Genomic DNA, 72,089 nt, shown 5'->3' with positions numbered 1-72,089 from the left:
TTTTCATATCCATCAATTTGATGTGTCGGTCCACCGAGTTAATGTGATTCGTGAAATGTGGCATGTCCTGAGATTTGATTTTCACCCAGGTGTCATCCACATATCTGAACCAATGGCTTGGTGGTGTTCCAGGGTGATAACTGTCACGGTACTGGGTCTGAGACCCAGTGTTTTCTGTATTTTTGTTTATTTCATTGATTATTGTATTTTTCTCTGTTTACTGTTTTAATCTCAAAGAGTCTGGTGTGTTTTTGTCATTGTGTTTAGCTTCACTTCCCTGTGACATCATTATGTTTAATATCAGTCAGCTGTTTCCCCATGTGTTCTTACTTCCCCTGATTACCTCCTGTGTATTTAAGTCCTCTGTTCTCTGTGTTTCATTGTCAGGTCATCTGTTTTGCTACACCATAGTCTCATCATAGCTTTTATACAGGGAGTGCAGAATTATTAGGCAAATGAGTATTTTGTCCACATCATCCTCTTCATGCATGTTGTCTTACTCCAAGCTGTATAGGCTCGAAAGCCTACTACCAATTAAGCATATTAGGTGATGTGCATCTCTGTAATGAGAAGGGGTGTGGTCTAATGACATCAACACCCTATATCAGGTGTGCATAATTATTAGGCAACTTCCTTTCCTTTGGCAAAATGGGTCAAAAGAAGGACTTGACAGGCTCAGAAAAGTCAAAAATAGTGAGATATCTTGCAGAGGGATGCAGCAGTCTTAAAATTGCAAAGCTTGTGAAGCGTGATCATCGAACAATCAAGTTTTTCATTCAAAATAGTCAACAGGGTCGCAAGAAGCGTGTGGAAAAACCAAGGCGCAAAATAACTGCCCATGAACTGAGAAAAGTCAAGTGTGCAGCTGCCAAGATGCCACTTGCCACCAGTTTGGCCATATTTCAGAGCTGCAACATCACTGGAGTGCCCAAAAGCACAAGGTGTGCAATACTCAGAGACATGGCCAAGGTAAGAAAGGCTGAAAGACGACCACCACTGAACAAGACACACAAGCTGAAACGTCAAGACTGGGCCAAGAAATATCTCAAGACTGATTTTTCTAAGGTTTTATGGACTGATGAAATGAGAGTGAGTCTTGATGGGCCAGATGGATGGGCCCGTGGCTGGATTGGTAAAGGGCAGAGAGCTCCAGTCCGACTCAGACGCCAGCAAGGTGGAGGTGGAGTACTGGTTTGGGCTGGTATCATCAAAGATGAGCTTGTGGGGCCTTTTCGGGTTGAGGATGGAGTCAAGCTCAACTCCCAGTCCTACTGCCAGTTTCTGGAAGACACCTTCTTCAAGCAGTGGTACAGGAAGAAGTCTGCATCCTTCAAGAAAAACATGATTTTCATGCAGGACAATGCTCCATCACACGCGTCCAAGTACTCCACAGCGTGGCTGGCAAGAAAGGGTATAAAAGAAGAAAAACTAATGACATGGCCTCCTTGTTCACCTGATCCGAACCCCATTGAGAACCTGTGGTCCATCATCAAATGTGAGATTTACAAGGAGGGAAAACAGTACACCTCTCTGAACAGTGTCTGGGAGGCTGTGGTTGCTGCTGCATGCAATGTTGATGGTGAACAGATCAAAACACTGACAGAATCCATGGATGGCAGGCTTTTGAGTGTCCTTGCAAAGAAAGGTGGCTATATTGGTCGCTGATTTGTTTTTGTTTTGTTTTTGAATGTCAGAAATGTATATTTGTGAATGTGGAGATGTTATATTGGTTTCACTGGTAAAAATGGGTATATATATATATATATATATATATATAAAAACACCCAGCACGCCCCTGCGGGCGGTTTATCCTTCAAGCTCGGGTCCTCTACCAGAGGCCTGGGAGCTTGAGGGTCCTGCGCAGTATCTTAGCTGTTCCCAGGACTGCGCTCTTCTGGACAGAGATCTCCGATGTTGTTCCCGGGATCTGCTGGAGCCACTCGCCTAGCTTGGGAGTCACCGCACCTAGTGCTCCGATTACCACGGGGACCACCGTTACCTTCACCCTCCACATCCTCTCGAGCTCTTCTCTGAGCCCTTGGTATTTCTCCAGCTTCTCGTGTTCCTTCTTCCTGATATTGCTGTCATTCGGAACCGCTACATCGATCACTACAGCCGTCTTCTTCTGTTTGTCTACCACCACTATGTCCGGTTGGTTAGCCACCACCATTTTGTCCGTCTGCATCTGGAAGTCCCACAGGATCTTAGCTCGGTCATTCTCCATCACCCTTGGGGGCATCTCCCATTTTGACCTTGGGACTTCCAGGTTATACTCGGCACAGATGTTCCTGTACACTATGCCGGCCACTTGGTTATGGCGTTCCATGTATGCCTTGCCTGCTAGCATCTTGCACCCTGCTGTTATGTGCTGGATTGTCTCTGGGGCATCTTTACACAGCCTGCACCTGGGGTCTTGCCTTGTGTGATAGACCCCAGCCTCTATGGATCTTGTACTCAGAGCTTGTTCTTGTGCTGCCATGATTAGTGCCTCTGTGCTGTCTTTCAGTCCAGCTTTGTCCAGCCACTGGTAGGATTTCTGGATATCAGCCACCTCCTCTATCTGCCGGTGGTACATACCGTGCAGGGGCCTGTCCTTCCATGATGGTTCCTCGCCTTCCTCCTCTTTCTTGGGTTTCTGCTGCCTGAGGTATTCACTGAGCACACTGTCAGTTGGGGCCATCTTCGTGATGTATTCGTGGATGTTTCTTGTCTCATCCTGGACTGTGGTGCTGACACTCACCAGTCCCCGGCAACCTTCCTTCCGCTTAGCGTACAACCTCAGGGTGCTAGACTTGGGGTGAAACCCTCCATGCATGGTAAGGAGCTTTCTTGTCTTGATGTCAGTGGCTTCTATCTCCTCCTTTGGCCAGCCTATTACCCCAGCAGGGTACCTGATCACGGGCAGGGCGTAGGTGTTGATGGCCCGGATCTTGTTCTTACCGTTCAGCTGACTCCTCAGGACTTGCCTGACCCTCTGCAGGTACTTGGTGGTTGCAGCTTTCCTAGCGGCCTCTTCATCGTTCCCATTCGCCTGTGGGATCCCCAGGTACTTGTAACTGTCCTCTATGTCTGCAATGTTGCCTTCTGGTAGTTCAATCCCCTCAGTTCTGACTACCTTCCCTCTCTTTGTTACCATCCGACTACACTTCTCCAGCCCGAATGACATTCCAATGTCATTGCTGTATAGCCTGGTAGTGTGGATCAGTGAATCGATGTCTCGTTCACTCTTGGCATACAGCTTGATGTCATCCATGTACAGGAGGTGGCTGACAACCGCTCCGTTTCGTAGTCGGTATCCGTAGCCAGTCTTGTTAATGATCTCACTGAGGGGGTTCAGGCCTATGCAGAACAACAGTGGGGACAGAGCATCTCCTTGGTAGATCCCGCACTTGATGGTGACTTGTGCTATGGGCTTGGAGTTGGCCTCTAGTGTTGTGTGCCACATTCCCATTGAGTTCCTGATGAAGGCTCTTAGGGTACTGTTGATCTTGTACAATTCTAGGCATTCCAGTATCCAGCTGTGGGGCATTGAGTCATAGGCCTTCTTGTAATCAATCCAGGCCTTGCACAGGTTGGTCAGTCTGGTCTTGCAGTCTCGGCTGACTGTTCTGTCTACCAGTAGCTGGTGTTTTGCGCCTCTGGTATTCTTGCCAATCCCTTTCTGTGCCCCGCTCATGTATTGACCCATGTGCCTGTTCATCTTAGCCGATATGATGCCTGACAGGAGCTTCCATGTAGTACTGAGGCAGGTTATTGGTCGGTAGTTGGATGGGACCGGTCCCTTCTTGGGGTCCTTGGGGATCAGGACCGTCCGACCTTCGGTTAGCCATTCCGGGTGTCTCTCGTTAACTAGCAGCTGGTTCATTTGTGCTGGCAGACGCTCGTGGAGTGCAGTCAGCTTCTTCAGCCAGTAGGCGTGAACCATGTCGGGCCCTGGTGCTGTCCAACTCTTCATACTGGAGACCCTTTCTTGGATGTCTGCCACTGTGATGGTTACTGGACCCTGTTCAGGGAGGTTGCTATGGTCTGCCCTCAGATCCACTAGCCACTGAGCATTGCCGTTATGGGTTGCGTCCTTCTCCCATATGCTCTTCCAGTATTGCTCCGTCTCCAGCCTTGGTGGTGCTGTTCTGTTATTGTTCCCTTGCCACTGAGAGTACACTGAGAGTACATATATATATATAAAAAACACCCAGCACGCCCCTACGGGCGGTTTATCCTTCAAGCTCGGGTCCTCTACCAGAGGCCTGGGAGCTTGAGGGTCCTGCGCAGTATCTTGGCTGTTCCCAGGACTGCACTCTTCTGGACAGAGATCTCCGATGTTGTTCCCGGGATCTGCTGGAGCCACTCGCCTAGCTTGGGAGTCACCGCACCTAGTGCTCCGATTACCACGGGGACCACCGTTACCTTCACCCTCCACATCCTCTCGAGCTCTTCTCTGAGCCCTTGGTATTTCTCCAGCTTCTCGTGTTCCTTCTTCCTGATATTGCTGTCATTCGGAACCGCTACATCGATCACTACAGCCGTCTTCTTCTGTTTGTCTACCACCACTATGTCCGGTTGGTTAGCCACCACCATTTTGTCCGTCTGCATCTGGAAGTCCCACAGGATCTTAGCTCGGTCATTCTCCATCACCCTTGGGGGCATCTCCCATTTTGACCTTGGGACTTCCAGGTTATACTCGGCACAGATGTTCCTGTACACTATGCCGGCCACTTGGTTATGGCGTTCCATGTATGCCTTGCCTGCTAGCATCTTGCACCCTGCTGTTATGTGCTGGATTGTCTCTGGGGCATCTTTACACAGCCTGCACCTGGGGTCTTGCCTGGTGTGATAGACCCCAGCCTCTATGGATCTTGTACTCAGAGCTTGTTCTTGTGCTGCCATGATTAGTGCCTCTGTGCTGTCTTTCAGTCCAGCTTTGTCCAGCCACTGGTAGGATATATATATATATATATATATATATATATATATATATTATATATATATATATATATATATATATATATTATTTGTTTTTTGTTAAGTTGCCTAATAATTATGCACAGTAATAGTCACCTGCACACACAGATATCCCCTAAAATAGCTAAAACTAAAAACTACTTCCAAAAACATTCAGCTTTGATATTAATGAGTTTTTTGGGGTTAATTGAGAACATGGTTGTTGTTCAATAATAAAATTATTCCTCAAAAATACAACTTGCCTAATAATTCTGCACTCCCTGTAGTTTGGTCACAGTTTCATAGTTGTCATAGCCTGTTCTCAGTTTAGTAGTTAGTTTCTGTTTTTACCTCAGCGTTCGTAGTGTTTTTTTGTTTTTGTTTTTTTCTTTCATCAGCCCTAATAAAGGCTCTCTTTTGGTTTAAGTTGAGTTCTCCTACATTATCTGCTTTTCAGTCCTGTTTACAAACACATCGGCGTAACCTGCCATGACAGATAACAAAGCCTGGTTTTCCACTTCTTCCATGCACAAATTGACCACAGTGGGTGAAACTGGGGAACCCATGCCACACCCACGTTTCTGGCTGTAGTACTGAGCCTTATGCAAAATAGGTGGAATTAAGAAACAGTTCCAAAAGCAAACACAATTGATCAGTGCTGAGAGTGGTCCTGTTGCTGAGGTTGGGGTGATCCTGTAATGTCTTACGAAATACCTCCGACACTTCCGTGACTGGGATGCAAGTGAAGACGGATGTAACATCTCTCTTCACTGTACATGTACTGTTTATAAGATTGGGGAAACCTGCAGTCAGCTGAGACTGAAGAAGTCACTTGGATGAGTGACGAAACGTTTCTCCCACTGAAAACGTGCAGATGAACAGAATCAACCTTTTGGGATTTACTTACCTGGATGACTGAGCACGCATCAAGACATTATTTTATTAATATCTTTAAAGTGATAGCAGCACAAATGAAAATTTTGCAGCACAAACCAGCACAAACGTAGCACAAATGTTTGACATCAATTTTGTTTGATTTAAATAATGTGGGGAGGCTGGTTGACCTCCAATGACCTCTAGAAGTTTTCTTTAACATCTTTGAAATGATAGCGGCATAAACGAAATTTTTTGCAGCACAAACGTAGCACAAACGTTTGAAACCACTTATGTTGGATTTGACGAAGGTGGGGGGGGGCAACTTCACTCACATGTCCTTGAAGGGTAATACAGTTTGAAGCTGGAGTATCTTTATATAAATATCCCATAAGGCTCATACAAGCTAGGTCCTTGTGGTCAGAAACACCATTATTACTTTAGTATTACTTTAACACAAAATCAGGGTTGACCCGGGACCACTGCTATGAGTCACACTATGCAGCATAAAGGCCGTTTCACATCGGACGCGGCATGCGCTGTGCTCACCACTAACTAAGAGCGAAGGATCCAGAATTTGTTGCGCTGGCTGCTGAGCTCTGCTTGTATATTGTTTTTTAGCGGCCGCTCTGGGTGTACTAGATGCACCTGATCCTTGTCGTTTCAAAACATGTATTAGTGATGGTAAATTTGATTCTTTTTACTGAATCGAGTTTTAATGAGTCACTCACCAAAGTGAATCGGGTTTTTTGAGTCATTTGAGTCACTGAGTCAGTTGACCAGAGAGTGCAAAAAATGTACATTTTCACTCAAACTTAATTTGTTTCTCTTTTAATGTAAATCCTACTGCTAAGATGAGTGATTCTTAAAGAAAACAACTATTTTATAGAGCAAAAAAGACCAAAAGAATTTCTAAAGGGAACATTTCTTTTGTTTATTTTTATTTTATTAGTATTTTCCTTACATGTGTCAAATATATATTTTCTCATCTAAATGTCCACTGAGCTGTGAGCCAGGGGGCGGTAGTGCGCCTTAACATTGGTTGCCAACCAAGAAGAAGAAGTAGCTGCGAGCCAGGAGGGAGGGAGGGAGTGAGTGAGTGAGTGAGTGAGTGATTTGTTCGCAATATGATTCAGCACAGGAGGGAGGGGGTTAGTGAGTCCTGAGTGATTTGCTTACGCTACGATTCAGCACAGGAAGGGAGGGGATGAGTAGCTCAAATGTGCTGTTAGCATGTTAGCAGAGCGATGCTACTGTGAACAGAGGAGCTATTGTCTTGATGTGAGCTTCTACTCAGGGTTTTTTCTTCCAGTTCAGAGCAGAAATGTTTTTGTTAAGATACTGGATGTTGTGTTTTTCTTCACAATTTGAATTATAAGCTAGATATATTTCTACTAATGAAATTAGTTTGCTAACAGCAACAGGGATGAGTCAGTGAGTCAGTTGCGCTTGTGAATCATGATTCACGAGTCAGTAAAGTGATTCTCGAGTATTGAACGATTCGTTCATGATTCGCGCATCACTAACATGTATCTTTCTGACTTTATCTCCTCTCCCAGAGTTTGTGTTGTATTATGTTCAAAACGCATCGCTCATTCATAACGAGGAAAGCTTTGTAACTGTCCCGACTAGTGAAGAGTGTGTCAGAGCGCCTTTGAAAACGCTCTGGAGGTCGTCTTGATGCATTCTCAATCATCCAGGAAAGTAGATCTCCAAAAGTTGGGGACCTCTGGAGGTCCCTGTGTCAGCATGTCAACCTGTGAGAAAAAGTTTACTTGGACACACACAGATGTTTTCCTTCATGGTGTGGCGATAAGAGACATTTAAGGGCATTTATCCTTCCATGACCTGCAGCTCAAAAAAGCGCCCCTCCGACAGCCAAACCCATCTGTTCTCTGATTGGATAGCTACATTTGTGATTGACATGACATTGACCAATCAGCTGAAAGGAAGAAAAATCGGGTCACTTGTAACTTGAGTGCAGAGTTTCACACGTATTTTTTGGCTATGTCCCACACACAAACTATGGAGGACCACAAGAGCCACGTGCATCGAAACAAAGAATTCTGTGCTTAAATAATGAATTGTAGAATAAATTCTCCATTTGTAAATTCATTTTTGAATACCAATTTAATAAACTGATTTTTAAAATACTTTTTAAAAACTTCATTTCAAAAAACATTTTTGAATTCCAATTTAACAAACTGCATTTCAAAATCCCTTTTCCCTTTCCTGTTCCCTTAGGGATTAATTTTTGGATTATCTGTTGGATTAACAACTTCATTTTAAAAATCCAAGTTCAAGGAGCTCTCTGATTGGTTGGACAGACACAGGCTGTCTGCCAGCCTGGATTTTTCTAGCTCATAGCTTCGCCCTGCTAAGAAGCGTGTGTGCTTGTACAAAGGCCGTTCAGCCTCGGGATTTACACTCGGCTCGACACGGATATGTGAAGAATGAAGGGACCCTGCAGCGAAACGGAGAGCGCAACCTCTGACGGAGTGCCTGTTTACGCAGTCTGACCACCTGTTGAAGGGAACGTGCTAACATGGCTAACGCTAGCTTCACCGCACGTAGCCCCGTTATTTTAAGCTCATCTTAACTTATGAAAGTTTTACGTCGCAGCTGTACGAGCTAGCTACGTGTTTTGTAAGCTGCTGTGCTCTTCATAAATAAAGCTGGAAGCAGCTCAGACTATTAGAACCAGCACTGAGGCCTGTTACATTTATACAGTGTTAGAGCAATGGCTGCAACCTACAGCCTTTAAACTAGCGATTAAAATGCTGACAGTAAACTCGTCAGTCCAGATGTTACCACATTACTCTATGGTACTTAGAGTTAAAACGACTGAGACAGGCTGATTAAAATAACAGCAGTCAGTTCTCTCATTCCTTATATCAAGAGTGGAGATCACACTACTGATTTCAGTTCATTTAATATGTGAGTGCACAGATTCATTCTCAACTGGACATAAACGATGATCAAAGGTTGTATATATGATGAAGTCATCAAATCCCAGCCTGTAACACAGTGCGCTGAATCTTAGCTTTGAATGTCCAGTATATTCTAATCAGTGCAATTTAAGCATTCACTGAACCTACAGTATCTACACCTGTGTGGCAAATGTGTGGTAAAGATACAGATAATGAAGTTTAATTATTAATACAATATACATCATGAAAAATGAAAGCTGAAATTGATTCAGTTTTGTACTTTTCTCTGTATGCTCTGTGATTATAAAGGCCTTAAATTCTGTGATATATACTGTAAATGATTTTCACAGAGGTCTTAAAGTACTTAAATCACTGCTGATAGTCTGGTTGTTTATATTTTCACGTTTTTGTGTCTGTAGGGCTGTTTGATGACGATTTGGAACATTATAAAAATCAGTTTATTAAATTGGAATTCAAAAATCAATTTACAAATGGAGAATTTATTCTACAATTCATTATTTCAGGACAGAATTCTTTATTTTGATGCACGTGGCTCTTGTGGTCCTCCATACAAATCTGCTTTTATGCACACACATATTCTTTTTACACGTATAAATCTTGATTTACAAGTAAAAAACTGATTTACAAGTACAAAATATTTCCGACCATAATTTGAGCCCATAGATCCTGTCTTCCAAGCTCTTTTCTGTGAGCCTGGAGAGAACTGTGGACAGCCTTTGACCAAGGACCACAAGGCTACAAGTCTACTCCCCACGGCTGTTTTGGAACTCACTACAGTAACGGTAAAATACAATTAATTAGTTAATCCAGAAACACCGTCAAGAGGTCTGTCAAGGCTGTGAGGGCTCCCATCTCTCGCAGAGACAATATTCTTGTATTTTCCCATTAGAAAAATATTACTTTTTCCGCTACTATGATGTACTCTGTAAAAGATTCTGGAATGGACATTTCACCAGCACCTTATTACAAATTCTGCACCAAGAAGGGTTCACACCACCTCCCGCTCAAGTCAGAGGCCTTGCTCAGGCCTATTTGTTTGAGCTCAGAGACTCCCGCGACATTGAGAGCACTCTAGAAGAAATAGAGGCCAACGTGACCGAGGTCACCAGAACAAACATGCATAACGTCCTGGAGGAAAAATACAACTTGTGGCTCAGGGAGTAATGGGTTATTTTTTATTTTATTTTTTCTCTTTCCTGTTAATTTTTTTTCATGTGAATTTCTTTTTTTTTTTTTTTTTTAGTTTTAGTTCAATCAATCAAATGCTTTGCTTTTGTTTGCATCAAATAAAACTTTCTTAGAAAACTTTTTTAAAAAATGAACGTAATTATTTGTTTTACTTGAATCAAATGTTTTGCTTTGCGTACATGAAAGAAATACGTTTTTGGAAAGTCATTACATGAAATAAAACTTTCTTGGAAAACTTTTACAATGTCATGATTTGTTTTACCCAATTCAGAATGTCTTGGTTTCATTACATCAATTAAATAAGCGTGCAAGATGAAACCGGGACAAAGATTAACATGCAAACAGCTCGAGACTTGTCAGGGGAAGACGCTTGCACCTTGCACAGACCGATTACGCTTTCAGAGAAATCGCGTGTTTGTCCCGATCAAATCAGTTTCAAGCAGACCTGTGCGACATGCAAGCTTTATCCGCTCATAACTATGGGTATAAAAAACTACTTACTGTTATTGATGTTTTCTCTAAAAAAGCTTATGCACGAGTCTTGAAAAACAAAACAGGTGTTGAAGTCGCTAAGGCTTTTGACTCTGTTTTAAAAGATAGCAAAATTCCTGAAAAGCTACCCATATGGAAAAGAAATAGTAAAAACTTATAAAAGACTTGCATAAGATGTGGCCTACTTGATATAGTGAATCATATAAGGCTTATATGATTTACTCATGAAAGTGGCCACTTTCTCATTACTTTCATATATTGTTTTAGTAAGTATCGAAAACATACAGGTTTCATTTATATAATTTTTCAAGGGATCTTATATCTGTTTTCACTCTTGTATGCTTTTCATACAAGTTTCACACAAGACAGATACAAACTTTATAAGATTTATATATATCTTTTCCATATGGGTACAAACAGATAGTGGTAAGGAATTTTTAAATTCCAGTTTTCAATCTTTAATGAAGAAGTATGGTATAAACCATTTCGCTACAGGCAGCGATCTAAAAGCCTCAGTCTGTGAAAGGTTTAATAGAACTCTTAAAAGTAAAATGTATAGATATTTCACCGCTGTAAATACTCGCAGATAGGGATGGGTATCATTTAGGTTTTATCCGATACCGGTGCCAAATCGGTACTTTTGAAACGGTGCCGGTGCTTAAACGGTGCTTGAACCGGTGCTTAAAGAATGGAGAACACAAACTTTGTCCAAAAACCTCTTATGTTTTTATTTTTAGCGGTCTCTTTTTTTCTGCAAAATGATAAGAACCGTACCAACATATAAACATCATCTGTGCAAAGATTTATGTTTTTAAAGTGAAACAGTGAAAAATTACAGCGCTGTAAATACATCAACATTCAGACGTTGTAGAAAAATGTCCAATTTTTGCACACAACTGGACACCATGCCACTTGAATTTTTTAGGTATTTAAGAGCAGAAATTAATTAATTTTATTAACATGCCTAAAAATGCTTTTTAAAAAAAATACATATTTGAAGATCTAACCACACATTTACATGGTAATGGGCCTTTTCTGCGCATGGAGCGCTTAATTGGCCTCTGGCCCTTTAAACTCTGAGGGGCTGTAACTTTGGTTTCTTTTGGTCAATTTGCATGATTGACACCTCTTTTTAACCCTCGTGCTCCCCGTCGGGGCAGCTCTGGACCCCGGGGGTCCCAGAGTACCCCTGGGTAGCATTTCACAGGCCGCGCATCAGGGTTGGCTCCCGCGCCCCGTACACCCACGTTTCCCTCCCTGAATGCCACTCCCGTTTCAATTTTTCTCCTAGTTTCAGGCAGGCTAGCCCTTGTGCTCCCCTTCGGGGCAGCCCCAGACCCCGGGGGTCCCAGAGTACCCCACCCTCAGTAGAGACAGGTGAATGAAAATGAAAAAAACAGAACGATCATTTGGGGTCGAAGAGTGCCCCAGAGCGATTCTAATGGGTTCGTCAGGGGATCGGGAAAGAAAACGTAGCACTTGGGGGCCACGCACAGAAGCTGCTGCGGCAGCATGGGGGTCATTGATACCCCAGTACATGAAAATGAAGCATAATCACAATAATAATAATAATAGTAATAATAATAATAATAATGAGAATAATAATAATAAGATGAAGATGAAGAAGAAGAAAAAGAAGAATACAACACACAGACGCTTCTGAGTTTTATTTTATTTTATTTGAAATTACACTCACGATACAACTGAGGCAATCTGGAAGGCAAAATAAAAGTCAACAACGGGGTTAAATCAGCCTTTCAAGACAAACGAATCTCAGTAGATATGTCAAGAACAGGTTTACAGGAAAAAATATCAACAAACTGTCCGTGTTTCAGGCGCTGGGTGCTGTACAGCGCCTCCGGTGGCTGTGAATACATGATCAGGAGACGTTGAATGGAAGGAATGAAACGAGGCGTGAGGAGTCTTTTCCTGATGCTGTAATAATGTTCAGCGTAAAAGTCATCCTCCAAGTGTCACAGCGGGACGGAACGGACACACGCGCAGGCTCTGACTTGGGAAACACAAGAATCTTTATTACAGCACACCAGGTGATCTATTTACAGAGGTGATGGGGGAAGCCGGGCTCCGGGGGTCCACACACAAAGGGAAAAGACGCTGAAAGTCCACACGCACTCCGTCCACTCCTCACGCTCCTCTCCACACTCCACAGAAAACACGATGACGTACTCCACTCCTCGCACACTCAGTCACTCAGGAAACACAGGGGTTGGTCCAGGGAATGCGGGTCGGCAACGGTCCAGTGACGAGAAACACAGAGCTGCCGTCTTATAAAGGAGCTGGAACACTCTCGTAACGAGCCACAGGTGCGTGATCGCGACCAGGTGCGTGGACCAAGGGCAGAAGCCCACAGGTGAGCTCCGCCCTGGCAGAGGGAGGAGGGAAAGAGAGGAAGGGAGAGAGCAGGAACAAAATGAAAAACATATGTAGCCATACTGAGCCGACCGGGTAGGCACAGGGACCCTGACACCAAGACTCGCAGACACTCATGTTGTCTCTGGCTGGGGTGATTGGTCTTGCATCCGTTGCATGCTTCGGTGCGGTACTCGTTGATCACTAGGTCGAGTAGGTGATACACCGCAGTTTTCACGGTATCGACGAGTAAAGAAGACGCCCAACCGTCAAGCTCGGCGTCTTGCCGCTCGCCCGCCGCTGTCACACTCCGCGTTGGACAGTATCTCTCCCTCTTCCGAGGAACTATCAGTTGAGCCGTCCGAGGAACGGTCCTCCTCGTCGCGACGCAGGGGTGCAGAGTCCATCTTTTTCTTTTTATCTCCCTCGGTATTGAGCAAGGGAGGTTTGGACAAAAAAAAGTTTCAGAACGAACGAGACAATCGCCTTCTATTGAAAATACTAGAAAGGGGGGCTTATTTTTTTTGTTGTTGTTTTATAGTGACTTCATAGAACAGCTACAGCATAGGCAAACATTCAGTGAATGAGTAAGTAAGTAAGTAAGTAAGTACATAGACTGCATTAGAACTGCATTAGAACTAGAAATCCTAGAAAACAAGTGAAATAAAACTCAGCCTTCATAGTGTAACAAGGAGAAACGGGGTGGATTTAGCTAAGCGAACATTGCCAGTGTACAATTTAACTGAGAATATCCAAGGGCTCCACCGAGCCCCATGAGAACATAAGATGTAAAGTATGCTCCTGCGCCAAATAACCCCAGGGAAGCGAGGCCGAAGAATTTACACCGCTCCTTCAATTCGATCCTCTCTTCTTCTTCCCTTTTTCTTTGCTCTTCCTGCTTTCTCCTCTTCAGCCTTTCTCCTTCGAGTTTCCTCTGGGCCGCCTTATACATCTCGTTGGTGTAGTGGTTTCCTCCATTTCATCTATTTCATCCAAAAGACAGCCCCGGAGTGTCGATCACAGCGATATTTCTTCCGTCTTCGCCATCTGCCTCTTTTCTGAGACAGCAGTCGGTGACAGACTCGGGCAAAACGTCTTCTTTGAAAGCGTTCGCATCCCCCAGGATGGTGTTTCTGGATGCACTCTTTCCCGATCCTGTTTTACCGACCAGAAGGAGTCTCAGTTCTTCACGGGTCGCAGAGCCGCAGAGGTTGGGGAAATGATGGTAACATTTGAATCATTCTAGAAAAAAACCCATAAAACACTACGTTACACTAGGCTATTCTTTTGTTATCTTTGTATTGATGTTGACAGCAAGCAGTTTGTCCACATAAAACAAGTACCACAAGCAGCACACAACCCTGGGATTGCACTTTGCCTTTGTATCGATGTTGACAGCGAGCAGTTTGCCCACATAACGCCAGTAGCACAAGCAGCACACATCCCTGGATCCGGCCTTTGGTCGCCAACATTTTCAGTAAGCTAAGAAAAGAAGAAAGAAAAAAGAGGTGAAATTAAGGCACATTCAACCAAAGTATTTCAGATCAGATTAGCAACTTAAACCACACTGAAAATACACGTTGAATAAACCATGGCCCCAAACTGGTTGGTTGTCCCATGTGTTTCCCCCGTAGCTGCTCCGGGTGCACACACAATGAGCCCTGGTTTCGCGACGCAGGCGTAGCAACAGCCTCCTTCTACTCCTCACTGCCTCCTGTGTGTGTGTGTGTGTGTGTGTGTGTGTGTGTGTGTAGGAGGTATTGGGTCCCTCACAGACGCTGGTGTTCGCGAAACCCACCCTCCCCAAAGCTAAGGGCTCGCCAGCGAGGCGCGTGAAATGTTTTAAAAAAGGGAAAGGAGGATGAGGAGACACTGAGGGTCCGAGGTCTAAGCGGAAGGCTGTGTTCAGGTAACCCGCCCTCCACAGACCTAAGCGTACGCTAGCGAGGCTCTTGAGAACGATGTAGAGGGAGCAAGGATGAGGAGGAGGCAAGGAGTGTCTGAAGTCCAAACAGAGGGCGGTGTAGGCGTAATAGGCAGGCCACACAGCTGCTCTTTCACTAGCGAGGCAGATGAGAAAGAAGGAGAGGGAGTGAGAAGGACGAGGGACATCGAGAGCCCCAGGTCCAACTGGAGGGCAGTGTTCACATAATAGGCAGGCCAAGCAGCTGCTCTTTCACTAGCGAGGCGCTTGAGAACGATGTAGAGGGAGTAAGGAGTACGAGGAGCAACGGAGAGCCTGAGGTCCAACTAGAGGGCGGTGTTCACGAAACCGGCCATCCGCAGACCTAAGCATACGCTCGCGAGGAGCATAAATGGAGGGCCGTGTTCACATAATGGGCAGGCCAAACGGCTGCTCTTTTACTAGCGAGGCACTTGAGAATGATGGAGAGGGAGCAAGGAGGAGGAGGAGGCATGGAGAGCCCGAAGTCCAGCTGGAGGGCGGTGTTTGCGTAATAGGAAGGCCAAACAGCTTCTCTTTCACTAGCGAGGAGCATGAGAGCGATGAAGAGGGAGCAAGGAGGACGAGGAGGCATGGAGAGCCCGAGATATAACTGGAGGGCGGTGTTCGCGTAATAGGCAGGCCAAACAGCTTCTCTTTCACTAGCGAGGCACTTGAGAACAATGTAGAGGGAGCAAGGAGGACGAGGAGCAACGGAGATCCCAAGGTCCTCACCGAAGGGGGTGTTCGCGAAACCGGCCCTCCACAGACCTAAGCATACACTAGCAAGGAGCATAAATGGAGGACGGTGTTCGGATAATAGGCAGGCCAAACAGCTGCGCTTTCACTAGCGAGGCCCTTGAGAACGATGTAGAGGGAGCAAGGAGTACGAGGAGCAACGCAGAGCCCGAGGTCCAACTGGAGGGCGGTGTTCGCGTAATAGGAAGGCCAAACAGCTTCTCTTTCACTAGCAAGGCGCATGACAACGGTAGAGAAGGAGCAAGGAGGACGAGGAGCAATGGAGAGCCCGAGGTCCTCACCGAAGGGGGTGTTCGCGAAACCGGCCCCCACAGACCTAAGCATACACTAGCGAGGAGCATAAACGGAGGACGGTGTTCGCGTAATAGGCAGGCCAAACAGCTGCGCTTTCACTAGAGAGGCACTTGAGAATGATGGAGAGAGAGCAAGGAGGACACGGAGGCACGGAAAGCCCGAGGTCCTCACCGAAGGGGGTGTTCATGAAACCCGCCCTCCGCAGACCTAAGTGTACGCTAGTGAGGAGCATCAGAACGATGTAGAGGGAGCAAGGATGAGGAGGAAGCAAGGAGTGTCTGAAGTCCAAACAGAGGGTGGTGTTCGCGTAATAAGCAGGCCAAGCAGCTGCTCTTTCACTAGCGAGGTGCAGGAGAACGATGGAGAAGGAGCAAGGAGGACGAGGAGCAATGGAGAGCCCGAGGTCCTCACTTAGGCCCATTTACGCGTAACCCAAGGCCCATCCGGCAAAGCGCTCACCTGCAAGGAGCAGGAGTACAGAGCAGAAGGAGGTCGCAGGACGGGGAGGCAGGGAGAGTCCGAAGTCCTCACTTAGGCCGGTTTACGCGAACACTGCCGAGAAGGAGACATTGATGATGATGATGATGATGTGAAGTTGAGAGTTGTTTGCTCCGGCGGTTCGGGGTCCCTCCAGACCCTAGTGTTTGCCATCGTAACTTACGAATGTGCATTGGGGTTGCGAATTACCCCATCGCGATTACAAAGGGGTCACAGTGTACCCACGGAGCAGAGAGCACCCCCGGTCCTCATGAAGGCCTGTTTACGCATAACCCGGGGCCCGTCCGGCTAAGCGCTCCCCTGTGAGGAGCAGGAGAACCGAGGAGCAGGAGGTAGGAGGACTGGGATGTAGGAGGCGTCCGAGGTCCTCATGGAGGCAAGTTTACGCGAACACTGCGCTCTGCAAAGCTAAGCATCAGACAGCGAGGCACAGGAGAACCGAGGAGAAGTAGGAAGGAGGACGGGGACTCAGGGAGAGTCCGAGGTCCTCACTTAAGCTGGTTTACGCGTAACTCGGGGCCCATCCGGCAAAGCACTCAACTGCAAGGCGCAGGAGAATGGAGCAGAAGGAGGAAAGAGGACAGGGAGTCAGAGAGAGTCCGAGGTCCTCACTTAGCCCGGTTTACCTGTAACCTGGGCCCGTCCGGCTAAGCCCTCCCCTGTGAGGAGCAGGAGAACCGAGGAGCAGGAGGTAGGAGGACTAGGATGCAGGGGGCGTCCGAGGTCCTCATAGAGGCCGGTTTACGCGAACACTGCCCTCTGCAAAGCTAAGCGTCCGACAGCGAGGCACAGGAGAACCGAGGAGAAGGAGGAAGGAGGACTAGGAGGCAGGGAGTGTCCGAGGTCCTTACTTAGGCCGGTTTACGCGAACACTGCCAAGAAGGAGACGATGATGATGATGATGATCTGAAGTTGAGAGTTGTTTCCTCCGACGTTTCGGGGTCCCTCCAGACCCCAGTGTTTGTCATCGTAACTTACGAATTTGCATTGGGGTTGCGAAATACCCCATCGCCATTACTAAGGGGTCACAGAGTACCCACTGCACACAGAGCGCCCAAGGTCCCGACTTAGGCCTGTTTACGCGTAACTCGGGGCCCATCCGCCTAAGCGCTCACCTGCGAGGAGGAGGAGAACGGAGCAGAAGGAGGTAGCAGGACAAGGAGGCAGAGATAGTCCGAGGCCCTCACGGAAGCCGGTTTACGCGAACACTGCCCTCTGCAAAGCTAAGTGTCCGACAGCGAGGCGCAAGTGAACAGAGGAGAAGGAGGAAAGAGGACAGGGAGGCAGAGAGAGTCCGAGGTCCTCGCCTAGGCCGGTTTACGTGTAACCCGAGGCCCATCCGGCAAGGTCCTCGCCTTCGAAGAGCAGGAGAACGGAGCAGAAGGAGGAAGGAGGACTAGGAGGCAGGGAGAGTCTGAGGTCAAGGAGAAGGAGACAACCATGATGATGATGATGATAATGATGATGTGAAGTTGAGAGTTTTTTCGGGGTCCCTCCAGACCCCAGTGTTTGGCTAGTTTATGCGAACACTGCCAAGAAGGAGACGATGATGATGATGATGGTGTGAAGTTGAGAGTTGTTTCCTCTGGCGCTTCGGGGTCCCTCCAGACCCCATTGTTTGCCATCGTAACTTACGAATGTGCATTGGGGTTGCGAAATACCCCATCGTGATTACTAAGGGGTCACAGTGTACCCACGGAGTAGAGAGCACCCCCAGTCCTCGCGAAGGCCGGTTTATGCATAACTTGGGGCCCACCCAGCTAAGCGCTTGCCTGCGAGGAGTAGGAGAACGGAGCAGACGGAGGAAGGACGAGTAGGAGGCAGGGAGAATCCGAGGTCCTCACTTAGGCCGGTTTACGTGAAGACTACCCTCTGTAAAGCTGAGCGTTTGCAAGCGCAGGGTAGAAGGACCAAGGAGAAGGAGGAAGGAGACGATGATGATGATGATGATGTGAAGTTGAGAGATGTTTGCTCTGGTGGTTCGGGGTCCCTCGAGACCCCAGTATTTGCCATCGTAACTTACGAATGTGGTGTGGGGTGGCGAAATACCCCATCATGATCACTAAGGGGTCACAGAGTACCCACGGAGCGCCCGTGGTCCCCACTTAGGCCGGTTTACGCGTAACCCGGGGCCCATCTGGCTAAGCGCTCGCCTGTGGGGAGCAGGAGAACGGGGGAGAAGGAGGAAGGAGGTCGAGGAGGAACGGAGAGTCCGAGGTCCTCACTGAGGCCGGTTTACGCGAACACTCTCGAGAAGGAGACGATGATGATGATGATGATGTGAAGTTGAGAGTTGTTGCCGTGGCGCTTGGGGGTCCCTCCAGACCCCAAGGTTTGCCATCGTAACTTACGCAATCGATGGAGGGTTACAGCCAATTAGGTGCCTTTCTCCGATGCTGTGATGAGACCCGCTATAGCCGGGGGTCCGCCTGACCCCCATCTGCCCCCATCGCCAACCGGAGCCCTGTTTTGCGAAGAGAAATGGGTCTGCGTGCCCCCCCCCCCCTTTCTTTTTTTTTTTTTTGGTCCAGGCTGCACAAGGGTTAATTGTTTGAGCCAATAGAGTCACAGTAACAATGCCACATTCACGTTACTTCAACCAATCAGACGTTCCAAGGCCAAAACCCACATGGGCCCAAATTTACTGCATGTGACATCTGTCCAGTCACGTGTCTATAGGTGGGTCTAAAATGGAGGTTGTTGACGGAAAACGGCTCTGATGCGGCTAGGTAGGCGTGGTAATTGCTGAAAATTACGTGGCTACCGGCGAAAATAACGGAGGAAATCTGGACGGTAAGCCAATTTCTGTCTTAGCGCATTTGCGCCGCTGTGTGTTTTTGTGGTCTTCTTTTGCCGCTCATTCAGTGAATTTTGGTCAGAGTGTGGTGAAACTTGGTGTTTGGTGATAGGCTGGTTATCTTCCACAGCTATCTTTAGATGGTTATACGAAGTCTGGAGAATTTCTGGTTCGCCTTGTTTGTTTAGCCGACTTGGGCGCTTTTAAATAACTGTTCGTTTAATCATGGCTTGTTTTCGTTGAGTTTGCTGGTTGTAGAAATGGTTTATATGACATTCTAGCTGAGATTCAGAGGTTTCTGTGGATACCACACATGTCTGGACTTATATTTCTCACCCGTGTTATAACCGATTAAACGTGATCTCCTCCTTTTTGCTCCCGGTACCGGGGGCGTGGGGCTTAAAGCACTTATTGCAGGCTGCTGAGTTTGCATCTTTTGCTGTGAAGTACAGCCAGACTTTTGACCGCTTCGCCTTAGGCATTTTTAATCTGTAGCTCTGCTCTAAAAGAAGCGTACCTGGGCCCGCCTACTATCCTTGTAAAGGTAAAATGATTGGCTGGAATCCAAAGTGTATGACATCTCATGAAAGAAAAAAAAAAAAAAAAAAAAAGCACCGAAATAAAGCACCGAAATGTGTGCTGCTTTTCGGTCTGGTTACTACCGTTTATGTCAGAATCAGTGCCATACCGGTACCCATCCCTACTCGCAGACATGTGGATGTCTTACAAGATTTACTACACAGCTATAACACTAGTTATCATCGTTCCATAAAAAGTAAATTCAGTCAAGTAAATTCAGACAACACACCACTAGTATTTCAAAACTTGTATGGGACTTTTCCTATTCGTTGCAGAAATAAGCTCATGAAATTTAAAAAGGGAGATCATGTGAGACTGTCTAAAGTTAGAGGTGTGTTTGATAAACGTTATGAGCGGACTTTCACGGATGAAATATTTACTATAGACCAATGCATACCTAGAGATCCTCCTGTTTATAAAATCAAAGATTATGATGGAGAATCAATTATTGGTAGTTTTTACGATCATGAGGTGCAGAAAATCAATCTGGTTCAATCTGTCAAAACATAAACAGAGGGGACAAATGTATTTTATGTAAGTTTAATAGCTGGATTTATCTGAAATATAACCCAATTGTCAAAAAGTTTGAATTCACATCTGACGGAGTATATCATCGCAGATTTTTCCCACCCCTTGCATATACCAGGGGCCTGGCTGCGATTCGAGTGCAAGTTTGCACCCTATCCTGCCGATATAAAGGCAGGTTCTTATCATTATTATTGTTATTTCGACATTGCCACCCCACAGCTCGTTGGTGACAGCTACTCCCCCCTGCTGCGTACTGTCAAAATAGAGGGTAATTACGGAGATATTATTACACAGAGCTTTAACAAACCAGACTACATACCCCTTGCATACTGAAAATATCCATATTGAAATCAAAACGGATCAGAACGAAACTGTGAACGGTAAAACGATAGTGAAGCTACATTTCCGGCCTGTCAAGGATCTGTCATAATTCATAAAGAACATGGATAATAACAGATTTATAAAATATTATGAAACCCAGGCTGGTAACAGTTTGTCCGGGATTTCAGGTGCACCGATAATTTACAGGCGCGGGATAGCATCTATTTTCTCCAAATTGTTCAGATTTGTCACTTCATTCATAAAGCAGGGGGTGAGCGCAAAACCGCATTTGAAGACTGCCGTCAAGAACATAGCCTCAGACGGGCTGACTACAGCAGTCAGTAAGATCAATCACTCGGACACAGCAGGAGCTCAAGAGGGCCCTGGGTTAAGCATAATTTCACGTAGACCCTTAAAACACCCGCCAGGTCAAAGACTGATAAAGTTTAAAAAGCTGAAAAAAAGTGTCAAAAAGAGACAAACAGGTAAAACCCCCAGACGTACAGGACCCAAGTCTAAGCAAGACATTTTCTAACAAAGAAAAACCAAGAATGTCTATACTTCACGAGCGATCAAGCGAGTGTACCTTAAGCGAATTGGATCTCTTGACAGCACTGCTGACTCAGTTCTCAATTGATGACAAATGTTATTCAGAAATTTTACCAGGGGACCGACAGGGGACCTCTGGAATTATACGTGTCTGGAAACGGATTGCACTATCAGGATTTAAATGACACCTTGTTAAGTTTAAGGCTGAAAATAACAAACGCAGACGGCACCGATATCGCGGCCGACGCTCCTTTCGGAATTATAAATTACCCTTTAAATACCATTTTCTCACAATGTGATGTGACTCTGGGTGACAGGTTGATTTCTCAAGCCAGTTCAACTCACCTGTATAGGGCTATCATCGAGATATATTTAAATTACTCGGAACAAAGTCTGAAAACTCAATTTAGCGCTGGTTTGTTTTTTAAAGACACGGCTCTTCTGACTAAGCCATTATTGACAACATGAGAGTCATGCGCCTGAGCTGGTAGTTACACTCACAGTAGCACAGGAGCAGAGCGGAGGGAAAGACAGAGAAAGAGAGCCAGGAACAACAACTCTCCAAAAGTTGATTCTGTTCATCTGAACGTAGCGTCGGCTGAGACTGAAGAAGTCACTTGAATGAGTGACGAAACGTTTCTCCCACAAAACGCTATGTCCAGATGAACAGAATCAACTTTTGAAGATTTACTTACCTGGATGATTGAGAATGCATCAAGACAGCGACAACAACATCACATTAGAAAGGTATAGTAATCATCCACAACTATTTTCAGTTGCAGATGATAAAGGATTCAGAAAGTTGATTCATGCAGGTCCATATGACAGAGAATGTGCATCTTCTTTTTGTTTTCATATTTTAATTTATATTTGTGTTGTGGTTTGCAGTGTTTTGTGTTGTTTAACTTTAAATTTGTTTAAAAGGAAAAAGCTGAAAATTTAAATAGTTAATAGTTGAAATGTAAATAGTTGGTTTTTGTATTATATAATTTATTTATTACATTTTAAGTGGAGTGAATAGATAAAAGTATATTTACGGTGGCCCCTAGAGACAAAGCACATACAAACTCCAAAATACGTACAAATTCCAAAACACATTCTTTGTGTTTATTCTGCATTTACTTCATTATATTGCATAAATGTCAGTTAGAAGCTTAACCTCCTAGGACCTGCGTCCACATATGTGGGAATCACATTTTGGGTTGTCTAGACCAAAATACTACATTTTGCTCTACAAGAGCCTGATATCCACGTACGAGGACATTATACTGCCACTGTTCTATCAAAATTTAAAACTAATGTCTTCATATGTGGATCTCATTTTTCTCTGAACCAAAAATCAGGTAAAAAAAAAAAATCACGTAATTCTTTGCAATTTGGGCTGATTGGGACATGATGACAGTAAAAACAAAGATAAATTAAAAATACATGCTACGAAAGAGTTCGGGTCTTAGGAGGTTAAATATAAGGTTGAAAAAAAAGTAATTGCAACCAGGCTATTGATCAAGTAATTGCGATTAATTACAGAAAATTGTGAGATTAATTAGTTAATTTTTTAATTTATTGAAAGCACTAATATATATATTAGGGGTGCAACGATACACAAAATTCACGGTTCGGTTCAGTTCAATACTTTGGTGTCATGGTTTGATAATTTTTCGATACAAAAAAATGTTCATGCCTTTTTAATTGGACATTTATTAAAATTATAAATATATATTTTAACTCAAAAGTACAGTTTCTACATTTAATGTTGCTGAAACAACAAAATATATAAAAAAACCAAATCTATCTGATCGAGAAATCACTCATCTTTGGAAAAGAGCTCTTTCCAAAATAAAAGCTATACTATGCGCTTCTTCTGGGGTATGTTCTCAGCAGCATATTAAACATATCAGGTCCCCATAAGGAGAATCATGTGCTGACGGCTGTCTAAATGACTCAGGTAAAGTCTGTAGCATGCGTGCTTGTTGTTTTTGTCTGCTTCCACTTGTCTTTGCACTAGGATGATGTCGGCGTAAATGTGCAGTCATATTCGTTGTGTTCCCACTAGTGCTGTCAGCCTTAACCTCGTTAAAATGACGTTAACGCCATAAAGCGGCAAGTCTCTGTTAACGAGTTACCGTGGATCACCCCATGCGTGGGGCTGGACAGCGTCAACATGTTAACGAGCTAACTGCGCCAGAGCATTAGTTCCCACCAATGTAACTGAGCATTGCGTGGCACATCCGACATACTGTTTTACTTTTGTCCATCAGGGTCATACTTCACATGAAAACCAAAATAGTGCCAAACGCCAGTTTTAGGTAGCGTTGAGGCAGTTGCCATGTTGCAACGTGCTTAACTTCTGTCTCGCTAGCTTGCGCTGCGCTCAGTGGATCTGCGCTCGACAGTGCAGCCTAGGCAGAGTAGTCAAACGCAAATCCACTGAGCTCTCAACACAGACAGCATCGTCAGAAGAAAAGTTGATAAAATAAATTAAAAATGTTGTATTGTTCGATACATATGCGTACCGAACCGAAAGCACTGTATTGTATATTCAATATCGTATATTGTATATTCAATACCGATACATGTATTGTTGCACTTCTAACATGTGTATATATATATATATATATATCTATATATATATATATATATATATATATATATATATATATATAAATAAAACCATGTTTTTTAACATTAGTAATTCCTTTTGTGCATAATTTTATATTGTTGTTGATAATAAATCAATAAAAACTACAAAACAAACCTGAAGAGCCGGTTCTCTAAAAAGAGCAGGAATTCCCATCACTAGGTGACACAGTGAGCTCGCAGGTGCGGCACAGAGGCAAGGTTGAAAGACAGGTGTGCTGGGTCAGGTTAAATGACACTGCTATCTTGGGTTTTCTCAGTGATGGGGGTGCAGGAGGACGTGTGCGTGGCAGCAGCCTTGGAGTGACTTTTTCTAGTGTGAAGAGCACCGAAACAACAGTATCTGCTGCCCATAGACAATAAAATATAACCGAGGAGCAATTTTGACATCAATTCGTATGCCATAAATTATGGCGTTATTTTTGTGCCACTATTCCGAGCACACATAAAAAAATTTTGAGCGCACATAAAAAAATTTGCAGGTGGAAGTGTTGCATTTTGAGGGGAAATTTATTTTGAGCGAAGAAAGGCTAAATTTGAGTGAACAAAATTCATTGCTGCATGCAAAAAATGTATTTCAGTGTTTGCTATTATCCATACACAAACACAATAGCAGCCCCTCTCGCTCAGTTTTTGCATTTGCGCTTGCTCGCAATGTGTTGCTTGCGCTCTCAACATTTCTGCCCCTGTGCGTTGAAGTCTTACTGTACACCGTTATATTTGTGCCACAAAACCAGCCAATCACAGACTTGGATGCAAAAAAATCTGATTGGCTGTTTTGGTCTCCAGTCAGCTCGAAATGACGAAATGCAATATGCCAGAATGCATTTCGTCCAAAACTCAAATGAGGCAGTGGCGGAGGAACGCAGAGTGGCGGAGTTTGAAATATTACTCTTTCTGGGTCACAAAATAAACTTTTAAGATAGTTTCATGCGAGAATGTTGCTGTGTAAACTTCAAATATCTGCTCAATTTATCAAGACATCACATATTTGCACAAGTGCTCTAATGTTTTCGGAGCTGTGCTCAAATTTTTTTTACGTGCGCTCAGAATAGTGGCACAAAAATAACACCATAATAAATGACCTCTAGCTGTACATCATACATGACCTCTAGGCGGGCGCACCTGCACGGCATCCACAATCATGCCCCGCCGACTTAGGCTAGGTCCACACGTACACGGTGTTAAGAGATTTTACTGTTTTATTATACCTTTTTATAAAGTTTATGTTTTACGTCTTTAGCATACATACTGCTGCAGTGGAAAATAACCACTTTTGTGTAACCGCTTCTGAAACCTGTTTCAACTACTTTTAGAGAAAAACAGGAAACGCCTAAGGAACTTGAAACGAGAAGATTATGCCATATGCATGAGGGCGAAGACGTGCAGTAGAGTTGTCGAAAGGGGAAGCACGCCTTTACCCTTAACAGAGTTATGAAACTATACATTGTGTAAACTATACATTGAGTGTATAAATAAAGAAGGTGGACTACAGTTGTGTGTGAGTCTCACTCAGAGCTCTCACCCATGTACATGTCTTAACAAGCTTGCTGTCTCTTTCCTTACTTACTGAAACAAAATGCTCTTGACATATTTTTTGGTCCTTCGAGCCGGATGGGAAAATAACAACTGTTTTGTTGTGACTCCAAACAGAGATCTACACTGATTCCTGACATCGTGGGGAGCCCGCACTGAAGTCTGTCGACAGAACTCTCCAGGTAGAGGAAAAAGTCCAGAAACGTTAAATTCGGGTTCTGGCCAGTGTTTTTATCAGTGGTCCACGGCGGTGGGATTCAGTGGAACGATCTAACGAAACCGGCTGCAGCGACGTTTCAGTAAGGTAAAGAAACCCACACGTATACACTCGCGTAAAACGTTGTTCGCCTATAGCACAGGCTGGTAGAAAAGTGCAGGGATCCAAAAATAGGTTCGCCACCGCACAGGCTGGTATAAAAGTGCAGGTTCGCCACCGCACGGGCTGGTATAAAAGTGCAGGGATTTGCCCGCCTGAAGGGCCGGTAGACTGATCCACTAAAAGGATCTGCGCGACTGTATATTAAATGTTTGTGTTTTTTGTGTGTTAAGAGTAAATCATTTTTAACAGCACAGTACGCTGCTGGATTACTCTTTTGTTACTGTCATTTTATTTCCTGTCAGTAGCTAAAGTACTGGTGAGAAGGGAGAAAGGTCGTGTTTCATCACGTAAAGCTGACACCGCTCCAGGAATATCTTGGAGTTGAAAGGCGTGTCAACTACCACTCCTAACTCTAATACCAGAGACGGCTCTGCAGTATTGTTGTAATGGGTAACAAAGCTACAAAACTCACTGCTGACGAGCAGTGGCTAGAGAAAAAATGTCCAGGCGCCAGACAAATTAGTGCATGCAGATGGAGGAACCCAAAGAAAACTAAATGTCCCACATGGGAGGGAAAATGTAGCCCCTCCGCATTGACAAAATTAAAAGAAACCCTCCAAGCAGAAATAAATACTGAGAAAGATCCAAAAAAGAAAATAAAACGCTCACAAGAACTGCAATATTTTAAAGCATGGAAAGAGGAGGAAGAAAGGAGAAGTGAAAATAGAGAGAAAAAACAAAAGAAAAAAGAAACAATGTTACAGAAATCACAGCCACCTCCTTATGTGCCAACGCCGTCGGCACCTGAACCACAATCAAAAAATCCATTCACCACCCAAACTAACCCCTATGCTCAAGCTCAAAGCATGTTAAAAAGTATAACTGTAGGTAGAAGCCCACAGGAGGACACAGGAAAAGACCCATATGGGAGAGACACGGGGGGCAGTGTAGATCCACCTGGCCTCTCAGGTCTATTTCCAATGATAGCCACACCCAATCCTAGATATGGACAGCCGACTGGTGGTGAAAATAATGAGCGAGATGAGAATCCAAATATATTTGTTTTTAGACCATGGTCACAAACAGATAGACAGAATGTACTCAAAGATGTCCCACCTTTAAATGAAGGTTTCATACAGTGGAGAGATGCTGTCGAGTTAATTAGAAGACAGTGGCATTTGAATGGCCATGAAATGCTTCAGGTAATACAAGACCTGTTAGGATTAAAAATGGGAACAGTTAGAGGAGACTTCACAGGATCAGAAGAAAATGGTAGGGCCCTAGGTCCTGGATCTGCTGACTTACAAACTGCCATGACACAGCTGTATGAGCGGATTAGAGTTCGACTGGCTCCCAGAGCAGACTATGCTAAAATAGGAGAAGTAAAGCAGAAGGAAGCTGAAACAGCATCCGACTTCCTCGATCGTTTACGCCCAGTTTTTAGACAACATTCAGGATTAAACTATGAGGAAGGCCCAGACACCCCATATCAACAACATTTAAAAAATGCATTCCTGAATGGCCTTCTGCCACCTGTAAAAGCACACGTAGAGAAACATTGGGTAACCATGAACATTGGATTATTGCCTGATGCATTACAATATGCAGAGCACGCTACTCGTGTGTTAAAGAAAAAAAATAAAGGGAACGTTTTTTCTGTGGATCCTGAAACAGGATTCATAGCCTTTGCAGGAGGATATAGAGGCCGAAGACAGGGACAGCAGAGAAACAGAGGAAGGAGAAGAGGAGGTTTTAGAGGTGAAAACAGAGGAGGCGGATATCGAGGAAAGGGAGAGAATGACAGAGAAAGATATGAAAGTGACAGAGAGAGAGATAATACTTGTTGGAACTGTGGTAAAGAAGGACACATTGCAAGGAACTGCAGGAATAGAGGAGAGAAACAGCAGGATTGACTAGGAAAGGGACAAGAAGAAGAACAGGCAAAGGATGACATTTTTAATATAGAACAATTAGTTCTAGATTCAGAGCACAAACCTACTATAATTATCTATGTAAATGGTCAGCCTATGACCATGCTATGTGATACTGGTGCATGTAGAACAGTCCTACATGAAAAACCAAAGGGATTGAAATTTTCAGTGGACACTGTAATTGTAAAATCAGCCTCAGGACATACAAATGTACAGCCGCTTACCGTTCCGCTGATACTGGAGGAAAGGAAAAGTGGTAGAAAATGCAAAAATCAGTGCATCTATGACCCATCCTGCCCAGTTAATTTGTTAGGCAGAGATAGTTTAGAAAAACTAAAAATAGGAGTAGTACCTGGTGAGAATGGCATGCACGCAGAGTTAATGCTGTGTGAGGAGGAATCAACAAGCCAATCTCCTTTTTACTGCAAAGGGAATGGTGAGCCCCATTACTACTGGACTTTAGATCTGCCACCATTAGAACCCTTGCAGCGATTAGCAGAAAAATATTTGCCACCAGACTCTCAACAACTAGCGTGCACAGACTATCATAACACTTTGAGATTTAAACAAAGCCCAGGTCCTGATCCTCCATATGACAAAGAAGTGCACAGACTAGGCCCACAAAGATTAACTTTACAACACCTGTATGTAACTAAAAGCGGCAATGCCGTATGCTCTGTAATACAGAACGATAAAACACAAGAGTTAAACCGAATGGCAAAACCACACGTCTCAGTAGCACGAAACAATGTCACTGATTGGAAACATTTGGGCCATGTACTAACTCAAGTAGAGAGAGATAGATATGAAAAAACTGAGGACACACATGAAGGTTGGTTGCAAGGTCGTAGAACAGGATGTATGAGATACACATTAGGTTGGGTAGTGACAACTAAACCTGCAACACACCTTATTGATTGTGCAGACTCTCATTTATTAAGCTCCAGCATTGAATGATATGCAGTGACAGTGGAGACATACCCTGAGCTGAAACAGCTGCCTGAAACATTATGGTCCACAAGTCAAACAGATGTAGGCCTGATTAAAACAGCAGATCAAGTACGAGTGAAAACAACAACCATGTACAGGCCTTTGAAACCTCAGTACCCTCTTACTTCAGAAGCTAAGGAAGGCATCACACCACTAATAACAGACATGTTAAAAGCAGGGATTTTAATAAAAACAACGAGTTCAACATGCAACACTCCAATATTTCCTGTCAAGAAAGCAAACACAGGGAAGTATAGACTAGTGCATGATCTCAGAGCTATTAATGAGATAACGGAACAGATACCGCCTGTTGTAGCTAATCCCCACACAATTTTGAATCAGATTACTCCCAAAGAACAATGGTTCTCAGTGATAGATCTATCAAATGCATTCTTTTCTGTGCCTCTACACCCAGATTCACAACACTTATTTGGATTTACATTTAATGGACAAAAATACACGTACACACGTCTACCTCAAGGGTTTCAGAACAGCCCCACTTTGTATGCTGAAGCTCTACGAAAATCAATGTCATCATGTAAACTGCCAGCTCCAGGCCAATATTTGTTGTATGTAGACGATATTCTAATCACCGGAGACACAGAACAGAGTTGCAAAACAAATACATTGACAGTATTACATCATTTAGCCGAGCAAGGTCACAAGGTTTCTCAACATAAGCTGCAACTATGGAAAGCAGAAGTAACATACTTAGGTCACACGCTGTCAGGGCAGGGAAAGAAACTACTAGACTCAAGAAAGCTAGCAGTACAAAATGCCCCCAAACCCCAGACAAAACAGCAAATGATGAGTTTTCTAGGACTTTGCAACTTTTGTAGATCATGGATACCTGAGTATGCATTAAAGGTACAGCCTTTACAGAATATTATTTATGGAAAAAATTTAGGGTTAAAAGATAAAGTAACCTGGTCAACAGAAGCATCTACAGCTTTTGAACACTTGAAAACCGTGCTGCAAACTAATATTGTTTTAGCTTTGCCAGATTATGACAAACCTTTCTATCTACATGTAGATGGAGGAGGAGGTTATATGAAAGCAGTTTTAACACAAACATTCGGTGAAAAACAGCGTCCACTAGCATTCTATTCATCAAAACTGGACTCTGTTGCAGCTGGCCTCCCAACATGTGTACAGGCCTGCGCAGCTGCAGCAGAGGCAGTGTAGAAATCAGCTGACATTGTTTTAGGACACACTCTGATAGTTAAGGTACCACATGCAGTAACCTCAATACCGCTACAAGCAAATCTGTCGTACCTTACGCATGCCAGACAACTATCATATGTGGGTATTCTGTTGTCACAATCCCACATAACGATAGAAAAGTCTGGACAGCTGAATCCAAGCACACTTTTAGCTACACCGAATGATGGTCAACCGCACTGTTGTATGCAGAAGTTAGATGAGGAAACGAAACCACGAGCTGACATTTATAGCACACCACAGCCTGGCTTCCTTGACATTTTTGTAGATGGCTCAGCATCTAAAGATAGTTTTGGTCGGATCTGTGTAGGCTATGCCGTGACAACTAGTGACACCATAATAGAAGCAAAACCATTAACTACCTCACACTCAGCACAAAGTGCAGAACTAACAGCTGTGATAAGAGCATGTGAACTACATAAGGAACAGAATATCAACATTCATACTGATAGCCAATATGTCTACTCTGCTGTACATCATTTTGCCAAGATATGGCAGAATAGAGGTATGGTGACGTCAACAGGACGCCCAGTTCAGCACGGAAGTCTACTTAAAAGACTGCTAGAAGTAATAACCTTACCGAGTAAACTAGCTTTATGCAAATGTGCTGCACATCAGACGGATGTGTCAGACATAACAAAAGGAAACAACTTTGCAGACAAAGCAGCAAAAGCAGCTGCGAACAAAACAGAAAGTGCACTAATAATGGAAACAAACGCACAGATACCAATAGACATACTGAAAAATGAACAAAAAGCAGCTCCATTAAATGAACAAAAGAAATGGTTAAAATGCGGAGCAATTTTACAAGATGACCTAATGATGTGCGACGGAAAACCAATACTACCGAAGTCGTTACATAAAACAGCGGCCCTGGTGACACATGGAGTTACTCATGTGTCAACAGGAGGGATAGTAACTATAGTCACTAAACACTTCTACACTATAAATTTTGAAACTTCAGCAAAAGAATTTGTAAGAACATGCATGACCTGTCAAAGACATAACTCACAAGGGAATTTAAGACCCAGAAGAGGTCATTTCCCTACACCACCTCATCCTTTTCATACAATACACATGGATTTCATTGAACTAAATGAATGTCAAGGCTCAAAATACGCATTAGTGATCATAGATGTATTTTCAAAATGGCCTGAAATCTATCCAGTAAAGAAGGCAGATGCCATTTCAGTTGCTAAATGTCTGTGTAATCACTTCATTCCAACCTATGGCATCCCAACTCTGATAAGATCAGACAATGGGACCCATTTTGTAAATGATGTAATTAAAAAAGTCTCAGAAGCACTAGGATTTAATATCAAAAACCACTGTGCCTATCATCCACAAAGTGCAGGATTAGTAGAAAGAACAAATGGCACAATCAAGCAGAGACTTAGGAAGTGTATGGAAGAAACAGGAAGACCGTGGCCTGAATGTGTAGGCCTGGTAAAAATGTGGATGAGATTAACACAAGGATCTCAGAAGCTCACACCGTTTGAGATCATCCATGGTAGACCATTTCCACTACCTATAACAAGTGAACCTTTAACTAAATCTTCTAGAGAAACCACATTAGCAGAATGGATGACTAAACTGCTAGAAAACAAAGAAATCGTTCTGAATAATAAACTGCCAGAGGACTTTTCTCCAGTGTCTTGCAGGTTGAAACCAGGTGATTGGATCCTAATCAAGGTGCTCCAGAGGAAAAATTGGAGTTCACCCCGTTGGGAAGGACCATACCAAGTGCTTCTAACCACTCCCACAGCATGTAAGATCGCGGAGCGACCATCCTGGATACATCAAAGCCACTGTAAGAAAGTGAGTGAGAGCATAGACTAATAGACGGCGATTCCCCTACCTTCTGGTGATCCATAAAGTGGAGAAAGGGCCGATTGGGTATACCCCGCCCTTTACTTCTTGCTTGTGGTCTACTCACCAGAGGAGCTAGGTGTATCAGGTCATCATGAAGCTGCTTTTGATCTCATTGACATTGGCAGCCCTGGTCGCAGGATGTCTAATACTGCTCAAGAAGAACGATGGACCTCGCAAGAAAAGAGCCTGGACACATGATAATTCACATCATTATCCTATGACACAGGATAACATCCACCCCTGGATGAACAACGCATGGTATCGATATATACATGACAGCACACCCAGGAAAGATTGCTATGTTTGCTCCCATATGCCCCCAACGACACAATATGCCACCTTGTACGCGAAGGCAATGAACATAACTCAGGCAAAGTGTGCCGCAAGTTATGCCAGCCTTGGGTATCAATACCAGGGAATTGTGATCAACCATGGTGAACCTTTCCAGATAGGATTACGAAATGGCACATGTGACGAATGGTTCTGGGTTGACTTGAAAGTGAAGCACAGGAGTAAGGCTGGATCATTCCCAGTCTTTCTCGAAAACAATGGGAATTTGAACCACACCCTATGCTACCGCCAAGAGAACGGATCCACGCCAATGGGAAACACCACCAACTGCAAAGCAGTACAGACACACGCTCCTGGAGGACCAGTGAAGAGCAGCAACATCTCGAATGGCACCTATTGGGTGCAAGGAATGGCCTGGCTCTGTGGCCAACGAGCCTATTTTATTCTTCCTAAGAATTGGACAGGTCAGTGCGCTCCCATTTTCATATCTGACCACACTTTTAAAATAACCGTAGACGCCACGTCGATAACAAGGAAAAGACGAAGCACCTCAGACCCCAAGCTGCATGATTCCATATGGGGTTCCGATGTCCCAGAGGAATTTAAACTTTGGACTGAAAGACAAAAGGTTGCTCACGCACTTTTCCCATGGGTGGGAGTAGGAAAACACGCTTTAAGAATAGAGACTCTAAATTACCGTTTCGGACTGTTTCTGAATGCTTCCTGCAAAGTCAACAGCGAACAGAACGAAGAAATAGACGCTCTCAGGATAATGGTTATGCAACATCAGGTGGCGCTTGATATTGTGTTAGCAGAAAAGGGAGGTTTATGTGTACTTGTTAATACTACTTGTTGTACGTACATACCTGATAACATACATTCTAGTAACATGACAGATGCTTTAAAAATTTTAAAACAGCTCCAGAACGTGCAGTCAAAGGAATATGTGGATGGAGGCACTGACTGGCTGAGATGGTTATTAAGTGGCTCATGGACTGTTTTGTTATACAAGGGTCTAATAGTCGTAGGAATTTTACTCCTGTTATTTTGTGTATTTTCAACATGCATTCTTCCATGTTTAAGGAAAATGATTACTAAGATGATTTTTACATCATTAACGGCTTACGTTTCAGTATCAATGAATGAACACAATGATGAGGATGATCCCGATGGAGATGATGATTTTGTGTAAAGTGTTGTAATTATTCATAAACTATGGTTCTAATGACGAAGTGATCGAAAATGTGAAAACAAGAGGTCATATTCTGATATGTGTAAAACCATGATTATGTACACTGCTAAATTCGTAAAAACAGGAGGGAATATGTTAAGAGATTTTACTGTTTTATTATACCTTTTTATAAAGTTTATGTTTTACGTCTTTAGCATACATACTGCTGCAGTGGAAAATAACCACTTTTGTGTAACCGCTTCTGAAACCTGTTTCAACTACTTTTAGAGAAAAACAGGAAACGCCTAAGGAACTTGAAACGAGAAGATTGTGCCATATGCATGAGGGCGAAGACGTGCAGTAGAGTTGTCGAAAGGGGAAGCACGCCTTTACCCTTAACAAAGTTATGAAACTATACATTGTGTAAACTATACATTGAGTGTATAAATAAAGAAGGTGGACTACAGTTGTGTGTGAGTCTCACTCAGAGCTCTCACCCATGTACATGTCTTAACAAGCTTGTTGTCTCTTTCCTTACTTACTGAAACAAAATGCTCTTGACACACGGGTATTTTTGAAAAACGGAGATTTTCCGTTCTCGTTTTAAAAAATAATCCCGTCCACACGTAAACGCAGAAATGAAGGAAAATGCTGCTAGGAACATGCCAAAGCAACAGGTGGCGATATATTCCTAACCGTGTAGAAATGTTGGCCAATCAGAAGTCTAGAAGCCTCGGTGGGAAATAGTAAACAAAGATGGGGCATAGAAGCAGAACCGAGTCGTATGTGTGGAGGGACAGTAACTGTGTGTGTATATGTAAGCATTTAAACACTGCAGAGAGTACAATTAACGGTAACAGTATTGTAGAAATTCATTTCACCGAAACAATAACATGGCACACAGTGTGACGTCAAAAATGGCACACACCTTTGACGCTGCGTTTTCTCCGTTTTCCTCGTCCATACGTAAATAGGGATGGGTATCGAAAATCGGTTCTTGTTGAGAACCGGTTCCCACTGTTTCAATTCCTTGGAATCGTTTGCCATTTTTGCAAACGATTCCCTCATCGATTCCAGTCGCCCTGAATGACGTCACCACGTTGCGGAGCGTCGGAGCGTACCTGGCAGGAAACACGGCACCTAAGCGGCTCAAACGCTTAAAAGTTTGTTTATACTTTACGAGAACGGATGACAACAGGGCAACTTGCAATACTTGCAAAGTAGATATTTCATTAAGGGAGGAAACACTACGAATATGCAAAAGCATTTGCTCACAAAACACGCGATGAACTTAAATGAATGTCTTTAATTCCGCTCCGGACTCGTGAATCTCAACCCAGCAGTAGCAGCGGTAACGTTTGCACGTCATCTCCCGTTAATGCGGCAGGTAAATAATCAACTAACAGTGCATATTATGTTAGCGCGATCTGCTTTATTACAAAACCTGCCATTGTGCATTTAGGTGACCATGATGAGACAGACAGACAGAGTCTGGCTGGCGCTCGCTGGCAGTTGTCGCTGCAGTCTACCGGTAGCGTCTCTTTTCAGGCCCGAATGTCACCGAACAGTGACTAGTTTGTGGTCAAAACCTTGCAGCCATTTGCCACAGCAGATGGTAAGTGAATGTGTTTAATTGTAGGCAGGGACATTACTGGATATTCTTGTGTAATTGCTACAGAATAATTTATGTTATACTTTGTTATTGCTACAGAAGAATATTTATTTTATTATTTTACGTTTACAATTTTCCCCGGGGACCCTGTGACACCCCATTGAAGAGCCGTAGGCTGTGGATCTCTTAAGATCTCACTGTTGGGTTTGTAAGGCCATGTTACTTCTAAATTTCTATCTTGTTGAAAGAGAAGATATAAAACAGTTCTAAGCCAAACGACCTTAGTGTTCTCCTTTTTTAAAACAAGAATCGATAATCAAATCGTTAAACAGAATCGAAAATGGAATCGGAATCGTTAAAATCTTATCAATACCCATCCCTACACGTAAATGCACAAATGGAATTTTCGAAAATATCCACCCTGGCAGGCGTTTTTAAAAATCTCCGTTTTCAGTGACCGAAAACGCCGTTTACGTGTGCACGAAAGGTGCAAACGCATAGAAAAATCTGTGTTTTCAAAAATACCCGGGTACGTGTGGACGTAGCCTTAAACGTGGTGCTGGGTCCTGCATTAGGGGGATTGTTGTCAGTGTGTGTGGCTGGCAGCGAGAGAGAGCTGCAGCTAACAGTGTGTGAACAACCAATCATTAATAAAGAGATGCTGCAAAGCATGCACGTGCACCCGGGTCTGCTGTGGGTTTGTTACACATACATGATCTCTATCTGTATGCCAAAAACGACATCAAGCTGTACACCATACATGACATTAATGGAATCAAGTATATTAGAGTACGACTGAGGCTTGTTTCAGTTTTATATATATTTATATTCATATTTCATATTTACGTTTTTTATAGATTTTTATAGATTTACATTCAAGGTCTTCAAAATTCAAAAATCCCGGATTCAAAGCAGTTTTGAATTTCGTTCTCCTGACTTTGGCCCATGCCAAATTTTTGTTTTAATATGTTTATTTTAATATACACATTATTATGTGTGTGGGTGTTATGCTTGAGTGGACAGGGGCTGAAGGGCATTTTGCCTAACACCTCTGAGGCTACGTCCAAACGAACCCGGGTATTTTTGAAAATGCAGATTTTTTTATGCTTTTGCACCTTTCGTCCACACGTAAACGGTGTTTTCGGTCACTGAAAACTGAGATTTTTAAAAACTTCAGACGCCTGAGTTTGTTAATCCTGAGATGTGGGGAACTCTGGTTTTTCTGGTCCAGAAAGTAAATTAACTTCAACTCTGAGTCAGTTATCTGGTAACAGACACTATGAACCTAAACCTGCTCACTTCCAGGTTTTCTTCAACAAACTTTGATTCATTTCCTCATTCATAAAGTTTTTTCCAAAGTTTTTGTTGCTTAATGCTTAAAATAAGTGCTTTTACAATCCTTTAGTTGTCAGGATATAAGGATGAGATGACAGCAATTACATCACAGATTTATAATCAGCTCAGAATAAAATCTGTCTTTCTGTGTGACTCTGTGGACAATAAAGTAATTGCAAGTATCCTTGGACTGTCAACATTTACTCTATATTACTGTAGGAATCACTGTTTATATAAACATCTGTGTAACACTAGACAGAACACACTGATCAACGATCAACTATTTGTGGTGTAATTGGTCTCACTGCTGAAAACATGTCTGTCATAGTTGGTTCGATAACACAAGGTCTGTGATATAAAGGTTTTAAGTCCTGGAGTTTTTAAATTTTACAATGTTATTAAGGTGGTGTGTATGGTGGTCTTGATAGGTCAAATGCACTGCAACTCAAGAAAAAAAAGACAAATAGAAAAATGTTACAAAAGCACACAAAACAAAAAGGAAGTTGAATAAAACAACGGTGACTGAAAAGTTAAAACAGAAAACAGTACTTCTATATGAATTTAAGAGTTTAATCGTGTATTTTAATCAAGTGTTTTTTGTCTTTTTAATATTTTATGCTTTACAAAATAGTCTTTTAACATTTTCAGTGTGGTCATTGTGGAAATGCCAGCACAGCTTCATGGTCAGCGTTGACAGGATTCTCTGGTGTGTGGGTACGCTTGTGGACCTTCAAATTTGATAAAAATCTAAACTTTTTACCATACTGGTCACAGAGGTATTCCAATCTTTATTGGCAGACTTCATTTCCATAAAAACAAGACAAAAACACACACACAAAAGCCCCCCCAAAACACAAGCAATAAAACCTAAAAATATATATATAAATAAATACATATATAAAATATAAAACATTTGTAAAAATATAAAACCATAATATACATAAAACACAATTACTTAAAAGAAATCAGTAAAGACACAAACACTTTAACCAGTGCTTTCTCAGGCTGGATGAGTAACGGGAACCACTCACTGTCGGATCTGTAAGTGCTAAAATTATACTGTTACTCGAACAATCTAGTCGTTCTCTAAAATTGAACATTAACTTTCTTAAAAGTGCTTTAAAAGTCCAAACAGACATCTGGCTGGCACTACCCCCTCTAGGTATCCTACAAAGGATTCTCATCACATCATTATGCACAGCCCACTTTGCAGTTATTTATTTGTAAAAAATGTTTGGAATCATGTATGATTTTCGTTCCACTTCTCACGTGTACACCACTTTGTATTGGTCTTTCACTTGGAATTCCAATAAAATTGATTCATGTTTGTGGCTGTAATGTGACAAAATGTGGAAAAGTTCAAGGGGGCCGAATACTTTTGCAAGCCACTGTATGCAACATGCAGCTTCTGCATGCTACATTGTTTGTAGGATGACCACAAGGGGGCAGTATATAGCGGTGTGCAATATGCTTTAAACAAAGCCACTTTAACTGGAAGTGAACAAAAGCTGAATTTGCATGCAATAGTATTTGCCTGCACATAGAGCTTACACCGTTGTCTATATATGTCATCATCATCATTTATTTGCTCAGTAATAAAGTGACCGAGGTATTTCACCTTTTTATGAACTTCAAGAGTTTTTTGGGCCAGTTTAAACAAAGGGAAATTTAGCTGTTTATCCTGCTTGGTTCTACATATCAAGACAGCACTTTTAACAGCATTGTACTTGTCATATTGCACACCATATTCAGTACAGACATTAAGAAGCTCCTGTAAGCCAGCACTGCTTGGACTAAAAACAACCAGGTCATCTGCATACATACGATGATTTATCAATGTTTTACCTAATATACACCCAGTGGTACAGGCTTTCAGCTGTATGGACAGATCATCAACATATAAATTAGATAAAATTGGAGACAAAATCCCACCTTGTCTAACACCATTGCTAACACCAAAGGGGGCAGAAATACTGCTTCCCCATTTAACCTGCATGTTCTGATGAGCGTACCAGTAAGAGAGAATCCTCATGATGTATTGAGGAACTGCCCGTCTCTTCAATTCATCAAAAAGTTTTCTGTGGTTCACTTGATCAAAAGCCTTAGAGGCATCAATGAAACACATGAGGACAGATGAATGTTTAGCCCTATACAAACTGACTATTTCCTTGAGTGCATATATGCACATGTCAGTGCTGTGCTTTGGTTTGAAGCCAAACTGATTATCCACAGAAGAGATGAACACACTAACTACACTAACAAGATTCTTTCTAACACCTTAGATAAAATACTGGCTAATGCAATCGGCCTGTAATTATCCAAACAGCTCACTTTTGCAGCTTTGTCCTTCATAACTGGTACGAGTAAAATACACAGCATTGAGTCTGGTAGTATGCCATGAATCATAACCCCAGTGAAGCAGAGCGCTAGAAGAGGAGCTAGCCTTGAACTAGCACGTTTTAAATGTTCTGCAGTGATGTGGTCTAAACCAGAAGCTTTATTATCAGATAACCTATGAATGGCTTCATATACTTCATGTGTCCTTACACTTATTGTGTCATTACTCATGTCAGAATTGTCCTCATAAGGTTCACTTTTTATACAGTTAAACAACGCACTATAATGCTGTCTCCATAATGCTGCAATGTTATCTGCCCCAGAAACACCTTCAACAGTTGATGGTAGAGATGGTTTACAATTATTAAGAGCTTTCACCTCTTTCCAAAAATCTGTCATATTATTACACAGCATTTTCCTGGCCAAAGAATCTGCTCTCAGCATTTGCTCATTTTTAGTTATGAAACGAACAGCGTAAAGGTATGGTCCTTTCTCTGGTGTGGATCCGCTTGTGGACCTTCAAATTTGATGAAGCTCTAAACTTTTTACCACACTGGTCACAGTGGTATGGTCTTTTCTCCCGTGTGGGTATGCTGGTGAACCTTCAAATTTGATGAAGATCTAAACTTTTTACCACACTGGTCACAGTGGTATGGTCTTTTCTCCCGTGTGGGTATGCTGGTGAACCTTCAAATTTGATGAAGCTCTAAACTTTTTACCACACTGGTCACAGAGGTATGGTCTTTTCTCCCGTGTGGGTATGCTGGTGAACCTTCAAATTTGATGAAGATCTAAACTTTTTACCACACTGGTCACAGAGGTATGGTCTTTTCTCCCGTGTGGGTATGCTGGTGAACCTTCAAATTTGATGAAGCTCTAAACTTTTTACCACACTGGTCACAGAGGTATGGTCTTTTCTCCCGTGTGGGTATGCTGGTGAACCTTCATATTTGATGAAGATCTAAACTTTTTACCACACTGGTCACAGTGGTATGGTCTTTTCTCCCGTGTGGGTATGCTGGTGAACCTTCAAATTTGATGAAGATCTAAACTTTTTACCACACTGGTCACAGTGGTATGGTCTTTTCTCCCGTGTGGGTATGCTGGTGAACCTTTAAAAGTAAAAATTGGAAATGTCAGAAGATGGAGTGAGTTTTTTGTCAGGTTGCTTGTCAAGTATAAATCCATCTGTCCTTTTGTTCCCAAGTTATTATTTTGGATGACAACCACAACATGTCACAGTGGAGTTGACCTTTGACCTTCACATTATTGTGATATGTAGTGATAAATAATGAATTAATTATAAATAAATGTAATGACATTTGGCTTCATTTATGGTTCAATCCAAACATCATTTTTAGTGTTACACCATTCTCCTATTGATTTCTTTTCAGCTTCCTTGGCATGCCATGTCTCCTCCTTAAAGTGACTTACCTCTGCCAGTGTCAGCTCTTTGCTGGTGGCGTTACTCAGCTGTTCTACTACAAAATCCTCCATCATTGAAACAGCTCTGACAAACATAAAAATAATAAATAAGACAAAATTATAAAAACTATTGTCACAAAATCAACAATGATTGTTAAGACACCCAAACATATGAATAAATACCTTTCATTTACCTTTAAACATTAGCTGAAAGAAAAAGAAATACTTGTAAGTATTTCATTAAGAAAGATAATCAAGTTGGATACTTCAAGTTCACACACATTGATCTTAAGGTTGTGCAGTTTTTAAATAAGTGGAGCTTAAAAAAAACTACATTTCAAATAAAACAAAGAGAAGTAAAAAACACTGAATGTCCTCTGATTTACTACAACTACTACTGACCATAAGTTACAAATGAAAAAGATGAAGAAAGCTTGTTTCTTACTACCGTTGGTATGTAAATGAAGTGGGATTCAGTCCTGGTTGTCTTCAGAAAGTTCGCAGGAAAAATGCTCTGGAAAAATGGGACGGGTGGTTTCCTTGGTAACCAAACAAGAGTCCAGTTCAAAAAGATTCAGATGTGAATTTAAAAATGAACACAATGTTATAGGGCTTTGGAGTTGACGTCATGCCGCAATGCATTGTGGGAGCGCGGCACCACTTTAGCAGGCCACGTATCAAAACCAACACACTGTGTTGGAAGGAAGATTGCTACGAACCATAGTTAAAAGCAGCCCAACAGAAAAAGGACGTTATAGAGACAGATTGCGTCTGGATGCAAAGAGACGGTACTTGCAAAAAATAGCGCGCATTGGAAACGTGGACCTGTATGAAATAGTAGTAGAAACCCTGAAGACCAACTGCTATTGACTTAGCATGATATATTTTCCTACCTTGTCTGTGGAGTCAGCGCGTACATGGCAAACCAATTTTGCAATTATAAATCTCTGGAGGCGCACATCCACCAAGGATTGGATACAAGATTTGGCTATTTTTAAGCCTCCACGTTGTGAGTACGCCGTCATCCAAACAAAGGTAAGTCAGCTTGAGTACTGCGAGTAAAATGCGTTTGATTTCCCTCTAAACATTCAGATTAGTGCAGCATAAATTCATTCATGAGGGGCAAATTACAGTGAGAACATATGGAGGCTCTGTTAGATGGATAACATAGTGAGTTCAGTGCATTGATGTGACATTGCCCTGAAGCATTTAGTCATTCTCTATGGTTAAAGAAATTGCACTAATTCATTCATATTTATTATAAATAATCCTAATTACACATCTTGCTTCCGTGGTTATGTCCTGTGTCACTAAAAATACATCTTTAGTTTTATACATTGATTAATGACCTGCAGAATCTCCTTATCATATTAAGTGATTCATAATTGTCACTTAAAGTCGAACTTTATGCTTTCTCCCTCTTGAAAGTGATTACATCCTTGCATTACATACTTAAGGTTCATTTTTTGCTGGCAGATTAAAAAAAAAACAGGCAGATTTAGAATATACCATGCAGTGTTCTATAGATGGATACATAAAAAGATTAAAAAAAATTACATGTATGTGCTAACTTTCTCAACACTTTATTTGTTACATTTATGATAAATGGATTTGAAAGTAGATAAAACACATTGGTGTCGGCCTTGGCTCATTAAAGTCCTTGTCTTTAAATTAACTTTGTCTTTGTATGTTTCAGGTACTGCACTCTCAAAGACTGAATGAACCAGCATATGGGCTCAAAATGTGGTCATAAATATTTTGTACTTGTAAATCAGTTTTGTACTTCTAAATCAGGATTTGTATGTGTAAAAAGAATTTGTGTGGGTGTAAAAAAGATTTGTATGTGCAAAAAAGATTTGTGTGTGGACTTAGCCAAAAAAAACCCCTGCAAGTTACAAGTACGAATTTTGACCCTATTTTTCTTCCTTTCATCTGATTGGTCAATGTCATGTCAATCACAAATGTAACAATCCAATCAGAGAACAGATGGGTTTGGCTGTCGGAGGGGCACTTTTTTGAACTGCAGGTCCTTGAAGGGTAATACAGTTTGAAGCTGGAGGATCTCTATATAAATATCCGATAGCAGCTAGGTCCCCTTACTTTCAGCAGCTGTTGAAAGGATAAAGTTGTGGTATGTCAGTGGTTAGAAATACCATTATTACTTTAGGATTAGTTTAACACAAAGTCAGGGCTGACCCGGGACCGTTGCTGTGAGTCACAGTGCGTAGCATAAAAGTCCTTTCACATCGGACGCAGCATGTGCTGCTAATGCTAACTAAAAGCAAAGGATCCAGAATTTGTTGCGCTTGCTGCTGGGCTCTGTGGGTTTTTGCAGCAGCTCCACCTGTACTAGATGCACCTGCTCCTTGTCGTTTCTATCTCTGACTTTATGTCCTCTACAAGAGTTTCTGTTTTTTTTGCTAGTTCTTCAAATGTTCAATAAAAACATGTATGCTAATTCATAATGAAGAAAGCTTTGTAATGAAGACTGTCATTTCCAAAACACTGCCCGCCCCCCGCGGTCCGCAGCACTGTTGAAAAGGCTGTGGAAGTCCCTGTATTAAGCACGTAGACCTGTGACACAAAAATCACCAAACTCGGACGACCACAGACTGTTTTCCTTCGTGGTGATGAAGGAAAACGCTGGGTTGGCATGTAAAAGGGCATTTATTCCCTTCAAGGACCTGCAGTTCAAAAAAGCGCCCCTCCGACAGCCAAACCCATCTGTTCTCTGATTGGATTGTTACATTTGTGATTGACATGACGTTGACCAATCAGATGAAAGGAAGAAAAATAGGGTCAAAATTCGTACTTGTAACTTGCAGGGTTTATTTTTGGCTAAGTCCACACACAAATCTTTTTTACACACACACAAATTCTTTTTACACATACAAATCTTTTTTACACATACAAATCTTTTTTACACACACACAAATCTTTTTTACACACACACAAATTCTTTTTACACATACAAATCCTGATTTCCAAGTACAAAACTGATTTCCAAGTACAAAATATTTATGACCACATTTTGAGCCCATACCAGCATTGCAGCCATGGGTCACTGTGAGCATCACAGGGAAGGTTGAAGCCACCCACTGCACCCAGTGTTGCCAACTCCTCTGTAAGGAAAATCGCTATTGGCTGTCCTAAAAGTCGCTAGAAGTCGCTAAATGACGTCATCGCCTAATTTGCATAATTGGTCATGCTAATGCAATTGTAACCTACGTTGTTGGAGAGAGAAATAACATAGTGAAAGAGACATAAAGAGAGTAAAAAACGGCCTAAATGCAGTTAGAATTTATACAGAACTAAAAATTAAATTTCTTTTACCAATTATTGTTTTTTAATGTCACAACTCCAACCCTGCACCTTTATCCGGGCTTGGACCGGTGTTCTGACAAACCATCCTCCTTTGGCAAAACGTCCTACCGTAAGTAGTTTATGCACATTTCTGCGGTCACAGAGTAATTCCAGCACCAATTTAAGTAGGTATGACGGTTTGCCACTTAACTTTGCCCATCAGAATATACTTGTAGCTCATATGCATACAGCCAGGATGGTTTGCCACTTCATTTTACCCGTTAAAGTATGCTTGTAGGTAACATTCACAAAGTTAGCATGGTTTGGCACTTAATTTTACCCGTCAGAGTATGTGTATAGCTGTTATTAGCAAAGTTAGGATGATTTGCCACTGAATTTTAGCTGTTAAAGAATGCTTCTAGCTCATATTCACAAAGGTAGGATGGTTCACCACTTAAATGTAGCTATTAAGGTATGCTTCTAGCTCAGATTAACAAAAGTAGGACGATTTGCCACTAAATTTTAGCAGTTTAAGTATGCTTGTAGGTGACATTCACAAAGGTAGGATGGTTTGGCAGTTAATTTTACTGGTCAGAGTATTTTTCTAGCTAATATTCACAAAGGTAGGACGGTTTGCCACTGAATTTCGTGTTGTGTGCATGCGCAGAAACAACGGGTAGGATGGATTCCCAGAACACCTTGTAAAAGTGACCCGAAATTGGCACTCTGGTGGAGTTACTCTGTGTGTGTGAGTGTGTGTTTATAAGTAGTTTTAAACCTTGTGATCCACAAAACAGCATAACAGTAAAAGAAGACCTGAGTGCGTTACAGTCAGTGCGGGAGCAGCAGCTTCGCTCATGCGCGATTCATTTGCTGTTTGGACGCGTAGGTGTGAATGTCTCCTGGCCTGATAGCAGCTGGGGGAGGACTATCCTCCGCCTGTGAGCGCTTTGGCACGTCGCAAGATTTGTCGCTAGTCGCTTTTTAGAAAAAACAGTCACTAAGGGGGCCTGAAAACTCGCTAAATATAGCGACAAAGTCGCTAAGTTGGCAACACTGCACTCGCCTGTATGGCCGGAGTCAAGGAGACCTGCAGCCATGTCACTGCTCTTCTGTTTAATGTAGAAGCAACAGTGCGGATCTGTGGCACAAGGACTGTTACAGATGAATCTGCATACTGGGTTTTGCTGGGTAATATGACCAAGATACAGCCAGAGGTTGGCCATAAGATAGACTTCTCCTCTTCAGCTGCCCAAAAAAGGCTCTCAATCAAAATATAAACAGACCATCTGTATTGAAAGGTAAAAGAAGCCGTCCTCAAAACAGAAAAATTCCACCTGCTACTGTGGAGGAGTTGTCTCAACTGATGGGAAAATATTTCTCCAAGCATAGTTCTGTTCTGAATAACCCGTAATGTTTTATTTAGGGGGTCTACATTTGTGCCTGAAGTGCATTGCCATGTAAATAATTTGTTACTGAATATGTACTTACTAAGTAACACTGTTCAAAAGTTGAATAAAGAAACAAACAAATTTTTGCCTTTTTTTTAATTAAAACCACTTTGTTACTGATGTGATGTTCTACAATGTGGAATCCATGTCGTTTATACTTTATAAATAACAAAATGTTCACATAAAATCATGACAGCATTTAAATAATATCACCCACTACTAGCATTCTGTAATTTACTGTCTCTTTTGAAAACTTATCACTACATATTCAATACAAGACTTTTAAGAGTATTTAACAAGAGCATTTTCCCCTGGTTTTACTACCACACTGGGGCACATGTTCACCAAAACACAGCAAACCTTCACCATCTTATCCAAGAGGGTCACCTTTTCACCCTCACATGGAAGAAGTAATCTGATTGGCCTGCTGGTATGTAGCATGTAGTTTGAAGCAGGGATTTCATAGTGCCCCGTGTGTAGCGTTGGAACCCAGTCAGGATTTGTTTCGTCCATTTCATAGACTGGTTTGCCTGCAATATAATGTACCACATATCCCTGCTAGCTGTATCTCACTGTTTTTTTCCCCCAACAGATTTTAGTTATTCAATATCATTACTGGGACGGGACTGGGACAAAAAATCGGCCTGGGCATTCTGGCTAGAGACCGGCCCACCATGTACCATATGAAACACAAAGTCTTTGAATGAAAACAAACGCTGTTGTGACAGTGATGTATGCTGTCTTGTTGGTATATATGTATGATTTCTATACATTTTGCATCAGATGACCACTTTGGTTGTAAGATTCAGATAATTATTAAAAGCTAGACATTTTAAATGAGAATAAGAAAGAAAAGTATTTCTTTGTAAATGGCCTGTATTTATATAGCGCTTTACTAGTCCCTAAGGACCCCAAAGCGCTTTACATATCCAGTCATTCACCCATTCACGCACACATTCACACACTGGTGATGGCAAGCTACGTTAGCCACAGCCACCCTGGGGCGCACTGACAGAGGCGAGTTGTGTCCCCCTTTCCCTGTTAATGCCCTTCCTAGCCCCCTGGCAAAACTTTGCTAGATCCACCCCTGCACAGTTACCAGCTGTCAGCTACATAGAAAAGGATCCTGGTGTTATTTGTCTCTCAGAAACAGTTCATAACTTCCCTTCAACTGTTTTTCCATCACCAGCAGCTTTATGGCTGTGGCTCCAGCCAACATCAGCTGATCCTAGAAATTAATATTAAATACATTAAAGCTGATCAGGCCTAAACGTGCAGCTGTTGTTTAGAGCGGCATCCGCTAGTTTCGTCTTTCTGGTGCAAAGTGAGCGATAAACAAACAAGAGAAAAGGCGATCAGCTGATCATTGATCAGTTTCATGATTGAAGTAGCATTTTTTATACCGTTAAAAAAACAACAATTAAAAAAAAATTAAAATCAAATTACATGCACGTCTCATTCATTTTTTGAGAATCTCACCACCTTTTAGTTTTCATGGAGAATAAGTTATAGTTATGTTCCACATAAGTATAAATCTAAATCATACATGTGTATTATAGAAAAAACGCAAAACCAGTTGTGCTGTTTGTTCATAATAAATGGGTAGGGGTGCATAGTCAGTAAAAGTCACCAAGGCTCTGCAGAGCTCCAAACCTCCTCTGCCACAGACAGAAGCATCGAAAATGTGCACTGGGAGCTTCATGGCATGGATTTCTACAGCCAAGCAAATCTATATGTATGTGGCCAAGAACCTTAGTCCATGTAGGGTATCTTAGCACAGTTTACTTGTGTCAGCTAGGTCAGCTAGTGGGAGGGCAGAGAGGGCAGCCTTGACATTATTTTATTGTAGAGTGACAGGAACTGCCTATGAGCTTCGAGTCAGGCAGAAATATTGACAGAAAAATACATTGATGAAAATCAAAGAAGAGAAATATTTATCATATGTTCCATTTTCCTGAGAACTGATTGGCTGTGATGCAGAGGCAGAGCCAGACATTTTATACACCCGGGGCTTAGCCCTAAAGGGTAGTATGCATGTGGGATAGGGGTGGGGGGTCAGAAATGACTGAAAGATTTATTAGTAGGGATGGGTACCGGTATCCGGTGCCATGATGGCACCGGTTCTGACATAAACGGTAGTAACCAGACCAAAAAGCAGCGCACATTTCGGTGCTTTATTTCGGTGCTTTTTTTTCCTGAGATGTCATACACTTTGGATTCTAGCCAATCATTTTACCTTTCCAAGGATAGTAGGCGGGCCCAGGTACGTACGTTCTTTTAGAGCAGAGCTACAGATTAAAAATGCCCAAGGCGAAGCGGTCAAAAGTCTGGCTGTACTTCACAGCTAAAGATGTACTTCAGCAGCCTGCAACAAGTGCTTTAAGCTGATACTGTGATGCTGTCAAAGGAGGTAACACCTCAAATCTGATGAAACACCTGGCGACACATAGCGTTTTTTTAAAAGCCGAGAAATGCACCGTGTTTGATAGCTTGCTGCGAGACCTCACACTGTGCACATCTACTGCGGGTGTGGTGCCTGTTATCGGACCCGGAGTTAGCAACATCCCCCAAGAACCCAAAGAGGAGAGTCCTGGCCCCTAGCCCTGTCAGCGTAGCAGAAATGATGAGGATGATGATGATGGCAGCAGCAGCCGTTCTTCTCTGCGTGAGTAGCTTCATGTTGTTTGTGTGTAATTTACGTTGAGTACGTTAACCACGTTATTAAATTAATGCATGTAAGGTAAACTAGCAAACACCGTCGTAGTTACATGCGGCTGTCTTCTTGTTTGATGGCAGATACTCCCTTCACCCTGGCCAAAAAGGCTAAAATGACCAAAGAAAAAGTGGAAAACAGCTAAACACGAGAGGTTTTTGGACAAAGTTTGTGTTTTTTCCATTGATTAAGCACTGCTTCCAGCCAAGAGTGAGACCATATATGCCCTATGGCTGCAGAAAAGGCTAACATTGTTATCTTTTTACAAAAAAACAGTTAAACATGAGAGGTTTTTGGACAAAGTTTGTGTTATCCATTCTTTATGCACCAGTTTGAGCACTGTTTAAGCACCGGCACCGTTTCAAAAGTACCGGTTTGGTACTGGTATCGGATAAAACCTTAACGATACCCATCCCTATTTATTAGGCTGTGTTTTCAGTTTTGTTCAATAAAGAATGACTTCATATAGGAAAAAAAAAAATATATCACATATGCAGGACACATTAAACTATACACTGTAAAAAAAATATTGTAGAATTTACGGTGAATTACTGGCAGCTGTGGTTGCCAGAATTTCACCGTGAAAAATAAATTGTAAATGTAGAACACAAAACGGTATCCTATTTTGGTAACCTTAAATTTCACAGTAAATAATAATTATTTCTTTTACAGTAAATGACTGAATTTAAACATAAATTCATGTGAAAACAACAGACATTCCGTTAACCTGATTACAGTCTTACTTTGTAAAATATAGTGAAACTGTATAAAATAATAAGGTATCATACCTAAAAAGTTGAATATTACGGTAAATTACTGGCAGCTGTGGTTGCCAGAATTTCACCGTGGAAAATATAGTAATAATGTAGAATATATAACGGTATACTTTGTTGATAAATGTAAAATTCACAATAAAGAATCATAAACCTGTTCATGGTAACTCATGTAAAAGCAACAAACATTCCATTAACCTGATTACAGTTTTGCATTGTAAAATACAGTGAAACTGTATAAAATACATATTAAAAAGTTGAATATTACGGTAAAATACTGGCAGCTGTGGTTGCCAGAATTTCACCGTGGAAAATATATTGATAATGCAGAATACATAACGGTATACTTGTTGATAAATGTAAAATTCACAGTGAACTTTGCTTTTTGTGCAATTATTACAACTGAAATAAAAAACTAATATAAAGTGTTACGGGTTCGAAATTGAGGACGAGAGTAAAACAATGATGGTCCAGAAGAGGTCAATCAAACAATTGATTTTAATGAATACACGCAGCGTGGAGAGGTGCAAACTGCAAAACAGTTGTACATCTCTACCCAAAATACGCTCTAGACTGCTTTTATAACATCAGGGTATTGTAACGCCCCTTCTTGCGTTTACAAGCACATAATTTGCATGTACAGAACATTCATGTATTTTAAGAATTAAATGCAACATAGAGGTTCCTCCTTGTGGCATACTCTTCCGAATATGGTGATGATCTAAGACCTTTGAGGTCACCATGGACTGGACATCCTTCTGTCACCTGTAACTAAGCAAACTCAAATACCACAAGAAGCTGAATACATTCAGGCCTTTGCTCAGGTACTATTTTACTGTAACAATATACTCAGCATATGAGTTATGATACATATATATTTAACTCAATCATTTTAAAGTAGTTATAACTGCACCTATAATAAACATGTTAATATTTGATTATGATAACCCCTATAATGTAAATTATAACATAATGCCAGCAGCTTCAATAAACACTTCGATGAAATGATAATTAATGCAATGATAAAGATGATGGTTATGAACAGTAACCATAAAATAATTCCTATAATTCTACAATTCCCTCTCTTGACGTCTTCCAAAGACGTCACTACACAATTCCCAGGTCCACTACCTTCGCTCTGACCCTCTCTAGCCGCCCCCTGACTCAGCAAATCCGACAACAACCTCATGTCCTCTAGGTGGTCCAGCAATAAAACACCCGCTCCCACTTGAAAACACTTCATGCTTAAGTGGTCTCTGCTCCTTTTCTGGGTCCCTCTCTAGTGGAAATCTTCTCCTGTAAGGGATAGAAAACAAACAACCTTTCTCTGCTACACCTTACTAACTTACTGTGTTCATCTCAGGTTCCTGTCATTATTCAAAGTTGGTTCACAATATCATATCAGGCAAAATCACAAACCCTACTGCCACGTCTGCTTTCTTAAGCTCTTCAGTTAGACTCTGTACCGGTTTGCCAATCTGTGTGTACATGCCTCTACACTTTTAATGTCTAAATGCACATCTGGATGTATGTGCACTTGTATGTCTATCTGCATCTATGAGTCAATGATTTGTCAGATATAAGGCGTTAATGTGAGAAATGTTTCCTGACTATTAACTCCTGATACTCAAGGAACTTTCCTGTTTGCCGAACTTCCTAGGTTTGGCCTTTTACACTTTTACTAAAGAAATTTTAACAGAGCCCAAAAAGATTTTTATTTTGCTCCTGTGCTTGACAGGTTAAGCGAAGTTGTTTTTTGTTTTGTTTTGAAATTTTTCCCTTCTGTGTGTGTGTGTGTACATAAGTAAGAATATAATAATCAACATAAGATCCCTGGTTTGCAAATGATTTTCTGCCCCCGCTGCAGGGCAACATCATGTGGTGGTAAGTCTATGTTGGCTAGTTTAATACAGATATGTAACAGTTGCTTGATTGCATGGCCCACTCAGAGTTGCACAGTTTTAATGTATGTGGAGAGTGTTTTCACAGTTTAAACATAGGTTACTCACATTTCTAGCCTGATTGTTTCCCAATAAAAGTGAAATCAAACATTACATTTGATTTTACTTATGTATTATCCTGTTCTGGGCTCTATCCATTATATTAACTTTATTTAATCTCAATACTCTTTATGTGTGTGAGCAACGCTTTTAGTCTTATTAAACACAACCCAAGTAAAATGCACACCATCCCCATGTCAGCCTAAATCTCCGCTAAAAAGCACACTTCAAAGTTTTCTATCTGGATTTACGCCTCTTTTGGCCTCAAGCATATACATAACATGCAAAAGTTACTGTTAATGCCCGTTAGACAAGTTTCCATTATCTACAACATTTTGTTTCACCCGGCTCACCCTCACACATTTCCTGTTCACTCATTGCATATTTATCTTTAACACCTTTTACCTCAGTAGTCGCTAAGCAGAAACAAAGCAACCTGTGGTCCACCTTTACCCTGTAAAATAAACCCCTGTCATGATTGTGTCTGTAAGCATGTTTTGCATTCATTCATTACACTCCCCGCCATTCCTGCAAGTTAGGAGCTGTAAAGTTGAAAGCTGCATCAAGTCCAGGCCTTTGGCCTGGCCTATATTTAAATCATGTGTGTTTGTAAGCGTGCGTGCAATTCACCTGCTATGTTCTCATCATCCCTCAACATGTATCACCTGGACACTCTCACCAGTGAAGCTTAAAACCCTTTTGGACGGAACTTCAACTCTAAACAAGCACAGTTACGCATTGTGTATAAAATTAACTCAACCTCATGCTAACCTACATAAGTACCTGTCTTAAGAGAGACCTCTGCACAGCTCAGACGCCAGTTGCAAGAGCTCTCTAACATTAGAATCATCAGCTGTGACTTATATAGTGTTATTTCGGTACTTTATACTTCACACATTTTTGAACGTTGTTTATATGGGGAGTTCCTCTTTTTGTGTCTATATTTATTAATATGCCTTGTGCACTAAAGCTTCCTGTTTTTCAGTCTGGCTGAGCACTTGTTTGTGAGTATAAACTGGCCTCTACAAGCCTTCATTAGCAGATACACATTACAAATGCTTCATATATGCAGAGAAAAACCCAATAATCCACATTTCACTATTTCGTTCTTTGGTTCAGATTTGGATTCTGTATTGTTCTTTATTTGTTATTATTTTGTCATAAAATAAGTCAACCAAATAACTTAAGCTGTGTGACAGCACCTTGCGTTTACGCCAGGCTGTGAACTGCCCTGAAGCTACACCCCCTTTTACCCCATTTACTTTCTCAATCTTAGTTTAAACTATTCCTGACCTTCTCCTTCTCTCGTCTGATCATCTCAAGTACGTCCTGTACCAAATTTGCTTCCTCTTTTCAAGCCCCACATTTAATTACAAGCTCAAACATATTTGCCCTATATTGCTGTCTCGACGTGTTTCCTGTCAACTTAACAGAGTTATTCTCAGAACTCAAAGCTGAAGTTCCCCTTTTCTAAGTCTGTATGTTCTACAAGAGAGCAAGTCGGTAAACAAGTTTCTCATCACAAAGGTTGTTAGGTAAAGGTCACGTAGACATTTGCTTAGTACCCCTAAAAGAGCACCTTTCATGTAGCTAATCGCATATATTAACACCCCCCTTTTTGTGACACATCTCATGTGTTACAAACTCAAAATCCTTCACTCAAGCTTAGGAAATTAAAAGAAAAAGGTTAGTCCTATCATATTAGGCATACATGCTCCGGCCCTTCAAACCTGTATTTAAGGAATGAAATCAAATTAATCATCATGTCAAATCCTTTCTTGGCTCCATCCACAGCCTGCATCCTTGAAACGTCCTATAAACAAAAGCCTGTGTGTTAACCAGAACATCACCTTTTATACTCACTTTCTCCACTGATGATCCAACCTGTGTTATAACCCAAAATAAACTTACACAGAACAGTTATTAATCATGTGTCCCCTCCGTTCATGGTAACTTAAGTTACATCAATGTTTCCCTTTTAGCATTTAGCATTCTATAATGTAATAACATAATCCAACCCCAGTAAATAATTTTCTCAACGCACACATCAATATCCCAAAATCAGCATCCCCAGATTTAAGTCTCCCAGTTGTCCTGTTTGTCAACCTGTTATTTATTTCCCCTCTTGGTCCCATCACTCACATTCACTCCCATGCATTCACACATGATATTTTGCTGATCTGCAGCCCTCTGCGCACGTCATCAGATGCTCCACATCAGCAAAATGAGCTCAATCATTTGTTTTATTTCGTTTTCCTTTTTAGGAAAATAGTTCTCTATAATTTTGACTGGATTGAATCGATCAATCCATTTTTAGACAGGGACTCGCCGCCAATCAGTCTCTGATTGTAATCAATTATAATTCTGTAATGCCCACCTGATTTTCGTACTTGGTAATTTTGTCAACGCCGTCCGTTCGCTCTCTTCCAGGCCTGCTTAGAACAAAAATGAAAAAAGAGAGCTGATTATTAGCTCATCAAAGTACCAAACAAAATCACCTGACAGGTTTTTTTCTCTAAGTGCACTGTTACAAAAACTATGGGCCCCTTTAGACATGTCCATGTTTATCAAAACTCCCTCTATTAAAAATAAAACAACAGCCTCAAAAATCTGAAACAATCTTAAATTTCACCCGTTCAACACACCGAAAACCTCGCCAAAAGCTACACCGTTTCGTACACAACCATAACCCCCATTACGCACTTTACCATACTCAGATTCAGCCTAACACCTTATAACAATGTGTCCACACTAATTTATAAACCTCTTAATCAAATTTGCACCTCTGAACAATCTACCCCTCCTTTAAGGCCTCAATCACACCCACACAGCAAGCTCCTCTGTCCACATTCACACAAGCTCTCAAACTTTTTCCATACTCAGCCATATCTCAACAATTTAACTTGGCAAAAGAAATACATGTTTAAACTTTATCACATTATTGAATCATTTTCATTTTCTTTCTATACTAATCACTTGTTTTGATCACTCAGTGCAAAAGCACTGCTAAGTCACCCTTTTAAACTAGTTTAATCCGTTTATTCAACATTCACACCATTCTATCACTCATACAAGTAGCAAGCCGATCTCCATTGCGTATGTTTGTGTGTGCTATTTTGCATATATGGCTTCACAGTCTCACAGACACTTTCCCATTCTCCAGTTAAAGAGTCAGTTTTCTCCGTCCCCCAATCACTAACCCAAATTTTACTTCCCCACCTTAAATCACAGCCCCGCTGGTCTTCCACCACCAGTTAGGGCTTGCTGTCAGGTTCCTGGACACTGTAAACAATTCAACCAGAAACTTGTCTTAACATATCCATTCATGTTAACCTGTAGTTTCATCCGACTCCTGGATCTGGAGAATTGGTCCAGGTCTGCTTGCCCCTAAAAATAACAAACTAAAACATTCTCATTATTATCACGGACGCCTAAACGACCCCTTTCTCTTTTTCTAGTCAAAAATACCAATTATGCCATGTATGTAAGCGTGTTCTTCCTTGCGTTATGTTAATTGGGTGTAAACTGCTTCTTCATTAAATTAATTCATTGAGTTCTTCGTTGCCTTGCGATGTATTCATGTTAATGTACACTACGTGTAAGCTGTTTCTTCATTGCATCCTATATATTCATATTTAATTTATGCATTTCACCACTGAGCTTTAGATTCAAACTATCTCACTTCTGATTCATTTCAAAAATAATCTCACATGTAACAATTTGTATGTGTGTTTTCTATTCATTAAGGTAATGACAATTATTTTCGTTCATTATTCTTACCTTTTCTAATGTTTACCTCTTTGTTATGCTGTAGTGGACATCCCTAAACAATTCATGAGTTCAGGCTTCAATTTTCAATCCAATTATATCCTATATTCTCGCAGTCAAACTCGTCCAGCTTCATCTCTCACTGGTCCTCTCTGCACAATGTCCTGTTCGGGCTTCAAGGCTCCAGCAAACACAGTCTCAACTCAGCTGTTGTCTTCTTCTCTGTTTCTTTACAGTCTTTCTTTCAGATTAAGTCCCAGCGTGGCAAAATATCACTCAATGTCCAGTGCTCTTCCACAGTTCTTTATCCCACTGTTCAACTGCCCAGCCTGTATTTTCACAGTACATGTTGCAGTACTCTTACATGCTGCTGCTGGTCGTCAGTCGTCATCAGTGTTAATGGATCAGTGGCACTGTCGTTTGCCTGCTGTATTCAAGTCCACGATGTTCTATCGGTCTTCATCAGGCGATTGACTGGCCTTTAAGCTTCTTCTCCGCTTCAGGGACAAAGTGAGAGATCCAGCCGCACAATTTCGAGCCAAAAACTGGCTTATTCTCCCAATTCTTTTAATCTACTTTTCTGCTGCTGAACTCAAGGTTGCAATGTTGAGAGAGTCCACCTGTATTGACACACTAAAGCATACAATTAGTAATATATTCATTTTCTTAAAGGCTTCATTTGCTCCATGGGCCTCGTCTGTCTCTCTGTGTTCTTTCTGTACACACTCAGTTCCCATATATGGGCATGCAAAGTTCCTGTTCACTATTTCCTGTCGCTGCAGCCCCGGTACACAGAGCCATATTTCCTGTTCTTCAAACTAATCTAACTCCTTTTCTTTCTAACTCCCCCTTTTCACTTACTCAGACAAATCACACAGTCACTCAAATCAAATACTGACAGCATTCACACAATTAAAATCACTCGAAATACGCTTTCATACGAGTATCTTGGACATGCCTTCCATGATCAGAAAGAGCAAGTCAAAAGAAAAAAGAAAAGGAAAACTGAAACCTCTCATAACATCACTGAAGGTCAAATATCTTCATAGACCCAAAAGTAAGCATATTATTTCCCTAGTCAAAAGTCAAACCGTTCCTCACAAAGTAATTTTAATCTAACAGCCTTTGTGTTTTGAAACTAAAAAGAGGAAGGAACAGCGCCCAATTTAAACTGCGCATGTTGTCACTCAACAACACACACACAGAAAATGTAACTGTATATATCATCTCAAACTGAAACAAAACCCATCTAAAAATCCTAAAACATCTTACTTCGACACCCCAAAACACACATCGCTTACAGACATCTTTATTAATTAAATTATCTCAAATTCAATTTCAGTTCTCAGAACCCAGGTAACGGTCTTAAGTATCAACAGTTTATGTATCCTATCTCAAAACCCCTCAAAAAGTCATACAGTCATGGCAAGAAATAAAACTTTACTTACATATTGTAATAAACAAAACCAGCGTCTTAAGTACATGCATCAGCAATGTCTAGCAGTCTCTATAAACTTCCTATCAGTCTTACACAGTTTTACCTAGTACAGACACGTGTCAAGCAAACCCCATACTCATATTCTACCGTTATCATGAAATACTTATCATAATCAACAACAGTCACACAAATATAATAAACATAAACTGCATTTCTTCCCTTAAAACACGGATTGAAGTCGTCATAAACCCTGGCTCTGCAGTCTGTCATTAGCCACTCATTAGTAAACAGGAAATGTCACTCTAAATAAGTCACAGGCATCTCATTTACATAGACACAGACACACTCTCAAAATAACCAGCCTGCTGCAGTGCCCGTGGCAGACACAATCTATATACAAACAGTCAAATTATAATACAGAGACGTCTGATAAATTAAATAATATTTACAAGGCCTTAAATTGCACAACCTACATAATTTAGACAAAATTTGAATTAACCCTCCAAGGGACAAACTCCAAGTTTTTGATAATCAATGACCCAGTATCAGGTCCAACCTGTGTCTGGTCTAATTGCTAAAGTTCCTAAGTCAATTTAAAAGCGTCCAACGCCCAAGGTCCAACCTTTATTACCCAAACAAAGTGCAAACACCGTTCCAAACGGTCAACTGATCCAATCAGTAGCTATTTTGGACCGTCCTCAGTTGTCCACGATTGCCAATCGGACTATCCCGTCCAACGGAAAATCCTGAGCGTCCCCAGGAAATTGGGAGCGTCACCTCCGAACAATGCACTTTCTTAGAACTTCCCACAGTTCCGTTCTACAGAAATTTACTTGTATTTTAAAGACATCCTATGAAACCACAAAACCGACTGTATTGATGTCCAAGCCCAGCTTTATATTCAATTATGACTGTATTACCATATACAGATTTCAAATGACCTATATCCTAAATTCAGTAGTCCAACTACTTTAAATTCTCTTTCCTTAGCAGTCCAACTGCATTTCCTTTAATCAGTACTGTCACTTAACCTTACATTATCATTACTTCAACTTCAATTCTCATGAGATTTTCACCAAAATCAAAACAGACCTTTACCAGTAATTTTCAGTGAGTAGACTTTCAATTTTGTCAGAACCAATTCAGCACTGTTTGGAAATAATTCAACAGGTAGTGCCTTACCTTTGAATAAGCCGGCTTATGTCCACTCACTTCGACCACTGACTCGTGTCTGCCTGTTTGAGCACCTTGGACCCTCTCGGTCTCAACCTCCAACTTTTCTCCCTCAACCCTCGGCCAATGCACCAAATGTTACGGGTTCGAAATTGAGGACGAGAGTAAAACAATGATGGTCCAGAAGAGGTCAATCAAACAATTGATTTTAATGAATACACGCAGCGTGGAGAGGTGCAAACTGCAAAACAGTTGTACATCTCTACCCAAAATACGCTCTAGATTGCTTTTATAACATCAGGGTATTGTAACGCCCCTTCTTGCGTTTACAAGCACATAATTTGCATGTACAGAACATTCATGTATTTTAAGAATTAAATGCAACATAGAGGTTCCTCCTTGTGGCATACTCTTCCGAATATGGTGATGACCTAAGGCCTTTGAGGTCACCATGGACTGGACATCCTTCTGTCACCTGTAACTAAGCAAACTCAAATACCACAAGAAGCTGAATACATTCAGGCCTTTGCTCAGGTACTATTTTACTGTAACAATATACTCAGCATATGAGTTATGATACATATATATTTAACTCAATCATTTTAAAGTAGTTATAACTGCACCTATAATAAACATGTTAATATTTGATTATGATAACCCCTATAATGTAAATTATAACATAATGCCAGCAGCTTCAATAAACACTTCGATGAAATGATAATTAATGCAATGATAAAGATGATGGTTATGAACAGTAACCATAAAATAATTCCTATAATTCTACAAAAGTAAACCAGTTAAAATACATTTTAATAAGCTTGTTTGCCGTCTCCTATTGACAAAGCACAGAAGAGCTGTATAATACAAAACATGCCATTTATTTAAAAGTTCATATTTACACGAAATTATTGGCAGCTGTTGCAGCCAGAATGTCGTCTAAAAAAATTAAGGTCCAACAAATGAGGTAATAAACATAATAGGGCTAACTGGCATAAAACTTACATTCTTTGACTTTTTGTCATAATTTGCTAGAAACATTAATAAAAACCAGTAGAGACAATGATTAAATTAAACAGTTAACATCCATCCATCCATTCGCTTCCACTTATCCTTTTTCAGGGTCGCAGCGCTAGAGCCTATCCCAGCTGTCATAGGGCGAGAGGCGGGGTACACCCTGGACAAGTCACCAGTCTGTCACAGGGCTAACACACAGGGACAGACAACCATTCGCACTCACATTTACCCCTATGGGCAATTTGGATTAATCAATTAACTTATCCCCACAAACTGCATGTCTCTGGACGGTGGGAGGAAGTACCCGGAGGGAACCCACGCAAACATGGGGAGAACATGCAAACTCCACACAGAAAGACCCCGGCCTGATGGTGGAATTGAACTCAGAACCTTCTTGCTGTGCAGCAACAGTGCTAACCACCATGCTGCCCTAAACAATTAATACTTAATAATCAAATTAATGACTAAAAAGGCACTGATCTAATTAATATCAAACTTAATACAACCCAAAACAAATAAGTACATAATAAACAGTCAAACAAAATTTAAAACACTTGATACTTGCAGTGGTTGGCAAAGTTTCTTTTTATCCAGACCTGATCGTAGAGGGCTTTCAAAACAGTCTCTGATGGTGTCTGAGGAACTGGAACAGGTTTTGGATTCAATGTGCTGGAGGACTTGTTTGTTGTTCTTCAGATGCTCGGTGTAGATTAGCGTTCTTTCCTTGTAGTCTGAAAGCAAATACAAAGCACAATAAAGCAAACTGCCCATTTCAAAAGCAAATATATAATCTTACATCTAATAGAGCTGACACAATTAATCGTATAATGATTTACAATTGTGATGCATTGTGGGGAAAAAAGCATTCTTAATCCATTCAGAAGAAACTAATCGATTATTAAATACAGTCCCAATCAAAAGTTTAAGACCACTTGAAAAATGGCAACAAAAAAAAAAAAATCATCTTTTGCATGGTTGGATCTTAACAAGGTTCCAACAACATGCAACAAGCAGAAATGGGAGTGAGACAAAACATTTAACTTACATTTCACAAACTTAAACTGGGACAGACTGTTTTACAGCTGATCAAATGTTTAGGACCACATGCCTTTAAAAGGCCAAATCTGTGCAAAACTGTGGATTCATTGTCATTTTCTGTCAGGTAGTCAGACTGTCAGGATGTTCTGATGGCAAAAGCAAAAAAACTTTCCTTGTTGAACATGGTCGGCTTGTTGAACTGCATAAGTAGGGTCTCTCACAGCGCGCCATCGCTGCTGAGGTGGGATCTCCTGAGACTATTACCTATATTATTCTGTTCCCTCCCAGACCGTGCAATATTACCCAAGAGTACTTATTGAATATTTGTTTTCATCCCCCCATCATATGCTGCTACTCCCTTCATTCTATTGCACAATACTTGTCACTTTCTAGAACCGCCTGCACTGATAGTTTAGTTATTTATTCACCAGGATATAGTTATGTATATTACTTTGTTAGAGTTATCCGATTATTTGTCTTGCACTATCCTACTGTATATTACTGTACACTATTCTTATTGTATATATTGTATATCTTATATCTATTTCACCTGTTCCTCGGTCTCTCCTGCTGCTTTGAGCATGTACATGACAAAAGAATTTCCCTCGGGATAAATAAAGTTGTTCTTATCTTATCTTATCTTATGCAGTTAAGACGGTCATTTCTTAAATAATCCTGGGGGTTATGGAACAAAAACGTGAAGTGGAAGACCTAAAAAATCCTCAACCTGAGTTAAGGCCATTAGTGGTGCCGATTGCACCCCCATAACCATCAAATGGCATCTGAGACTGAAGGGCTTCAAAAACTAATTCTATGATGAGAAAAAAATATAACCTTTTTTTATCCTGTAAAAAAAATGCAACCTTGATGGTCCTGATGGTTTCCAACCTTACTGGCATGGCAAGCAGATCCCACCTGAGATGTTTTCTTCGCCCTACAGACAAGTGGGTGCCACAATGATTGGGAAGATGCTTTTTCCTTCAGTGGAACAATGAAGCTTCAGGAGGTGCAGGAGTGTCAAAAGGCTGCTGGCTATGTCCAGATGATGCAGAGAGCATCCCTCATGACTGAGGGCCCTCATCTGTGTGGTAACGACTGGGTTTTTCAACAGGACAACGCTACAGTACACAATGCCCACAGGACAAAGGACTTCTTCCAGGAGAATAATATCACTCTTTTGGACCTGCGTCTTTCCCTGATCTAAATCCAACTGAGAATGGACAACAGTTCCAGACAGTAGACGCTCTTCATGTGGCCATCTTCACCACTTGGAGAAATGTTCCCACTCACCTCATGGAAACGCTTGCATGAAGTGATCAACAAGAACAGCGGACCAATTAATTACTGAGTTCAAGTTTGGAACTTTCTGTTTTGGGGGTTTACCCATGTTTTTTGGAGGTGTGGTCCTAAACTTTTGATCAGCTGTAAAACAGCCTGTTTCAGTTTAAGCGTTGTTTTTAATAAATTGCATGCTCAAAAAATGTTTTGCCTTACTCCTATTTCTTCTTGTTGCATGTTGAAGCTCTACTTGGAACCTTCTTAAGATCCAACCATGAAAAATATGATTTTTTGCCATTTTTCAAATGGTCTAAAACTTTTGATCAGGACTGTACAACCTAAAAATAACAGCAATTTGTTTTCTTCAGCCACATACATCACAGTGGACCAACAAGTGCAGTTTGTGTTCAGACAAGTTTTGAGCAATAAAAAAGTAGCTTATATGTAACCTCCTTTATTTGTTGATGAAAAGAAACAAACTGAAATGAAGTTATCATGATGCACTGGGAAAAAAATTATATTTTTCAGCGCAAAATGTCTGTAGTTTTCTAATAAAATCTCTGTTACTGAGCCTCACAGGTCCTTTTCTTCTGCTGCTGCGCATCACATGCCAGCAGTGGCTTCGCACATGCGCAATTGGATGCAGTGGGGTAAAAATCATCTGCTCCATCTTCCATTCCACCACGTCATCAATCATGAGAGGCAACAGCCTTAAAAAGTTCCAGTTTTATATTAACTGTGCTGAGAGTTTGTTTGAGGACTGACCTCACACGGCTTTGAAGAGGTATCAGAGTTAGAGTATTTAAACTGTTTAATGCTCCAATTCAGAATGGAGTAGGTGAACCATTCTTTTTTTTCACAAAAAATTTTTAAGAAACAGCGCAACATCATATGACAAAATGCCATAAAATCTTGTGTCCTAATCAAAATGGCAAACCTGGCTGACAGATGTGAAAATATTTTAAACAGTTGAAAACTGACTCAAACTTTACTCCTTCTATATCTGGTGTACCTTCAGTCTTGAGGTGTTCAACAGGAGAGTTGTACATCTCTATGGTGCATTCTGCTCCACACTGATTTGGATCACCACCCTGAAAAACAGATTGCGTCATTAAACAATATCTACAGAAATGTTGTGTATGACTAAAGCAGAGGCCACCAGTGCAATGTGAGCCCAAATTATCTCCAGCATGCAAAACAAGGTTCCTTTAACTACAGTATTATCTATTTATTTCCATAACCTAAAGGATTAACAACTTCAAAGGCATCTTGGTATAGCAGTAGTTTGAAACATAATGGATTTTGGTAAAAAAAAAAAAAAAAAAAATTACTACTTTTGAATATCTGACCATCACTAATGTCAGACAGTACATCTGATGAAGACTCAGCTGATTCCTCACCTGTTACACATTTCTGGATCCCTTGACCGCCTCACAAAGCTTGGAAATACCCTCATCAGATAATGTTGTTTCAGTTTTAAGAAGTGTACTGAACTTATTCAGAGTGTATGACTGACCCAACTCATATATTTTTTTAAATTTCCTCTACAATGGTCAGGATGGCAGAAGCAGGTCACAATGAAATACATAACCCCTCAATGACTTCACTGACTTGGCACAGAAATCAAAAAGAAACATTGTCTTTAGCTGCTTTTGGTAAATTAAACTGGCGTTTGTTTCACAGTAAAGCTAGCTAAAATCTTCAACCTGCTGCATTAGCATGAACTTTCCAGAAAACTAAACAGGACTGAAGGCGAAGCCTGTAACAGAGGAACGCTTTCAACGCAACAAGAAAACTAAGCGAACTATGGTTGCAGCTGATATACGTTTCAAGTCTAATGATATACTTACTTTGAAAGAGAAGGTTGTTGGTTCGGTGCAGGATGCTGCTGGGCTCCCTTGCTGAGCAGGAGTGTCTGGACCAGGTCTGGACCGTTAGAAGTGGCGCTATCTTCTTCTTCGTTGGTTTGGTTTTAAATATTTGGTGCTTCCAAGGAGTATTGGTGCCCTCTGCTGTTGCAGTACCTCAAAGTCAGACAGCTATTTCTGACAACATAGTACCCTCCTCGTCTAAGTTTTTTTCATACATATATATACATACATACATATATATATATATATATATACATATATATATATATATATATATGTACGTGATGCATTTTCTCCCAAACGTGCATGGACTTTAAGGAAACTGATTGTTACAGCTTTTATAATACATTCGTTGACTGCTCTTGACCTTGCACACTACACCAATTTATTAACATTATTTCATTATTTTTTTGTATTTCATTTTGATCAATTAATTTTAATTTCAGAAGGTGGTATCACACTCAAACAGATTGAACACGGACTGAACAGTGGTAAATCCATGATTTAAACCTCCCTATAACACAAAATATTTTTTTTCATTGTAACTGTGTTATACTTGGTGAGACTCTAGAACTTAAAGAAATATACTTTTTTTTAAATTAGTAGTAATTGTTTGTATGTACTGTTAACATATACTGTTTTATCAAACAGCCTGAGTTTGTTGATATTAAAAACATTTCACCGTAACTTTCACATTCTAACAATGTTTTCACATTTTGTTAAAATTAAAAGTACGGTATGTTTTAGGTAATTAATATACAGTTGTAAATCGTAAATTCAAATGAAAAAAGCAGGAAAGATTGTCATTCATACAGAGTTATTATGTAAATTGTAGGGTGATTAATTGTAAATAATGTTACAGATTTTTCCTGTTGTTTTCAAATACAATGTGCCATATTACAGTACATTAATATATTTTCAACATATTAGGAGTGTAAAAATAAAGGCAAATCACCGTTTTTCAATTTACAGAAATGTAATGTCCATATTACAATCAATTACTCTTTTTGATTTAATGGTAATTTACCGTTGCCATTTTACAGTTATTAACTGTAATTTTTATGTACATTTCTTACAGTTTAGTTTTTAATTAAGCAGCAAGGCAGAACAAAGTTGGGGCTGTATCAAGACACAGGGACTAAACCCCAATTCAACCAGACCCAGAACTGATCCTGAATTAAAACAGGACTACAACAGTTCAAAATCAGGACAACTTAGCACTTAACCAAGACAGAACCAGAATCAAAACTAGATGATAGTAGCACTAAAAATCATCATAGACCTGCACTACACTTATTTTTTAATTCTACCAAAGTACACTATTTAGATTCAGAAAAGTTTATATAATTATTTAGCCTTGTTGTGCAAACAAGCCTGCAAAACTTAATAAATATAGAATTTGAAAAGTAACAAATGGTATCTAAAAAGATACACTAGGCACTCGATACATGTTCTGATGAGTTTTGGCAAACAACAGTTTCTGTCTCACCTGGTTCTTGTTCCCTCTCTGTTCCTCGCTCTCCATCTCTGTTCCTCTCTCTCCCTCTCTGCTCCTCTCTCTCCCTCTCTGCTCTGCTCCTCTCTCTCCCTCTCTGCTCCTCTCTCTCCCTCTCTGTTCCTCTCTCTCCCTCTCTGCTCCTCTGTCTGCTCCTCTCTCTCCCTCTCTGCTCCTCTCTCTGCTCCTCTCTCTCCCTCTCTGTTCCTCTCTCTCCCTCTCTGTTCCTTGCTCTCCCTCTCTGCTCCTCTCTCTCCCTCTCTGTTCCTCTCTCTCCCTCTCTGCTCCTCTCGCTCTCCCTCTCTGCTCCTCTCTCTCCCTCTCTGTTCCTCTCTCTCCCTCTCTGCTCCTCTCTCTCCCTCTCTGTTCCTCGCTCTCCCTCTCTGTTCCTTGCTCTCCCTCTCTGCTCCTCTCTCTCCCTCTCTGTTCCTCTCTCTCCCTCTCTGCTCCTCTCGCTCTCCCTCTCTGTTCCTCTCTCTCCCTCTCTGCTCCTCTCTCTCCCTCTCTGTTCCTTGCTTTCCCTCTCTGCTCCTCTCTCCCTCTCTGCTCCTCTCGCTCTCCCTCTCTGTTCCTCTCTCTCCCTCTCTGCTCCTCTCTCTCCCTCTCTGTTCCTCTCCCTCTGGTCAGAAACTGGACCAACACCAAGATGACGGCGCGTGAACAACACGAGGCTCAGTGTCTCTCCAGAATCTGCTATTTAGCGGTTTTTTATCTACTTTTAACCGGATTATTCGTCCAGAATTGCTGTGCGTTGCTGACCTACAGCAGACAAGAGCTTCTGGACATCTGGACTCATAACTCCAACAGTTTTATCGCCGATCTCCGACTCATCCCAGAGATCTCCAGAACACCGGAGGCTGCCCACTCTCCCCGGCCGGGCGGAAGTGCACGCAGACGGCGCCGAGATCGTAAACAAAGGCGAGGTAGGCGCGGAGGGCTACGGGCTAAGCTAAAGCTAACACCACACCGGCTGCCTTTACCCAGTATTTTCCTCGCCAATGTCCGTTCTCTGGCAAACAAAATGGATGAGATACGGCTCTCCATCACTGATAACAGATGGATTATGGACTCAAATGTCATGTTTTTCACCAAAACATGGTTGAACAACAGCTGCCCGGACAATGCTATCGAGTTAGCAGGACGCCACACACACCGAGCCGACAGGCTAGCAGATGACTCCGGCAAGACCAGAGGTGGAGGTTTGTGCATTTATATTAACAATGCTTGGTGCATGAACTCCACTACTACTGAGAGTCACTGCTCACCTAATGCGGAGTTTTTAATGGTCAAATGCAGACCTTATTATCTCCCCAGAGAACTCACTTCGATGATACTCACTGCCGTGTATATACCCCCGACGCTAATGCTAGGTTGGCCATGAAAGAACTTTCTGCAGCCATTAACAAACACCAGAATAAACACCCCGAGGCTGCTTTTATTGTTGCTGGCGACTTCAACCACACCAACTTAAAGACAGTCCTCCCCTGATTCCACCAACATGTCTCCTGCCACACCAGAGGAGACAAGACTTTAGACCATGTTTATTCCAACTTGGCTGGAGCCTACAAAGCAACACCCCTCCCCCACATTGGACAATCGGACCATCTCTCCCTGTTCCTCACACCTCGGTATTCACCACTCATCCAACGTGTGAAACCTGCTGTGAGGACAATTAAAGTGTGGCCAGAGGGGACAGACGCAGTGCTCCAGGACAGATTTAAAAACACAGACTGGAATATGTTCATCCACACAGACCTGGACCAGTACGCCTCATCTGTACTGGATTACATCTCCGAAACCACAGACAGTGTCACCACCCAGAAACGGATCACCATGTACCCCAACCAGAAGCCTTGGATGAACCGGGATGTTCGTCTCCTCCTGAAGGCCCGCAACACCGCCTTTAGGTCAGGAGATGCACACGCCTACAGTACAGCCAGGGCTAATCTAAAGAAGGGCATCAAAAAAGCCAAACACCATTACAAAAAGAAAGTAGAAGAACACTTCTCCAACTCCAACCCCCGACGCATGTGGCAAGGACTCCAGACCATCACAGACTACAGGACCACCAAACCCTCCCCCGCATCCTCTGATGTCTCCTTCCTCAACGAGCTCAACAACTTTTACGCTCGTTTTGAGCGAGGGAACCCCACAACCACAACCAAAGCAGATGTGACGCCAGACCACCAACCTCTGACTCTCTCCCCCACCGATGTAGGAGCGGTGCTGAGCAGGATCAATGTCCACAAGGCTGCAGGTCCTGATGGCATCCCCGGTCGTGTTCTCAGAGCATGTTCTGGGGAGCTTGCAGGAGTGCTGACAGACATATTCAACCTGTCCTTGGCCCACGCTGTGGTACCGGCCTGCTTCAAATCCACCTCCATCGTCCCGATACCCAAAAACTCCAACCCATCTTGCCTCAATGACTACCGCCCAGTAGCACTCACCCCCATCATCACTAAGTGCTTAGAGCAGCTGGTCCTAGCACACTTCAAATCCTGTCTTCCCCCCACCCTGGACCCCCACCAATTCGCATACCGCCAGAACAGGAGCACAGAGGATGCAGTCTCCATCGCACTGCACTCTGTCCTCTCACACCTGGACAACAACAACACCTACGCCAGAATGCTGTTTATAGACTTCAGTTCAGCGTTCAATACAATCCACCCCTCACAACTCATCAGGAAACTGACAGACCTGGGCATCAGTTCCCTCATCTGCAAATGGTTACTGGACTTCCTGACCAACCGCCCCCAACATGTCCGGCTGGATAACCACTGCTCATCTACAATCACAATGAACACCGGTGTACCACAAGGCTGTGTGATGAGCCCTTTCCTCTACTCCCTCTTCACCCACGACTGCAGACCTGCTGATGGTTCCAACACCATCATTAAGTTTGCAGATGACACCACGGTGATTGGCCTCATCAGTGACAACGATGAGGCCGCCTACAGGGAGGAGGTGGATCGTCTGGCTGAGTGGTGCGACACAAACAACCTGCTGCTTAACACCGAGAAGACCAAGGAGCTCATCGTGGACTACAGGAGGAATGCTGACCCACATCCACCCATCTACATTAAAGGGACGGCTGTGGAGCGTGTGAGCAGCTTCAAGTTCCTGGGAGTCCACATCTCCGAGGAGCTCATCTGGACGACCAACTGCTCGAAGCTGGTCAAGAAGGCTCACCAGCGCCTCTTCTTCTTGAGGACTCTGAGGAAGAACCACCTTTCCTCAGACATCCTGGTGAACTTCTATCGCTGCACCATCGAGAGCATCCTGACCAACTGTATAACAGTCTGGTACGGGAACTGCTCCGCCTCGGACCGGAAGGCGTTGCAGAGGGTCGTGAAAACTGCCCAGCGCATCGCCGGAGCACCACTTCCTGCCATAAAAGACATCTACAGGAAGCGGTGTCTGAAAAGGGGGGAATCATCAGAGACCCCAGTCACCCATCACATGGACTCTTCACCCTCCTGCCCTCTGGGAGGCGCTACAGGAGCCTCCGGACTAAGACCACCAGGTACCGGAACAGCTTCTTCCCCACAGCTGTCAGACTCCTGAACTCTGCCTCCTGACATCTGACAGCCTCTGTAGAAATTATCCACACCCTCACTTATCTTAATTGCACTACTGTATAGCTCTGTGTAAATAATCATTCTGTACATACAATAATTTTTAACCTTACAACTGTTTACAACTTGCATAGTTCCCATTTCTGTATAACTGTATATCTCATATTCTAACTACCAGAAATCCCGAAGCACAGGCCGAGGGGGCGGTGTGGCAGCAATTTTTCACACCAGCCTATTAATTAACGAAAGACCAAGACAGACTTTTAATTCATTTGAAAGCCTGATGCTTAGCCTCGTCCACCCCAGCTGTAAAACTCAGAAACCAGTCTTACTTGTTATCATCTATCGTCCACCTGGGCCTTACACAGAGTTTCTCTCTGATTTCTCAGACTTTTTATCTGATTTAGTGCTCAGCTCAGATAAAATAATTATTGTGGGTGATTTTAACATCCATGTAGATGCTAAAAATGACAGCCTCAACATCGCATTTAATCTGTTACTAGACTCAATTGGCTTCTCTCAAAATGTAAAAGAACCCACCCACCACCACTTTAATCACACTCTAGATCTTGTTTTAACATATGGCATAGAAACTGAATATTTAACAGTGTTTCCTGAAAACCCTCTGCTGTCTGATCATTTCCTGATAACATTTACATTTACAATAATTGATTACACAGCAGTGGAGAGTAGACTTTATCAAAGTAGATGTCTTTCTGAAAGTGCTGTAACTAAGTTTAAGAATATAATCCACCCACTGTTATCATCTTCAATGCCCTGTACCAACATAGAGCAGAGCAGCTATCTGAACGCTACTCCAACAGAGGTCGATTATCTTGTTAATAATTTTACCTCCTCACTACGTACGACTCTGGATACTGTAGCTCCTGTGAAAACTAAGGCCTCAAATCCAAAGTCCCTGACTCCGTGGTATAATTCTCAAACACGTAGCCTAAAGCAGATAACTCGTAAGCTGGAGAGGAAATGGCGTGTCACAAATTTAGAGGATCATCATTTAGCCTGGAGAAATAGTTTGCTGCTTTATAAGAAAGCCCTCCGCAAAGCCAGAACATCTTACTATTCGTCACTGATTGAAGAAAATAAGAACAACCCCAGGTTTCTCTTCAGCACTGTAGCCAGGCTGACAAAAAGTCAGAGCTCTACTGAGCCAACCATCCCTTTAACGTTAACTAGTAATGACTTCATGAACTTCTTCACAAATAAAATTTTTATCATTAGAGAAAAAATTACCAATAATCAGCCCACAGATGTAATATTATCTACAGCTACTCTTAGTACCATCGATGTTAAGTTAGACTCTTTTTCTCCAATTGATCTTTCTGAGTTAACTTCAATAATTAATTCCTCCAAACCATCAACGTGTCTTTTAGACCCCATTCCTACAAAACTGCTCAAAGAAGTCCTGCCATTAATTAATTCTTCGATCTTAAATATGATCAACCTATCTCTAATAATCGGCTATGTACCACAGGCCTTCAAGCTGGCTGTAGTTAAACCTTTACTTAAAAAGCCATCTCTAGACCCAGCTGTCTTAGCTAATTATAGGCCAATCTCCAACCTTCCTTTCATATCAAAAATCCTTGAAAGAGTAGTTGTCAAACAGCTAACAGATCATCTGCAGAGGAATGGCTTATTTGAAGAGTTTCAGTCAGGTTTCAGAGCTCATCACAGCACAGAAACAGCTTTAGTGAAGGTTACAAATGATCTTCTTATGGCCTCTGACAGTGGACTCATCTCTGTGCTTGTCCTGCTAGACCTCAGTGCTGCGTTCGATACTGTTGACCATAATATCCTATTAGAGCGATTAGAACATGCTGTAGGTATTACAGGTACTGCACTGCAGTGGTTTGTATCATATCTATCTAATAGACTCCAGTTTGTACATGTAAATGGAGAGTCCTCTTCAGACACTAAGGTCAATTATGGTGTTCCACAGGGTTCAGTGCTAGGACCAATTCTATTTACATTATACATGCTTCCCCTAGGCAACATCATTAGAAGACATAGCATAAATTTTCACTGCTATGCAGATGACACGCAGCTCTATCTATCCATGAAGCCAGGTAACACACACCAATTAGTTAAACTGCAGGAATGTCTTAAAGACATAAAGACCTGGATGGCCGCTAACTTTCTGCTTCTTAATTCAGATAAAACTGAGGTTATTGTACTCGGCCCTGAAAATCTTAGAAATATGGTATCTAAGCAGATTCTTACTCTGGATGGCATTACCTTGGCCTCCAGTAACACTGTGAGAAACCTTGGAGTCATTTTTGACCAGGACATGTCCTTCAATGCACATATTAAACAAATATGTAAGACTGCTTTCTTCCATTTGCGCAACATCTCTAAAATTAGAAATATCCTGTCTCAGAGTGATGCTGAAAAACTAGTTCATGCATTTATTACTTCCAGGCTGGACTACTGTAATTCACTATTATCAGGAAGTCCTAAAAACTCGCTGAGAAGCCTTCAGCTAATCCAAAATGCTGCAGCAAGAGTACTGACAGGGACTAGAAAGAGAGAGCATATTTCTCCTGTTTTGGCTTCCCTTCATTGGCTTCCTGTTAAATCCAGAATTGATTTCAAAATCCTGCTCCTCACATACAAGGTCTTAAATAATCAGGCCCCATCTTATCTTAATGACCTTGTAGTACCATATCACCCTATTAGAGCACTTCGCTCTTGCACTGCAGGCCTACTTGTTGTTCCTAGAGTATTTAAAAGTAGAATGGGAGGCAGAGCCTTCAGTTTTCAGGCCCCTCTTCTGTGGAACCAACTTCCAGTTTGGATTCGGGAGACAGACACTATCTCTACTTTCAAGATTAGGCTTCAAACTTTCCTTTTTGCTAAAGCATATAGTTAGGGCTGGACCAGGTGACCCTGAATCCTCCCTTAGTTATGCTGCAATAGACGTAGGCTGCCGGGGATTCCCATGATGCATTGAGTTTTTCCCTTCCAGTCACCTTTCTCACTCACTATGTGCTAATAGACCTCTCTGCATCGAATCATATCTGTTATTAATCTCTGTCTCTCTTCCACAGCATGTCTTTCATCCTGTTTTCCTTCTTTCACCCCAACCGGTCGCAGCAGATGGCCGCCCCTCCCTGAGCCTGGTTCTGCCGGAGGTTTCTTCCTGTTAAAAGGGAGTTTTTCCTTCCCACTGTCGCCAAAGTGCTTGCTCATAGGGGGTCATATGATTGTTGGGTTTTTCTCTGTATTTATTATTGTGCTATCTACTGTACAATATAAAGCGCCTTGAGGCGACTTTTGTTGTGATTTGGCGCTATATAAATAAAATTGAATTGAATTGAATTGAATTGAATATTTCTGTAAAGTTATTTATTTCATATTCTGTATAGTTTTTCATATTTATATCCTGTTCATATCCTGTACATAGCTTGTACTCACTACAGCCTGTACATACCTATAGTTATAGAATATTCACAACATACTTCATACCGTGTACATTATAACATACCACAATAGACCCATTTCTGTAATATACTTGCATATCTATATTATTGCTAATATATATTGTAATATATCTATATCACTAAAGCACTTCTGGATGGATGCAAACTGCATTTCGTTGCCCTGTACCTGTGCATGTGCAATGACAATAAAGTTGAATTCTATTCTATTCTATTCTCTCTGCTCCTCTCTCTCCCTCTCTGCTCCTCTCGCTCTCCCTCTCTGTTCCTCTCTCTCCCTCTTTGTGCTGACAATCAAGCCAAACACCAACATCATCAAATATACAGTGGAAACCAGATATTTACACACTCTTCAGATAAAAACACAAACACTTTTTTAATTGTAACATCAAATCAGACTAAATGTTTATTTTTTTAGATTGATAAATATAAAAACATATTTGTTAAATTTAAGATTAAAGAGAGAAATTGTCTGTATTTCTTAAGTGCAAATGGCACCAAATTGTATTCAAAACTGAGCCACACTTATGGAGCTCCACAGTTCTTTTCCTGGTGTTTTGGTTGATATCTCTTGATTTTCCCATGTCAAAGAAACAGGCTCTGTGTTTTGCCTTATATGGATCCACAGGTGTGCCACCAATTTACTCACATGGACTCTACAAACTGTTGGGAAATCAGTTTTAGCCCCGGTTCTTTTTTATTCCTCAGGCCTCCAGAGATGGCACCGGACCCAGTAGTCATTTTTACAAAATCTTTATTCATCTTTATTCATCTTCATTTAAGCATGCACTTCTAGAAGGGAAGACGAGGCCGGTGTCCCTCTGAAACAATCTTCACCCCTTTGTTAGTCACAGGGAGCTTTATAGAGGCGACCCCATCATAAATCCCCCATGGTATGCTGGAAACTCTGTGTCTGTGTCTATGTGCACGAGCACGTGAGTGTCTGTGTGCGCGCGTACCTGCGTGTCTATGTGAGTGCACTTGAGTGAGTGTGCATGTGGATGTGTGAGTGTAACAGTTTAAGCACTGTGTGTGTGTGTGCGTCTCTGCGTACGTTACTCCCTGACAGTCATAAAACTCCCTCTCCCTTCCAGACCACAGTTATCAAGTTACAATGTTGAGACCCCCACACAGGTATCCTCTGGGGAATTTCCACTCAGCCTTAACTCCTCTTTGTCTTACTTTCACCGTTCAACTGGGGAGGGTCTCCTAAGATCTACTCCTAAGTTCATGACACAGTCAGGCCTTTATTCATATCCAGGGCAGTGTCAGTGTCTCTACCGTAATTCTACATTCTATCTTAACACATTTCTAAACTCTAAAACAAACTAAACATTCCTACATGTCTAAACTCTAAAATAAGCTAAACATTTCTACATAACCAATCAGAAGCTTCTTCAGCTCAGAATGGAATCGTCTGGAGTTTTCTTATTAATTAACAATAAACTTAGTGTATGTACTCCTAAATTTGATGAAAGCGATAAAAAGAGACAGCTCTGTCTCTCTTTATTCTGACATTTAACTAATTCAAAAGATATTTCAATATTTATTTATCTAAAACAAAACAAGTTTACTCTAAATTGATGTTTAACAGAAAAAAAAAGTTTTTATGTTTTCTCCCTAAAGTGTAAATATCTGGTTTCAGCTGTGAATATACTGCTGTGTATTGAAATTCCTCTTGTTTTGCATAGAAATATACTGAACAATATACAAAGCATAATATATAAAATAACATCTACCTGAGTTTTTTCTTTGAAAGAAGCTCCTTATGTCCATTGTTGTGTACATCAGTACATAACTGAAACCGATTTAGAGAGTTTGTTTAGCCGTGGAGGGTAACAACTGAAAATATGAAATAAACACACATGTAAGCTAAGACTCTAAAAAAACCCAGCATTGTTTCATTTCGCCATTTGTTCATTCACTCGAAGAGCAAGTAACGTAATATGGGTCAAGTGATCAGTTTATATCAATCTTTTGTGATA

The 72,089-nt window shown here is 41.7% G+C and overlaps 1 long non-coding RNA gene across 1 annotated transcript; it reads right to left on the bottom strand.

The window, feature by feature from the left end:
* Positions 1-57,731: 57,731 nt before the first annotated feature.
* Positions 57,732-61,759, bottom strand: LOC112842358 (uncharacterized). The gene is made up of 3 exons (XR_003214094.1): positions 61,559-61,759; positions 60,721-60,799; positions 57,732-58,123 (listed from the first exon to the last, which is right to left on the bottom strand). It is a non-coding gene; the product is annotated as an uncharacterized LOC112842358 (long non-coding RNA).
* Between the last annotated feature and the right edge of the window lie 10,330 nt (positions 61,760-72,089).

This window comes from Oreochromis niloticus, linkage group LG2 (assembly GCF_001858045.2).
Source record: "Oreochromis niloticus isolate F11D_XX linkage group LG2, O_niloticus_UMD_NMBU, whole genome shotgun sequence".
In the NCBI taxonomy this organism is placed as follows: domain Eukaryota; kingdom Metazoa; phylum Chordata; class Actinopteri; order Cichliformes; family Cichlidae; genus Oreochromis; species Oreochromis niloticus.
This window is presented reverse-complemented; position numbering and strand designations above follow the sequence as displayed.